A 72089-nucleotide genomic window follows, 5' to 3' on the forward strand; every position below is an offset into this window, starting at 1 on the left:
TGAATGCTAAATAAAATCTTCAAAAAAATCTACTCTTGAAAAAACAACAGTGGTCATAATTTACCAGATTGTAGGAGATTAAAATATTGCCACTAGAAAGTAAACTTATTTTTGGGGTTCTATAAAAGTTATTTCTCAATGTAAAGAGGAAGAAAAATATACTTCACAGCCTAGAGTGAAGTATAGCCATTTGAAATTACCTCATGGGAAGAATAAAACCACTAAGGTGTTCTCTGGATAGATTTTGATCGCTATAAGGATATGAGCTATAATGATCAGAGGGCATTCTAAAATGCACCAAAAGTTGTTAAACTAAGGAATAGCTCAACCTAGACATCAATTATGTAAAGTTTAAAAATAAAATAAAATTAAAAAATAATAATAAAATAAAAATAAAAATGACAAAAAAAAAAAAAAAAGATTAGATGCTAGTAAGCAAGACCTATAGGCTGCCAGAGTAATAATAGTATTTGAAGTGTAATAATGAGACATTAGACAGTTGGAGATTCTTTTCAGTATATTTGTTAAGCTAATTGTACATCCTTCAAGCTTTGAACATAACCCATGCCTATATATAGCTGTGCATGTTGTATCTATCATGTCATAATTAGGTAAGATAAATTTTTTATCAGTTGAATAAGTTCTATAGTTCCATATCAAATAAAAAGATAGTATAAGGTTATTTTTCTCAATAAAACAGATAAAACTATATTTTATTGTAAATACATACCATATTTGCTAAATTTAAGGACTTATTTTGTTTACATAATATATATTTCAGATGGCAGTAATGCATTAGCAGTGTTTTACCCAAAGTAGACAACAATTAGTAGCAATATTCAATTGACCTCTTACCTAAACACGTTCTTTGCAAATGCTTATCGGTTTGCTTTTCTTAAACCAGAGATTCATTCCAAACTTTTGTCTTGAAAACAAGACATTGACTTCTAATCATACTCTGCCAGCAGACATAGAATCTACTGTGAGTCTAGATTTCCTCAGCTTTAAAACTGTCATAATATCAACCATTTTTTTCTGTTAGTAGTAAGTTTGTATATACCTATATAAAAATAAAATAAATGTAAATATTTATACAATAAACATGTATATACTACATATTTTAATAGTTTAAATGTAAAATCCTATTTAAATAAATGTATTATTCTAAACTGACATATAAAATTGTCCTCAATATCCATGAAAACATAGTCTTTTGAATTTATCATTAACCAAGGATAGTGTCAAAATGAATCTTCTTCAAAGCAAATTCTGCTCTGTAGTAAAAGGTGTTATAGTGAATGTCTGGTGTGTTTAATACTAAGACAGAAACTGATATGGCACCAGGCTAAACACTAAGACAGTGGAGATTTTTAAAGCCCATTAGATTGTAATGTCATTGACAGCAGGGAAGAAGTATTTTATTTCCTTTGTAACCCCCTGCCTTTCACTATAGAGGACAGGATTTCATACAAAGTTAATGCTCAATAACTCTTGTGGTGGTGACTGCTAGATAATGAGTCATGAAAAATAGCTAAATTAGAGTCAGGAAAAATCCGTCAAGCTGTAGCAACCATGTGTGTTGCAATGAACATCAAGAGACTAGCCAAAGGATGACACTGAGAGAATACGATTTGTATGCCTGGTAAAAATGTTGCCACAAGGCTACTATTCAAGAAGTAACAGACTGACTTAATCTGATACAAGTGTGAATAGAGGACTATAAAGTAGAAAACTCATGATCTGTTATCGCCAATTTCAAAGCAATAATCACAGTTAGAATATAATGAAGTCTCACTAGATACCTTTGAAATTATACCTGCAAAAACTTTGTTATCTTTACCTTTATATTTGAATGTTTTAAATAACATTTTTAGAGGCTTAAATTGAAATACTTCTTGTAGGGAGGATGATGCAGAATGTGATTATATAGCCAAGTAAATGTGCAATTCAGATTATTTTTTCTTTAAAGCCAAGGAGTATACTAACTGTACCTGTAGCTTTTTTGAAATCCAATAGTATTATTCATTTTAATCTCAAGTGTTTCATGATGTATTTATGCTTTATTATGTCATCACTGCATGTGAAATGGCAATGATTTGAAAATATTAATGTATTCTTAATAACATATTAAGGTGATGTTTAAACACATTTGTGTCAGTTTAGGCAACACAGGGCAGAAAGCTCTATCATGCTCTGGTGCTTAGTCACTTCAGTAATGCCCAGCTCTGCAACACCATGGACTGCAGCCCGCCAGGCTCCTCTGTCCATGGGATTCTCCAGGTAAGAATACTGGAGTGGGTTGCTATGCCCCCCTCAAGGGGATTGTCCCAATCCAGGGATTGAACCCATATCTCCTGCATTGCAGGCAGGTTCTTCATCCACTGAGCCTATAAAGGGGGGTCTAATTTAGAAAATTAGAGATACCAAGGGAACATTTCATGCAAAGATGGGCTCGATAAAGGCAGAAATGGTATGGACCTAACAGAAGCAGTAGATATTAAGAAGAGATGGAAGGAATACACAGAACTGTACAAAATAGATTTTCACAACCAAGATAATCACAATGGTGTGATCACTCACCTAGAGCCAGATATCCTGGAATGTGAAGTCAAGTGGGCCTTAGAAAGCATCACTACGGACAAAGCTAGTGGAGGTGATGGAATTCCAGTTGAGCTATTTCAAATCCTGAAAGATGATGCCATGAAAGTGCTTCACTCAATATGCCAGCAAATTTGGAAAACTCAGCAGTGGCCACAGGACTGGAAAAGGTCAGTTTTCATTCCAATCCCAAAGAAAGGCAATGCCAAAGAATGCTCAAACTACCACACAATTGCACTCATCTCACATGCTAGTAAAGTAATGCTCAAAATTCTCCAAGCCAGGCTTCAGCAATATGTGAACCATGAACTTCCTGATGTTCAAGCTGGTTTTAGAAAAGGCAGAGGAACCAGAGATCAAATTGCCAATGTCCGCTGGATCACGGAAAAAGCAAGAGAGTTCCAGAAAAACATCTATTTCTGCTTTCTTGACTATGCCAAAGCCTTTGACCATGTGGATCACAATAAACTGTGGAAAACTCTGAAAGAGATGGGAATACCAGACCACCTGACATGCCTCTTGAGAAACCTATATGCAGGTCAGGAAGCAACAGTTAGAACTGGACATGGAACAACAGACTGGTTCCAAATAGGAAAAGGAGTACATCAAGGCTGTATATTGTCACCCTGCTTATTTAACTTATATGCAGACTACATCATGAGAAACGCTGGGCTGGAAGAAGCACAAGCTGGAATCAAGATTGCTGGGAGAAATAGCAATAACCTCAGATGTGCAGATGACACCACCCTTATGGCAGAAAGTGAAGAGGAACTTAAAAGTCTCTTGATGAAAGTGAAAGTGGAGAGTGAAAAAGTTGGCTTAAAGCTCAACATTCAGAAAATGAAGATCATGGCATCTGGTCCCATTACTTCACGGGAAATAGATGGGGAAACAGTGGAAACAGTGTCAGACTTTATTTTTCTGGGCTCCAAAATCACTGCAGATGGTGATTGCAGCCATGAAATTAAAAGACACTTACTCCTTGTAAGGATAGTTATGACCAACCTAGATAGCATATTGAAAAGCAGAGACATTACTTTGCCAACAAAGGTCTATCTAGTCAAGGCTATGGTTTTTCCTGTGGTCATGTATGGATGTGAAAGTTTGACTGTGAAGAAAATGGAGCAGTGAAGAATTGATGCTTTTGAACTGTGGTGTTGGAGAAGACTCTTGAGAGTCCCTTGGACTGCAAGGAGATCCAACCAGTCCATTCTGAAGGAGATCAGCTCTGGGATTTCTTTGAAAGGAATGATGCTAAGGCTGAAACTTCAGTACTTGGGCCACCTCATGCGAAGAGTTGACTCATTGGAAAAGACTCTGATGCTGGGAGGGATTGGTGTCAGGAGGAGAAGGGGACGACAAAGGATGATATGGCTGGATGGCGTCACTGACTCGATGGACGTGAGTCTCTGTGAACTCCGTGAGTTGGTGATAGACAGGGAGGCCTGGCATGTTGAGATTCATGGGATCGCAAAGAGTCGGACACGACTGAGCGACTGAACTGAACTGAACTGAATTTTCAGTTGCCTTTCTATCAATCTGAAACTCAGGCAAGCAGTCATATCAGATTGAATCAGGTAGAGCTGTATAGTAGAGAAAAAGGAAGCCCTGCATTTTGTTTCATTTAAAAAAAAATTATTGGAGTATAATTGATTTACAATGCATGTTTCTTTCTGCTGTGCAAAGTGAGTCAGTTATTCATACACATATATTCACTTTTTAGATTCTTTTCCCATGTAAGTCATTACAGGGTATTGAGTAGAGTTCCCTGTGCCATAAAGTAGGTTGTTATTAGTTATCTACTTTATATATAGTAGTATGGATATGTCGATTCCAATCTCTCAATCCATCCCACACCCTGCTTACCGTCTTGGCATCCATATGTTTGTTCTTTATGTCCATGTCTCTACTTCTGCTTTTCAAATAAGCTCATCTATACCCTTTTTCTCCTCAGTTGGTAAAGAATCTGCCTGCAGTGCAGGAGACCTGGGTTCGATTCCTGGGTTGGGAAGATGCCCTGGAGAAGGAAATGGCAACCCAGCAATCCAGTATTCTTGCCTGGAGAATCCCATGGACAGAGGAGCCTGGCGAGCTACTGTCCATGGGGTCGCAAGGGTCAGACATGACTGAGCGACTTTCACTTCACTTCACTTCATACCCTTTTTCTAGATTCCACAAATATGCATTAATATATGGTGTTTGTTTCAACTTATTTTACTCTGTATTACAGTCTCCAGGTCCATGCACGTCTCTGAAAATGGTGAAATTGCATTCCATTTTATGGCAGAGTAAGAGTCAGACATAACTGAGTGACTGAGGACACACACACACACAATATTCCACTGTGTGTATGTTCCACATCTTCTTTCCATTACTCTGTTGGTGGACATTTAGATTGCTTCCATGTCCTGACTATAATAAATAGTGCTGCAATGAAACTTGGGTTATATTAAGCACATAATCTAATGACAAATAATAACTTAAGTGCATACTTAATGACAAAATATGGTCCACTGGAGAAGGGAATGGAAAACCACTTCAGTATTCTTGCCTTGAGAACCTCATGAGCAGTATGAAAAGGCAAAAAGATATGACACTGAAAGATGAACTCGACAGGTTAGTAGGTGCCCAATATGCTACTGGAGAAGAGGGGAGAAATAACCCCAGAAAGAATGAAGAGATGGAGCCAAAGTGAAAACAACACGCAGTTTTGGATGTGACTGGTGATGGAAGTAAAGTCTGATGCTGTAAAGAACAGTATTGCATAGGAACCTGAAATGTTAGGTCCATGAATCAAGGTAAATTGGAAGTGGTCAAACAGGAGATGGCAAGAGTGAACATTGACATTTTAGGAATCAGTGAACTAAAATGGACTGGAATGGGTGAATTCAATTCAGATGACCATTATATCTGCTACTGTGGGCAAGAATACCTTAGAAGAAATGGAGTAGCCCTCATAGTCAACAAAAGCATATGAAACTCAGTACTTGGGTGCAGTCTCAAAAATGACAGAATAATCTCTGTTCATTTGCAAGGCAAACCATTCAATATCACAGTAATCCAAGTCTATGCACCAATGACTAATGCCAAAGCAGCTGAAGTTGAACAGTTCTATGAATAACTACACAATCTTTTAGATCTAATACCCCAAAAAAGATGTCCTCTTCATTGTAGTGGACTGGAATGCAAAAGTCAAGAGATACCTGGGATAACAGGCAAGTTTGGCATTGGGTCAAAATGAAGCAGGGCAAAAGCTAATGAGGTTTTGCCAAGAGAATGCACTGGTCATAGTAAACAGCCTAAGCATCTTGATGAAAGTGAAAGAGAAGAGTGAAAAAGCTGGCTTAAAACTCAACATTCAAAAAATTAAGATCATGGCATCTGGTCCAATCACTTCATGGCAAATAGATGGGGAAACAATGGAAACAGTGAGAATTTATTTAAGGAGGGGCTCCAAAATCACTGCAGATGGTGACTGAAGCCATGAAATTAAAAGATGCTTGCTCCTTAGAAGAAAAGCTATGACCAACCTAGACAGCATATTAAAAGGCAGAGACATTACTTTGCCAACAAATGTCTGTCTAATCAAAGCTATGGTTTATCCAGAAGTCATGTATGGATGTGAGAGTTGGATCATAAAGAAAAATAAGTCCCAAAGAATTGATGATTTTGAACTGTAGTGTTGGGCAAGTCTGTTGAGAGTCCCTTGGACTGAAAAATCAAACCAGTCGATCCTAAAGGAAATCAGTCCTGAATATTCATTGGAAGGAATGATGCTGAAGCTCCAATACTCTGGCCACCTGATGCGAAGAACTGACTCATTTGAAAAGACCCTGATGCTGAGAAGGATTGAAGGCAGGAGAAGAAGGGGATGATAGAAGATGAGGTGGTTGGATGGCATCACCGACTAGATGGACATGAGTTTGAGCAAGCTCCAGGAGTTGGTGATGGACAGGGAAGCCTGGCGTGCTGCAGTCCATGGGGTCACAAAGAGTCAAACACAGCTGAGTGACTGGACTGAACTGAACTGAAGTGCATAGCATCTCCTTCTATGTGTGTACCGGGATTTATTTAATCACTCTCATGGTAAATACTCCTTTCTATGGCTTTTATATTCAGTGAGGGCATTATCTCTATGGTGAAATAAATACCCTTATTTCTCTAAATTTATTTTCTCGTGTACATCCCTAAACAAGAACATTGGGAATGTGTTAAAATGCAAAATTTTGTGTAGCTCGACATTTTAAATTTATATTCCCTCCATTTTACTCACTATCTGTACACTTTTTCCAACCCATTCCCCACTTCCTATTTGACTCTAACCCTCTAAACCCAAACATCAGCAGTCAGTTCTCTCTGCATTATCTTATTTGACTCAAAATGCCCTTTTCCCAAATTGCTCTAAAGGATTTCTACTATCCCTCTCAATGATATAGACATGTTGGCTCCTCAGACACTCACATTTATGAAAACTCCAGCCACTTTGTCAATGGTATTCCATTGACAGCAGCGTGAGAGCAACCCATAATAAGGACATTTGTTTAGGTATTCTGGGTATCGTCCCATGCATACTAATGTTCATTGTATGGCTATGCATAAAATACTGTCTCATCAATTAATAATATGTATCCTTTTCTAGTTAGCCATATTTTATAAACTATTAAAATCATATTATAACTTATGAAGCCTTGCTTTTCATTTTTAATTAACTTAAGCACATCAAACTTCTCCACTGTTAAACTGAAATTTTTTCTGTAGTTCTCATATAATGCCGAGTAATGTAACTAAATGAGGGTATCTGACAGGGAGAGAAGATTTCTAATTTGTCATTATTCCTGGCCCAGGGTACTAAAATGTGGTTATTCTGTTTTGGCATGCTTCATTATTTCTGTGTTAGAACTATGTGTCAGAGCAAACTGCCAATCTTTTGGTATTAAGATGAATGTTCAAAGTTAGTTCTGTGTATTTCATATTATATATCTAATGTTGTATAGTCATTTATGCCAAATTATAGTTTACATTTAATATGCTTACTGCCATCTTCTGTGCATGCTTCTTAATGGGGATATGTTACTGCATTAAACTGCAACACCATTTTATGGGATTTGATTTCTAGTACACCAGAATGAGAAGTCTCACTTGGTGTGAAAACTGTGCAAAGATAAAATTGTGTTGATAATCATTATTTTAAAATTCCAGCTATAATTCACTAGTATTTACCATAATATCTAGTGATGATTAATTCTAATATAATTAAGAATATTTTTACAAGTAGAAAACATAAGGAAAAGAAATCAAATGTTCAGGCTAAATGAAATTCCATTCTAACAAACACTCTTTAGAATCATTCTGTTCCAGGTTACTTTATTTTCCTTTGTGTTTATCAAAGTTTATATTGCAGTCAACAACATAAAAATTTTTATAAAAATTATTTATTTATTTAAAAACATTTTATTTTATTTTTAAACTTTACAATATTGTATTAGTTTTGCCAAATATCGAAATGAATCTGCCACAGGTATACCTGTGTTCACCATCCTGAACACTCCTCCCGCCTCCCTCCCCATAACCTCCCTCTGGGTCGTCCCAGTGCACCAGCCCCAAGCATCCAGTATCGTGCATCGAACCTGGACTGGCGACTCGTTTCATACATGATATTATACAGGTTTCAATGCCATTCTCCCAAATCTCCCCACCCTCTCCCTCTCCCACAGAGTCCATAAGACTGTTCTATACATCAGTGTCTCTTTTGCTGTCTCGTACGCAGGGTTGTTGTTATCATCTTTCTAAATTCCATATATATGTGTTAGTATACTGTATTGGTGTTTTTCTTTCTGGCTTACTTCACTCTGTATAATAGGCTCCAGTTTCATCCACCTCATTAGAACTGATTCAAATGTATTCTTTTTAATGGCTGAGTAATACTCCATTGTGTATATGTACCACTGCTTTATTATCCATTCATCTGCTGATGGACATCTAGGTTGCTTCCATGTCCTGGCTATTATAAACAGTGCTGCGATGAACATTGGGGTACACGTGTCTCTTTCCCTTCTGGTTTCCTCAGTGTGTATGCCCAGCAGTGGGATTGCTGGATCATAAGGCGGTTCTTTTTCCAGTTTTTTAAGGAATCTCCACACTGTTCTCCATAGTGGCTGGACTAGTTTGCATTCCCACCAACAGTGTAAGAGGGTTCCCTGTTCTCCACACCCTCTCCAGCATTTATTGCTTGTAGACTTTTGGATCACAGCCATTCTGACTGGCGTGAAATGGTACCTCATAGTGGTTTTGATTTGCATTTCTCTGATAATGAGTGATGCTGAACATCTTTTCATGTGTTTGTTAGCCATCTGTATGTCTTCTTTGGAGAAATGTCTATTTAATTCTTTGGCCCATTTTTTGATAGGGTCATTTATTTTCCTGGAGTTGAACTGTAGGAGTTGCTTGTATATTTTTGAGATTAGTTGTTTGTCAGTTGCTTCATTTGCTATTATTTTCTCCCATTCTGAAGGCTGCCTTTTCACCTTGCTAATAGTTTCCTTTGTTGTGCAGAAGCTTTTAAGTTTAATTAGGTCCCATTTGTTTATTTTTGCTTTTATTTCCAATATTCTGGGAGGTGGGTCATAGAGGATTCTGCTGTGATGTATGTCGGAGAGTGTTTTGCCTATGTTCTCCTCTAGGAGTTTTATAGTTTCTGGTCTTACGTTTAGATCTTTAATCCATTTTGAGTTTATTTTTGTTTATGGTGTTAGAAAGTGTTCTAGTTTCATTCTTTTACAAGTGGTTGACCAGTTTTTCCAGCACCACTTGTTAAAGAGATTGTCTTTATGGAAAGTTAGAGGAAAGCTAAGCTCTTCAAGTAATTTTCTGACATACTAGGACATTAAAAGTACAGAAAATGTGTTATAAACCAACAATCTAATAATCAAAAGCTCTCTGCCATGTTTCTTTTTTCAACAGACATTTTCCCTTTAGAAAATTGGAAATTTTTAAGTAGATCAGGGTGTTAAGACTTTTTAAGCAAGACAAACTCTTTTGAGAAATGTCTTTTATTGAATACCTCTATGTGCTAGGCACAGACCAACAACAAAAAACATAAAACTCATCTGTCATTGCTATACCAGATTAAAATCTCTCCATATTTTCATTATTGTACTAGGAAAATTTGGGTATTTCTATGATTATTTTCTGGATATAAATCTAATATCTACCCAATTCAAATTCAAGGATCACAATAAACCATGGAAAATTCTTTAAGAGATGGGAATACCTCACCATCTGACCTGTCTCTTGAGAAACCTGTATGCAGATCAGGAAGCAACAGTTAGAACTGGACATGGAACAACAGACTGGTTCCAAATAGGAAAAGGAGTATGTCAAGGCTGTATATTGTCACCCTGTTTATTTAACTTTTATGCAGAGTACATCATGAGAAACGCTGGGCTGAAATAAGCACAGCTGGAATCAAGATTGCCGGGAGAAATATCAATAACCTCAGATATGCAGACAACACCACCCTTTGGCAGAAAGTGAAGAGGAACTAAAAAGTCTCTTGATGAAAGTGAAGGAGGAGAGTGAAAAAGTTGGCTTAAAGCTCAACATTCAGAAAATGAAGATCATGGCATCTGGTCCCATCACTTCATGGGAAATAGATGGGGAAACAGGGGAAACAGTGTCAGACTTTTTTTTTTTTTTTTGGCTCCAAAATCACTGCAGATGGTGATTGTGGCCATGAAATTAAAAGACGCTTACTCCTTGGAAGGAAAGTTATGACCAACCTAGATAGCATATTGAAAAGCAGAGACACTATTTTGCCAACAAAGGTCTGTCTAGTCAAGGCTATGGTTTTTCCAGTAGTCATGTATGGATGTGAGAGTTGGACGGTGAAGAAAGCTGAGCGCCGAAGAATTGACGCTTTTGAACTATGGTGCTGGAGAAGACTCTTGAGAGTCCCTTGGACTGCAAGCAGATCCAACCAGTCCATCCTAAAGGAGATCAGTTCTGGGTGTTCATTGGAAGGACTGAAGTTGAAGCTGAAACTCCAATACTTTGGCCACCTCATGGGAAGAGTTGACTCATTGGAAAAGACCCTGATTCTGAGAAAGATTGAGGGCAGGAGGAGAAGGGGACAATAGAGGATGAGATGGCTGGATGGCATCATCAACTCGATGGACATGGGTTTGGGTAGACTCCGGGAGTTGGTGATGGACAGGGAGGCCTGGCGTGCTGTGATTCATGGGGTCGCAAAGAGTCGGACATGACTGAGTGACTGAACTGAACTGAAACTTGATTTATTGAGCAGGAACTATAACGACATAATTAATGCTATTCTGAAAGGAATATGATAAAAATACTACCTCTGCCATACTTCCTTCCATGTGCATTTTGAGGAGTTTTAGTAAAGCAGTCTCATAGTTACAGTGTAGGGAATATCCCCTGGAGAAGGAAATGGCAACCCACTCCAGGGTTCTTGCCTGGGAAATCCCATTGACAAGGAGCCTGATGGGCCACAGTCCATGGGTTCGCAAAAGAGTCAGATAGGCCTTAGTGCCAAATATGGAAAGGAGTACATCAAGGCTGTACATTGTCACCTGCTTATTTAACTTATATGCAGAGTACATCTTGAGAAATGCTAGGCTGGATGAAGCACAAGCTAGAATCAGGATTGCTGGGAGAAATATCAATAACCTCAGATAAGCAGATGACACCACCATTATGGCAGAAAGCAAAGAACTAAAGAGCCTCTTGATGAATATGAAAGAGGAGAGTGAAAAAGTTAGCTAAATCTCTACATTCAGAAAACAAAGATCATGGCATCTAGTCCCATCACTTCATGGGAAATAGATGGGAAACAATGGAAACAGTGACAGACTTTTTTTTTTTTTTTCAGCTCCAAAATCACTGCAGATAGTGATTGCAGCCATGAAATTAAAAGACATTTGCTCCTTGGAAGAAAAGTTATGACCAACCTAGATAGCATTTAAAAAGCAGAGATATTACTTTGCCAACAAAAGTCCATATAGTCAAAGCCATGGTTTTTCCAGTAGTCATGTATGGATATGAGAGTTGGACTATAAAAGAAAGGTGAGTGCCGAAGAATTGATGCTTTTGAACTGTAGTGTTGGAGAAGACTTATGAGAGACCCTTGGACTGCAAGGAGATCCAACCAGTCCATCCTAAAGGAGATCAGTCCTGAATATTCATTGGAAGGACTGATGTTGAAGCTGAAACTCCAATACTTTGGCCACCTGATGCAAAGTATTGATTCATTTGAAAGGACCCTGATGCTGGCAAAGATTGAAGGTGGGAGGAGAAGGGGACGACAGAGGATGAGATGGTTGGATGGCATCACCAACTCAATGGACATGAGTTTGAGGTGATGGACAGGAGTTGGTGATGGACAGGGAGGCCTGGCGTGCTGTAGTCCATGGGGTTTCAAAGAGTCGGACACGACTGAGCAACTGAACTGAACTGAACTGAACCACTTAGTGACTAAACAACAACAACAGTAGTTAAGATAAATATGAGTTTTTGTTTTTTTGTTTTTTTTTGAAACAACAGAAATTTATTGTCTCACAGCCCAGAAGCTGGGAGTCCAGTTGCTGGTAGAATAAGTTTTTCTGAAGGTTCTGAGGGAGAATGTTCATACCTCTCCACTAGCTTCTGTGGCTGCATCACTCCAATCTTTGCTCCCATATTCACATGACCTTCTATGTCTGTATTGCATTTCTCTCTTATAAAACCAGTGTCTTGATTTGAGCCTACCCTAATCCAGTAGGACCTCATTTTCTGCAAATAAGGTCATATTCCAAGGTAACAGAGATAAGGACTTCAGCATGTTTTTGAAGGGGAACACAGTTCAACTGTCAACAGCCAACAAGTTTTGCTTCTATCTTACTTTTTTTCATTTAATATGTGTTGGGTATTGGTCCATGTCTGTAGCTAAAGAGCTGCCCCTTCAGTGGCCATTCCAGAGTCCACTGTATGAGCATACCATAATCATTTAATAAGTTCTCTGTTAGTGGATATTTATGTTTGACACATCTTCTATTTGGTACTCATTATTATGTCTTTCCCTCTATTTTTAGAGCATAACCAAGCAAATGGGAAAATAATTTTTAATTTGGGTAAAAATGGTGCTTCATAAAGAAATGGCTTTGCATATATGTAGGATCTAGAAAATGATGTAGATGATCTTATTTGCAAAGCAGAAATAGAGACAGAGAACAAACAACAAATGAATAGATACCAAAGGGGGAGGAGGGAGTGGTGGGATGAATGGGGAGGTTGGAATTGACATATAAACACTTCTATGTGTAAAACAGCTAACTAATGGGTTCCTACTGTATAGCACAGGGAACTCTACTCAGTGTTCTGCGGTGACCTAAATGGAAAGGAAATCCAGAAAAGAGCGAACATATGTATATGTGTAGCTGATTTACTTTGCTGTACAGGGGAAACTGACACCACGTTGTAAAGTAACTATACTCCAATAAAAATTAACTAATCAAATAATTAATCTATCTAATTTGAAGAGATAAATAAATCTGAGTTTAAAGCAAACAATGGAGAAGAAAAGATTGCATGCCAGTGACAAGAGTTGATAATAAAATATATAATTAGGTAGAAAATAGGTTGTTATACTATGTCTTTGAGCAGACTATTAATATGGAGAGCATTATAATTTGAGGGTATAGTGTGGCTTTCAAATTTTTGAAATTTCTTCTGTAAGAAATATATTTTACATTAAACTCAATCATCTTAGCTTTGAAAAAATATTTCATGAGACACTACATACTCTTACTAGTTATAGAGCACTCTGCTATTTTTTTTATTGCTTGCTTGCATTTGTGTTCTATTTCAATACAAAAATGATGGTTTGCACACATTTCATCTATTTCATAATATATTTCTGGAGTTTGAAAAATACTATCGTAGCAATATCAGTTAATAGTGGTAAATAGGAAAGATTAACCTAAAGGGAGGCTATAGAAGAAATGATTAGTTATGGAGTGAAAAGATATAAATTAGATTGTGGTGAGCTTTAATGCTGTGAAGGAAATCTTGAAATGCAAGAGAAAACATACACACTGGGCAAGATAATTTTATCTAAGATACTGATTATGGCTAATGGAAAGAAAACTAACTGTATTTGCTTGTGTATGTGTGTACTTGTGCATGTGTGTATGTGTGTGTGTGTGTACACTTATCTTTGTCTCTCTCATCAGGATTTAAGTATACTGAGACACAGAATTCATCATTCATGTTCAGTGCTATGTTCCTAGTCATTAAAAAAAAAAACTATCAGGCACACAGTAAGTGCTGAATTAGTGTTTGTTGAATGAAGGGGACAACCAGTAGGATAACTGAAATATTAAAATAGCAAACCTTATCAGCATAAAGACTCCAAAGGTTTATGTAGGACAAACCAAAATATTGTGTGTATTTTGTCTGTTTTATGTGTCCTCTTATGAAAAGCTTTGTAACATACTGATTTCTTTCCATTAAAGTTTACATACTCTTAACTATAATCAGAGAAGACTATGGTATTTGAAAAATATAAGTTGTCTTGTAATAGCATTATCTACCTTGGAGTCTTCATATATGATCATGATGCTAGTTAAGGGATTATCTTGGAAAAAATAAAATATATTTATAAAGAGACAAAAACTCTATCTTTTTATTTTCAGTTCAGTTCAGTTCAGTCACTCAGTAGTGTCTGACTCTCTGCGACCCCAAGAATCGTAGCATGCCAGGCCTCCCTGTCCATCACCAACTGCCAGAGTTCACTCAGACTCATGTCCATCGAGTCAGTGATGCCATCCAGCCATCTCATCCTCTGTCATCTCCTTCTGCTCCTGTCCCCAATCCCTCCAAGCATCAGGGTCTTTTCCAATGAGTCAAGTCTTCACATGAGGTGGCCAAAGTACTGGAGTTTCAGCTTTAGCATCATTCCTTCCAAAGAAATCCCAGGGCTGATCTCCTTCAGAATGGACTGGTTGGATCTCCTTGCAGTCCAAGGGACTCTCAAGAGTCTTCTCCAGCACCACAGTTCAAAAGCATCAATTCTTCGGCGCTCAGCTTTCTTCACAGTCCAACTCTCACATCCATATATGACCACTGGAAAAACCATAGCCTTAACTAGACGGACCTTTGTTGGCAAAGTTATGTCTCTGCTTTTCAATATGCTATCTAGGTTGGTCATAACTTTTCTCCCAAGGAGTGAGCATCTTTTAATTTCATGGCCGTAGTCACCATCTGCAGTGACTTTGGAGCCCAGAAAAATAAAGTCTGACACTGTTTCCCCATCTATTTCTTTTTATTTTAGCATCCTCCAAACCCAGTAATGTGTCTGACACACAATAAGGACTTAATAAATGCTTTATGTAGACAAGACTAAGTGATCTTTACTTAATTTTTTTATTAAATGTTCCATATGTGTTTGTTCTAGGGCTTCTCAGGTGGCACTAGTGGTGAAGAACTCATCTGCCACTGCAGGAGACACAAGAGACGCAGGTTTGATCCCTGGGTATGGTAGATCCCCTGGAGGAGGGCATGGCAACCCACGCCAGTATTCTTGCCTGGAGAATCCCCATGGACAGAAGAGCCTGATGGGTAACAGTCCATAGGGTCAAAAAGAGTCGGACAGGACGTAAGCAACTTAGCACACATGGACGCACTTATTTTTATTCTAGAAGATCAAAAATACAAATTAACAGGAAGGATAAAATGAATATCATCTTACCATCAGAGATAACCACTAATGTGTGTGTGTGTAAATATGCAAGTGTATATGTGTATTTTGACCTTAAATACACACACACATATACACTTATATATTTTAGTTTTATTTATTTAAAAAAAAACACAGAACCATTATTGTACATATTTTATAGCCTTGTTTAAAGTCACTTAGATTCACCAACATTACCCATTCCATGGGACTATTATGGAGAGCAAATGAAAAAAATGCATGAATAGTACTTAATTCAGTGCCTACCACATAAAAGAAAATCAACAAATGTTAACAACTGCTATTGAAATCATACTGTTTTATAATCTGTTTTATATTCATTTAATTTTATATTCATTCATAATACATAATGAATATTTCTTATGCCATTAAATAATATTCCACAATGTTATTTTGATAGCTTTAGCATATTCCATTATGTATAATTATATTTTCACCAGTCTTGTCTTGTTAGGTGTTTAAATTGTCCCTTTTATTATTAAACTCATGCATCAAAGAACATCCTTTGTATACATGTATGCTTATTTGCTTATGATATATTATTACATTTTTTTCTTATTTAAAAAATAATATATACACACTTTTAAAAAAGTGGTATTGCAAGTTTTATATTACTAACAAAATTATTAGTAGCAACAGTAATATAAGTAATATTTTATTTTTATGGTAAAATAACAAATTTATATCTCATTTCCCCCGTTTTTAGTTTTTATTTTAATTTTATTTTATTTTTAAACTTTACATAATTGTATTAGTTTTGCCAAATATCAAAATGAATCCAACACAGGTATACATGTGTTCCCCATCCTGAACCCTCCTCCCTCCTCCCTCCCCATACCATCCCTCTGGGTCGTCCCAGTGCACCAGCCCCAAGCATCCAGCATCGTGCATCGAACCTAGACTGGCAACTCGTTTCATACATGATATTTTACATGTTTCAATGCCATTCTCCCAAATCTTCCCACCCTCTCCCTCTCCCACAGAGTCCATAAGACTGTTCTATACATCAGTGTCTCTTTTGCTGTCTCGTACACAGGGTTATTGTTACCATCTTTCTAAATTCCATATATATGCGTTAGTATACTGTATTGGTGTTTTTCTTTCTGGCTTACTTCACTCTGTATAATAGGCTCCAGTTTCATCCACCTCATTAGAACGGATTCAAATGTATTCTTTTTAATGGCTGAGTAATACTCCATTGTGTATATGTACCACTGCTTTCTTATCCATTCATCTGCTGATGGACATCTAGGTTGCTTCCATGTCCTGGCTATTATAAATGGTGCTGTGATGAACATTGGGGTACACGTGTCTCTTTCCCTTCTGGTTTCCTCAGTGTGTATGCCCAGCAGTGGGACTGCTGGATCATAAGGCAGTTCTATTTCCAGTTTTTAAAGGAATCTCCACACTGTTCTCCATAGTGGCTGTACTAGTTTGCATTCCCACCAACAGTGTAAGAGGGTTCCCTTTTCTCCACACCCTCTCCAGCATTTATTACTTGTAGACTTTTGGATCACAGCCATTCTGACTGGTGTGAAATGGTACCTCATAGTGGTTTTGATTTGCATTTCTCTGATAATGAGTGATGTTGAGCATCTTTTCATGTGTTTGTTAGCCATCTGTATGTCTTCTTTGGAGAAATGTCTATTTAGTTCTTTGGCCCATTTTTTGGTTGGGTCATTTATTTTCCTGGAGTTGAGCTGTAGGAGTTGCTTGTATATTTTTGAGATTAGTTGTTTGTCAATTGCTTCATTTGCTATTATCTTCTCCCATTCTGAAGGCTGCCTTTTCACCTTGCTAATAGTTTCCTTTGATGTGCAGAAGCTTTTAAGTTTAATTAGGTCCCATTTGTTTATTTTTGCTTTTATTTCCAATATTCTGGGAGGTGGGTCATAGAGGATCCTGCTGTGATGTATGTCGGAGAGCGTTTTGCCTATGTTCTCCTCTACGAGTTTTATACTTTCTGGTCTTACGTTGAGATCTTTAATCCATTTTGAGTTTATTTTTGTGTATGGTGTTAGAAAGTGTTCTAGTTTCATTCTTTTACAAGTGGTTGACTAGATTTCCCAGCACCACTTGTTAAAGAGATTGTCTTTAATCCATTGTATATTCTTGCCTCCTTTGTCAAAGATAAGGTGCCCATATGTGTGTGGATTTATCTCTGGGCTTTCTATTTTGTTCCATTGATCTATATTTTTGTCTTTGTGCCAGTACCACACTGTCTTGATAACTGTGGCTTTGTAGTAGAGCCTGAAGTCAGGTAGGTTGATTCCTCCAGTTCCATTCTTCTTTCTCAAGATCGCTTTGGCTATTCGAGGTTTTTTGTATTTCCATACAAATTGTGAAATTATTTGTTCTAGCTCTGTGAAGAATACCGTTGGTAGCTTGATAGGTATTGCATTGAATCTATAAATTGCTTTGGGTAGTATACTCATTTTCACTATATTGATTCTTCCAATCCATGAACATGGTATATTTCTCCATCTGTTAGTGTCCTCTTTGATTTCTTTCACCAGTGTTTTATAGTTTTCTATATATAGGTCTTTAGTTTCTTTAGGTAGATATATTCCTAAGTATTTTATTCTTTCCGTTGCAATGGTGAATGGAATTGTTTCCTTAATTTCTCTTTCTGTTTTCTCATTATTAGTGTATAGGAATGCAAGGCATTTCTGGGTGTTGATTTTATATCCTGCAACTTTACTATAGTCATTGATTAGTTCTAGTAATTTTCTGGTGGAGTCTTTAGGGTTTTCTATGTAGAGGATCATTCATCTGCAAACAGTGAGAGCTTTACTTCTTCTTTTCCAATCTGGATACCTTTTATTTCTTTTTCTGCTCTGATTGCTGTGGCCAAAACTTCCAAAACTATGTTGAATAGTAATGGTGCAAGTGGGCACCCTTGTCTTGTTCCTGACTTTAGAGGAAATGCCTTCAATTTTTCACCATTGAGGATAATGTTTGCTGTGGGTTTGTCATATATAGCTTTGATTATGTTGAGGTATGTTCCTTCTATTCCTGCTTTCTGGAGAGTTTTGATCATAAATGGATGTTGAATTTTGTCAAAGGCTTTCTCTGCATCTATTGAGATAATCATATGGTTTTTATTTTTCAATTTGTTAATGTGGTGTATTACATTGATTGATTTGCAGATATTGAAGAATCCTTGCATCCCTGGGATAAAGCCCACTTGGTCATGGTGTATGATCTTTTTAATGTGTTGTTGGATTCTGATTGCTAGAATTTTGTTAAGGATTTTTGCATCTCTGTTCATCAGTGATATTGGCCTGTAGCTTTCTTTTTTTGTGGGATCTTTGTCAGGTTTTGGTATTAGGGTGATGGTGGCCTCATAAAATGAGTTTGGAAGTTTACCTTCCTCTGCAATTTTCTGGAAGAGTTTGAGCAGGATAGGTGTTAGCTCTTCTCTAAATTTTTGGTAGAATTCAGCTGTGAGGCCATCTGGACCTGGGCTTTTGTTTGCTGGAAGATTTTTGATTACAGTTTCAATTTCCGTGCTTGTGATGGGTCTGTTAAGATTTTCTATTTCTTCCTGGTCGAGTTTTGGAAAGTTGTACTTTTCTAAGAATTTGTCCATTTCTTCCACGTTGTTCATTTTATTGGCATATAATTGTTGATAGTACTCTCTTATGATCCTTTGTATTTCTGTGTTGTCTGTTGTGATCTCTCCATTTTCATTTCTAATTTTATTGATTTGATTTTTCTCCCTTTGTTTCTTGATGAGTCTGGCTAATGGTTTGTCAGTTTTATTTATCCTTTCAAAAAACCAGCTTTTGGCTTTGTTGATTTTTGCTATGATCTCTTTTGTTCCTTTTGCATTTATTTCTGCTCTAAGTTTTAAGATTTCGTTCCTTCTACTAACCCTGGGGTTCTTCATTTCTTCCTTTTCTAGTTGCTTTAGGTGTAGAGTTAGGTTATTTATTTGACTTTTTTCTTGTTTCTTGAGGTGTGCCTATATTGCTATGAACTTTCCCCTTAGGACTGCTTTTACCGTGTCCCACAGGTTTTGGGTTGTTGTGTTTTCATTTTCATTCGTTTCTATGTGAATTTTGATTTCTTTTTTGATTTCTTCTGTGATTTGTTGATTATTCAGCAGCGTGTTGTTCAGCCTCCATATGTTGGAATTTTTAATAGTTTTTCTCCTGTAATTGAGATCTCATCTTACTGCATTGTGGTCAGAAAAGATGCTTGGAATGATTTCTATTTTTTTGAATTTACCAAGGCTAGCTTTATGGCCCAGGATGTGATCTATCCTGGAGAAGGTTCCACGTGCGCTTGAGAAAAAGGTGAAATTCATTGTTTGGGGATGAAATGTCCTATAGATATCAATTAGGTCTAACTGGTCTATTGTATCATTTAAAGTTTGTGTTTCCTTGTTAATTTTCTGTTTAGTTGATCTATCCATAGGTGTGAGTGGGGTATTAAAGTCTCCCACTATTATTGTGTTCTTGTTAATTTCTCCTTTCATACTTGTTAGCATTTGTCTTATATACTGGGGTGCTCCCGTGTTGGGTGCATATGTATTTATAATTGTTATATCTTCTTCTTGGATTGATCCTTTGATCATTATGTAGTGACCTTCTTTGTCTCTTTTCACAGCCTTTGTTTTAAAGTCTATTTTATCTGATATGAGTATTGCTACTCCTGCTTTCTTTTGGTCCCTATTGGCATGGAAAATCTTTTTCCAGCCCTTCACTTTCAGTCTGTATGTGTCCCCTGTTTTGAGGTGGGTCTCTTGTAGACAACATATGCAGGGGTCTTGTTTTTTTATCCATTCAGCCAGTCTTTGTCTTTTGGTTGGGGCATTCAACCCATTTACGTTTAAGGTAATTACTGATAAGTATGATCCCGTTGCCATTTACTTTATTGTTTTGGGTTCGGATTTATACACCGTTTTTGTGTTTCCTGTATAGAGAATATCCTTTAGTATTTGTTGGAAAGCTGGTTTGGTGGTGCTGAATTCTCTCAGCTTTTGCTTGTCTGAAAAGCTTTTGATTTCTCCTTCATACTTGAATGAGATCCTTGCTGGGTACAATAATCTGGGCTGTAGGTTATTTTCTTTCATCATTTTAAGTATGTCTTGCCATTCCCTCCTGGCTTGAAGAGTTTCTATTGAAAGATCAGCTGTTATCCTTATGGGTATTCCCTTGTGTGTTATTTGTTGTTTTTCCCTTGCTGCTTTTAATATTTGTTCTTTGTGTTTGATCTTTGTTAATTTGATTAATATGTGTCTTGGGGTGTTTCGCCTTGGGTTTATCCTGTTTGGGACTCTCTAGTTTTCTTGGATCTGGGTGATTATTTCCTTCCCCATTTTAGGGAAGTTTTCAACTATTATCTCCTCAAGTATTTTCTCATGGTCTTTCTTTTTGTCTTCTTCTTCTGGGACCCCTATGATTCGAATGTTGTAGCGTTTAATATTGTCCTGGAGGTCTCTGAGATTGTCCTCATTTCTTTTAATTAGTTTTTCTTTTATCCTCTCTGATTCATTTATTTCTACCATTCTATCTTCTAATTCACTAATCCTATCTTCTGCCTCTGTTATTCTACTATTTGTTGCCTCCAGAGTGTTTTTAATTTCACTTATTGCATTATTCATTATATATTGACTCTTTTTTATTTCTTCTAAGTCCTTGTTAAACCTTTCTTGCATCTTCTCAATCCTTGCCTCCAGGCTATTTATCTGTGATTCCATTTTAATTTCAAGATTTTGGATCAATTTCACTATCATTATTCGGAATTCTTTATCAGGTAGACTCTGTATCTCTTCCTCTTTTGTTTGATTTGGTGGGCATTTATCCTGTTTCTTTATCTGCTGGGTATTCCTCTGTCTCTTCATCTTGTTTAAATTGCTGAGTTTGGGGTGTCCTTTCTGTATTCTGGCAGTTTGTGGAGTTCTCTTTATTGTGGCATTTCCTCACTGTGTGTGGGTTTGTACAGGTGGCTTGTCAAGGTTTCCTGGTTAGGGAAGCTTGTGTCGATGTTCTGGTGGATGGAGCTGTATTTCTTCTCTCTGGAGTGTAATGAGATGTCCAGTAATGAGTTATGAGATGTCTATGGTTTTGGGGTTACTTTGGGCAGCCTGTATCTTGAAGCTCAGGGCTGTGTTCCTTTGTTGCTGGAGAATTTGCTTGGTATGTCTTGCCCTGGAACTTGTTGGCCCTTGTGTGGTGCTTGGTTTCAGTGTCGGTATGGAGGCGTTTGATGAGCTCCTGTCAATTAATGTTCCTTGGAGTCAGGAGTTCCCTGGAGTCAGGGTTTGGACTTAAGCCTCCTACTTCCAGTTATCGGTCTTATTTTTACAGTAGTTTCAAAACTTCTCCTTCTATACAGCACCATTGATAAAACATCTACGTTAAAGATGAAAAGTTTCTCTACTATGAGGGTCACTCAGAGAGGTTCACAGCGTTACATGGAGAAGAGAAGAGGGAGGAGGGAGTTAGAGGTGACCCAAATGAGATGAGGTGGAATCAATAGTGGAGAGAGTGGGCTAGCCAGTAGTCACTTCCTTATGTGCACTCCACAACTGGACCGCTCAGAGATGTTCACGGAGGTATACAGAGAAGAGAAGAAGGAGGAAGGAGACAGAGGTGGCCAGATGGATAAAAGGGGGAAATGAAAAGGAGGGAGACAGATCCAGCCAGTAATCAGTTCCCTAAGTGTTCTCCATCTTCTGGAACACACAGAAATTCACAGAATTGGGTAGAGTAGAGAGGGGTTAGGGAGGAGATACAGGCGACCTGGTGGAGAAAACGGAGAGTCCAAAGGGAGAGAGAGCAGTCAAGACAGTAATCTCGCTCCCTAGTGAAAAATGGGTCCTGAAGATTGGGTTCTTAAAGGCACAAAATTGGTAACAAATACATAAAAGCAAAAATTAAAAATCTAGAGTAGAGTTTGGGATTTCAAAAATACGATGTTAATGAAAAGAAGAAGGAAAAGAAAGAGAGAAAAAACGAACAAAGAAAAACAAACAAGGTCACGAAAATTATAAAGAAACTACAGGTACAAAATTGATAACTAATACCAAAAAGCAAAAATTAAAAATCTAGAGTAGAGTTCGGAATTTCAAAAATACAATGTTAAAAAAAAGAAGAAGAAAAATAAAGAGAGAAAACAAACAAACCAACAAAAACAATGTCGCAAAAATTATAAAGAAAATACAGGTACAAAATTGATATCAAATACCAAAAAGCATAAATTAAAAATCTTAAGTAGAGTTTGGAATTGCAGATATATGATGTTATATAAAAGAAGAAGAGAAAGAAACAGAGGGGAAAAAAAAGTCACAGAAATTATTAAAAAAAACTATAGGTACAAAATTGATAACATATACCAAAAGGCTAAAATTAAAAATCTAGTGTAGAGTTTGGAATTTCAAAAATACAATGTTAAAGAAAAGAAGAAAAAGAAAAAAAAAAAAAAACACGGTCAAAAAATTATAAAATATATATATGAAGTTTGCTGAAGAAGAAAAAAAATAGGGTCTTTTTTTTTTGCAAAGTAATAGGTTATAAAAGTGAAAATTAAAGGACAATAGAGGACTTAAAATTTTTTTTAAAAAAAAAAGAAAGAAAGATTGATCGTAAAAATAGTAAAAATATATCTAGGTCTTTCTCTGGTTTTGTTGTGAGTATTGTGGGTTCAGTTCATTTTTGGCTAGTTCCTTGGTCTGACTTATATTCCTCAAGATCTATAGGCCCCTTCCTATGTAGTCCGAAGTAACCACAGGGTTTTAATCTATGGCCTGTAGATTCCAAGGCGTTTCCCTCTGTTATAGCTTCTTCTGTTTGCTGGTCTCTTCAGTGTCTGGTTTCCACCCTGACACAAAGGGGACGGTGGAGGACACTATTTTTTTTTAATTTAGGCTCACTTGTTCAGCCGCGCTGTGGGGAGGGAGGGAGGGATGCTGCAAACAGATAACACTGGCGTGCGCTCGCAGTGCCTCAGCCACACTGGGTCTGCCCCCGCTCATGGAGCGTGTAGCCTCCCTGCCCGCACTGCTTGGGCTCTAGGTGGTTCCGCCGGGAACAATCAGAGGCCGGCCGTGGGCTGACCTCCCAGGTCCAAGCCGCTCAGGTTCAGGCACTCGGGTAGTCCTCAGAGGCGCAGACTCGGTTGGGCCTGCGTTTTGTGCTCTTCCCAGGTCCGAGCAGCTCAGGTGATGAGGTGTTTGGCAAGTGCCAATGCTGCGACTTATCGCCTCCCCACCACTCGGTTATCTGGGTGTAAAACCAGCGCACCTTCTCAGGCAGATGTTGACCGTCCAGACCCCCAATAAGTTTTAGTTAGCAAAGAAGCCTGCTTACAGTTTTATAGATAGTGTCTCTCTGGGGCTGCGATTGCCCCCTTCCGGCTCTGGCTGCCTGTCACCGGAGGGGGAAGGTCTGCAGCCGGCTATCTCTGTTCAGTCCTTTGTTCTGTGCGCGGGCCTGGCGGTGTCTTAGGTTAGGGCTGGCTTTTTGCGTGGTAGATATCCCACAGTCTGGTTTGCTAGCCCAAATTATTTCGCTCAGATAGCGCTCAGGACATTCGGGCCAGATTCTTACTGTAAGTGACGCAGCCCGCGCCGCGCTTCCCTGCCCAGCCCCCGTTTGCTAGTGGCGTGTGCAGGCATCTGCGCTGCTTCTCCGCTGGGGGAGTTACCGTAGGGCTCGCAATCTGCTATTTTTAATTGTTTATTTATTTTTTTCTCCCTGTTATGTTGCCCTCTGTGCTTCCAAAGCTCGGCACAGATTCGGCAGTGAGAAGGTTTCCTGGTGTTTGGAAACTTCTCTCTTTTTAAGACTCCCTTCCCGGGATGGAACTCCGTCCCTCCCTCTTTTGTCTCTTTTTTGTCTTTTATATTTTTTCCTACCTCCTTTCGAAGAGTTGGGTTGCTTTTATGGGTGCCTGATGTCTTCTGCCGGCATTCAGAAGTTGTTTTGTGGAATTTACTCGATGTTTAAATGCTCTTTTGGTGAATTTGTGGGGGAGAAAGTGTTCTCCCCGTCCTACTCCTCCGCCATCTTGGCTCCTCCCCCGTTTTTAGTTCTTAAGTCAAACGCAATCATGTTCATACTCATCAGTACCATATTTTAATAATTTTTTTTTCTTAATAGTAATCACTTGATTTTCTAGAAGGGAAACTTTTCATTGATTGGCATTCAGCACACCATGATTTTAAAGTATATTAGGACATCTCTGTTCAATAGTATGGCTTCTAATTATGGAACAGTATTAACCAATTTTTGATAGATGTTTGATTTGATTTGTATAGATTTGATTATAAATTTTCCCATTACTCACTAATATTTAAGGCTACTTGGTTGGTTACTCTAATTTGTTCATGAAAAATATATACAGAATCCCCCTAATAGCTGTATAGTCCATGGAATTCTCCAGGCCAGAATACTGGAGTGGATAGCCATTCTCTTCTTCAAGGGATCTTCCCAAAGCAGGGATTGAACCCAGATCTCCCAGATTGCAGGTGGATTCTTCATCAGCTGAGCCATCAGGGAAGCCCTATAAAGGTATACATGCTACTATAAATAAATTTTTTAATCATTATTACTTCTGATGATCAATTTTCTGTGCCAGGTTTTTTGTTTTTTGGTTTTTTTTTTTTCCATTTGGATGTATATCCCAGGCCATTCTATCATCAAGCATAATTATCTGCATGGTAGGACATGTAAGGTAATTAATACCTAGAACCAGGTTCTCTGTCTTGCAAGAAATTCTTTAAGGATTCGGGAAAAGAGCATTAAGTGCTGTCCCCAGCCATGCCAATAGGAGTGTGAACTCCAGGAAAGATGAAGCTTGAAGCTTTGATGTTAATAATTTCAGTGTCACATGCAATGCTCTGGGCATATATATGAACTAAATGCCTGCATCATAGGTAGAATACTTAGAAGATTCCATGAACAGCATTATTTTCAGAGCAAAAAGTGAATAATTATATAATGTTATCTTTCTTCCCAGTATTACATTTTTCTGCCTTCAAAGAATGTCCAGAGAAAGGTATGATTTGCCTGCAGTTCTAAAATACATAAAGTGCTTTGGGTCTATTAGGAACTGAATTCCAGTGAAGTGAACTGAAAGGAAAGTTGCAAAGTTTCCACTTCATATCCTGCTTAGCTTCAGTTATTTTTCCCAAATGGTATAGCAACTGCCTTGAAGAATTTCCAAATATTTTCTCCTGAGAGTTTGAAGTTCTTGCACTTGCAGTAAAAAGAAAACTGACCCAAATACCATCTTGACAAAGAACAAAAATAAGTACTCACAAAAATATAGACCAAAATCTTGGAGAAGACGAAAGAGGATTTACTTATTTATATCATGAAAAAAAAATGTGTTATTCAACTTGGATCACCTGCTAGCTTGGTATTTGAACCATGACAGCCCCATTTATCCCCAAATATTTATTAAGGTATTACCACACATCACTAACTATTCTTCTGTGAGTTAAAATAATCTCATGGATATTACATTATAACCACCAAACAAAAAAAAAAGACAAAATAGTTTTAACTAATAGTAAGTCCTATAGAGAAAATAGGACTGACTTCCCTGGGGGCTCAGACGGTAAAGCATCTGCCTACAATGTGGGAGACCTGGGTTAGATCCCTGGGTCGGGAAGATCCCCTGGAGAAGAAAATTCAACCACTCCAGTATTCTTGCCTGGAAAATTCCATGGACAGAGGAGCCTGATTGGCTACTGTCCATGGGGTTGCAAAAAAGTCAGACACGACTGAGCGACTTCACTCACTCATAGAGAAAATAAAACATGATAATGTAGTAGAGGCTTCACGAGAAATGTAGATTGGATGGTCAAAGATAGTGTTCTTGAGAACGTGGTATTTGAGCTGAAATTGGGCTGAGATTTGTGTGAGGAGAAGCCTAGTAGTAAAAATCTTCATGGTTAGAAAAATGCAAAGGAGACCAGGTACTGTGAGGGGTGTGTGTTTATTGGGAGGGGAGGGTGTAAATGTGTACAGGATGTTAGAGAAATAAAGAGCAACTACCAAAAAAATAAAAAAAATAAAGGAACATAGAATGGAAAGGAATATGGCTATAATTCAAAGAGAATCTGTGGAAGAAAGAGAAAGAAAGAAAAGAAAGTGAAGTTGCTCAGTCGTGTCTGACTCTTTTAGGCAAGAGTACTGGAGTGGAGTGCCATTTCCTTCTCCAGGGAATCTTCTCAACCCAGGGATCAAACCCAAGTCTTCCGTCTTCTGCATTGCAGGCAGACACTTTACCGACTGAGGCACCAGATAAGCAGGTGAAGTTAAAAGCAGAAATGACAGTAAACTGCAACCAGGATGAAACAAGTTTATCAAGTGATCAGCATCAATCTACATGGGCAGTGCTTATAAATAAGAACTTTAGTGATACAGACCCATGAGCTGTGTGGCCATGCGCAAGCTATTTATCTAAGACTGAGTGTACTCATCTACGAAATGGGAGTAACAATGTCTATGTCATAGGACTATTGTGATAATGAAAATAAAAATGAGTTAATGCACCTTAAAATGTATAACATTTTGTCCTGTTTGGTAGTAAAAGTATAATAAACGCTGTCTACCACTTTATTTGGAGCTTCCCAGGTGGCTCAGTGGTAAAGAATCCACCGGCAGCTGCAGGAGACGTGAGTTCGATCCCTGAGTCTGGCTAGAAGAGCCAATGGAGGAGAACATAGCAACTCACTCCAGTATTCTTGCCTATAGAATCCCATGGACAAAGGAGACTGAAGGGCTACAGTCAATGGGGTTGCAAAGAGTCAAACAAAACTGAGTGACTGAGCATGCATGTACCACTTTATTTAAATGAGATAAATACAGTTTGAGAAAGAAAAAGCAGATATTTATGCTCCTCTTGTTGTCTTTAAGATCACATGAATCTAAAGCCTGTGAAACTTAACCATGCTTTGAAGTGGATTTATATTTATTTACTTATTTATTTTTGTATTCATTGTTTTTGTATCTTAATTTGTTAAATCCGATTACTTTTGTAATTCCCTGTTCTACAACCACTTTGCAGCAATTTGAAGTGCAAGGCCCTTTGTGGATTTATTCTATTTTGACTAAATTGTATTTGGAAGGTTGCAAAACACTCTAAGATTCCCAGGACCAGTTTTCTTTTTCCTGTGGGCATTGACCAGCATGACAAGTCTTTTAACTTCACAGTCACAGCCCTTTTTTCTCATTTCTGCTTTCCAAGTCCCTCAGCTGTAGGAATTACAATCCCTGTCTGTTTTAACCTGCAAATCCTTCCCAATTTCTAGCTGTGCCTGTGCACCAGAGAGGATATAACACTGGTACACCCTCCTATTAGAAGGGAGGACCCTGGAGAATGACATATTACAGAGGAAAGAGCAGAAGCCAAGAATGCATTGATTTCTAGTACATGGATCCTGAGTCTAATCAAATTTTGGTAATATCAGTCCATGACCTTTTCTCTGATGAGTGAATTTTGTACATCTTAACCCCTTACTCTCTGATCAGTTTATGTATGTCTTTGCTCCCTGCAACATAATAATTGGGAAATTTCAAATCCTTCATTGGACATAACTGTATTTTGATCATTTTTCTTCATAATTTTATTTATTTTTGTCTTGACTGGGTCTTCGTTTCTGCTCAGGCTTTTCTCTAGTCGTGGCAAGTGGGGCTACCCTCTGGTCGCACTGCAAGGGCTTCTCTTGTTGTGGAGCACAGGCTCTAGGGTGCGTGAGCTTCAGGAGCTGTGGCTCCCTGGCTCTAGAGCACAAGTTCAATAGTTGTGGTGCATGGATTAGTTGCTCCACAGCATGTGGGATCTTCCCATATCAGGGATCACACTCACGTCTCCTGCATTGGCAGGTGGATTTTTCACCACTAGACACCAGGGAAGCCTGATCATGGTTTCTTTTTTTTTTTTTTTTTTTAACACAAGAATAAAAAAGTATATTGGCCTACTGCCTAGTCTACACATTTTAAAAGAGCTATTTGTACTGCATTTCTTGTTTCCTTCCTACTGACATGGCCAGTACTTTCAGGAAGATGTTAGGGTCATTATATTTCCTTTATAATTTACATTTCTCAATATGTCATTTTTGCATTTACATTTCTCAGTATGTCATTTAATAATGCTTTCTTCCAAACCCAGCCTCACCCTCACTACTTCCACCTCCACTTCCACCAAGTGAATGCACTAATGGCAATCTAATTACAAGGTATTATTTTCTATTATTATACAGACTAGAATAAAACTCTGTTTGCATTTAACCTCAGTACTTTATATCTTTTAAAAACTAGTCTTAATTAAATCTAAAAGCCCTCTGCAAGTTAAGCGAATGAGCTAGTTTTGTTCCATGTGAATACTTCCTCATTAAAATTGAAAAATTGAGGTGATAACATTTCATCAGTGATATTTATTTTTTTATAAAAACAAGTTAGGATTCTGCAGAAGTCGTGTCCCATTTAACATTGTGCCTGTCCGTTTAGAAAAATTCAAAATTGTGACTAATTATATTTGACATTTTGAAAAGTAATAAGCCATCTGAGACAGTGTAAGTTAAAATACTGCTGTTTCATATGCTTTATATTTCTGTGACTTTTCTTAAGACATTCTTACAGTTTCTTGCATTTAAAATAATTCCATTGTGGCAATAATGATAGCAAAGGAATAAAATTTGGTAGATGCAAAATTATAAATAAAATTTTATATATAAAAACGCATATCTTTCATTTCACCTACATATTTACAATGATTGCATGTACGTCGTGTCCAAATCCTTGTGACCCCACGGACTGCAGCCCTCCAGGGTTGTCTGTCCATGCGATTTTCCAGGCAAGAATACTGGATGTACTGGAGTGTGTTGCTTTGCCCTTCTCCAGGGGATCTTCCTGCCCCAAGGATTGAACCTACATCTCTTATGTCTCCTGCATTGGCAGGTGGGTGCTTGACCACTAGTGCCATCTGGGAAGCCCCATTTATGATGAATAGTTACATGCTAAAGGATTTAATTTCTCTCAAAATATAAAATGTGAGCCTAAGTTTTTATAAAATCAGAAATGTTTATACAAAATGGAATTTTTTTAGTAAACTGCTTAATCCTTTAAACAATGTTGACCTGAAACAGACAGACTGCCAGATATTTCTCCACAGAGATTGATTTGAGATCAATAGAGAATTACATTTCAGGGTCTGCAAGTCTGCTGAGCTGGGTGCAAGTCTCTCTCACAGCAAGGGAAGGAGCATACTTTTATAGAGGCGAAAAGGAAGTTGGGAGGACTTTCATAAACAGAGTCCATGGTTTTTCACTGGCTGTGTCCTTGCCAGGAAAGGAGTCCTTCTTCTACCTGTTGGGCTCCATGTCATCACAGAGCGTATGAGCTGCTCCTGCTGGTGTGCATTCTATTTGATTGGGGTTTCTGTTTATTAATTTTTTACAGCAGATACAAAGGTAATCTTTGAGGGTAGATCCAATGTAACTTGCAACTTCTTGTTTTTATTACATACATCCTAGATTTTCTTATAACATGGAAAGATTTTTGAAGAGACTAAAGATAGAATTTTCTTGTTCTCACTTGATGTCAAGCTTAGTCATTTCCCCAAGTTCAAATTATATCAGCAACTCCTACTTTTCAGACTTTCAGCAACATTTCCAAAATACAAAGATATACTATAAAATAAAGTGACAGAGAACACTAATAAGGCTCTATTTCTGGTGAAAGAAGGCTATTCTTGGGTGCTCAGGCAGTCATGTCAGATTCTTTGCCAAGTCTGTCATGTCGTCATGCAGTTGCTCATTTGAATCTGACTCTTTGTGACTAGATAGACTGTCCATGGAATTTTTCAGGCAAGAATACTGGAGTGGGTTGCCATTTCCCCCTCCAGGAGATCTTCCCACCCAGGGATCAAACTCTAGTCCACCTGACTGGCAGGTGGATTGTTTATGGCTGAGCTACTTGGGAAGCCCCAATATATTATTAATAGGGTTATTAATTTATTAACATAAATACTTTGTTTTCTAATGTTCAAAACATGGTAGAGAACAGTTGCTATGAATGTGAGAGGAAACTGAGGATAGCAGAGTGAATCTGAGAATGTTCCAGAGAAGTTGTGTTGCACTGTGTGAGCACCACCCACCACCATTTCTATCCTTCACCATGTGTGATCATTTCATAGCATTTTAGGGACCAAGTTGCCAAAGTATTTAGAAGCTTCCTACTTTAAGCATAAGGACAAGCAACAGTGTGAGTAAGACCAGCACTGGGAAAAGAAATAAGTGAAAATTAAATTCCTGTTGTGATCTGCTTAATTATTAGCAGAGGATAAATATTCAATATCACAGTAATCCAAATCTATGCCCCAACCACTAGTTCTGAAGAAGCTGAATCTGAAGTACGATGAAGACCTACAAGACCTTCTAGAACTAACACCCCAAAAAAGATGTGCTTTTCACTCTAGGGAACTGAAATGCAAAATAGGAGGTCAAGAGATGCGTGGAGTAAAAGGAAAATTTGGCCTTGGAGTACAGAGTGAAGCAAGACAAAGGCTAATAGAGTTTTGCCAACAGAACACATTGGTCATAGCAAACACCCTCTTCCAACAACACAAGAGAAGACTCTACACATGGACATCACCAGATGGTCAATACTGAAATCAGATTGATTATATTCTTTGCAGCCAAAGATGGAAAAGCTCTATACAGTCAGCAAAAACAAGACTGGGAGCTGATAGTAGCTCAGATCATGAACTCCTTATTGCCAAATTCAGACTTAAATTGAAGAAATTAGGGAAGACCACTAGCCATTCAGATATGACCTCAATCAAAGTGACAAATAGATTCAAGGGATTAGATCTGATAGAGTACCTGAAGAACTATGATCAGAGGTTCATAACATTGTACAGGAGGCAGTGATTAAGACCATCCTCAAGAAAAAGAAATGCAAAAAGTCAAAATGGTTGTCTGAGGAGGGCTTAACAAATAGCTGAGAAAAGAGAAGCAAAAGGCAAAGGAGAAAAGGAAGGATATACCCATTTGAATGCAGAGTTCCCAAGAATAATGAGGAGAGATAAGAAAGGCTTCCTCAGTGATCAATGAAAAGAAATAGAGGAAAACAATAGAATGGGAAAGACTAGAGATCTCTTCAAGAGAGTTAGAGATACCAAGGGAACATTTCATGCAAAGATGGGCTCGATAAAGGACAGAAATGGTATGGACCTAACAGAAGCAGAAGATATTAAGAAGATGTGGCAAAAATACACAGAAGAACTATACAAGAAAGATCTTCATGACCCAGATAATCATGATGGTGTGATCACTCCCCTAGAGCCAGACATCTGGAATGTGAAGTCAAGTGGGCCTTAGAAAGCATCACTATGAACAAAGCTAATAGAGGTGATGGAATTCCAGTGGAGCTATTTCAAATCCTGAAAGATGATGCTGTGAAAGTACTGCACTCAATATGCCAGAACATTTGGAAAACTCAGCAGTGACCACAGGACTGGAAAAGGTCAGTTTTCATTCCAATCCCAAAGAAAGGCAGTGCCAAACAGAGCTAAAACTTCCATACAGTTGCACTCATTCCACACATTAGCAAAGTGATGCTCAAAATTCTCCAAGCCAGGCTTCAACAGTATGTGAACCGGGAACTTTCAGATGTTCAAGCTGGATATAGAAAAGGTAGAGGAACCAGAGATCAAATTTCCAACATCCATCGGATCATTGAAAAAATAAGAGAGTTCCAGAAAAACATGTACTTCTGCTTTATTGACTACGCCAAAGCCTTTGTCTTTGTGGATCACAATAAACTGTGGAAAATTCTGAAAGAGATGGGAATACCAGCCCATGTGACCTGCCTCCTGAGAAATCCGTATGCTGGTCAAGAAGCAAGAGTTAGAACTGTACATGGAACAACAGGCTGGTTCCAAATTGGGAAAGGAGTACGTCAAGGCTGTATATTGTCACCCTGCCTATTTAACTTACATGGAGAGTACTTCAGAAAACTAAAATCAAGGCATCTACTCCCATCACTTCATGGCAAACAGATGGGAAACACTGGAAACAGTGACAGACTTTATTATGGGGAGCTCCAAAACCACTGTAGATGGTGACTGCAGTCATGAAATTAAGAGATGCTTGCTCGTTGGAAGAAAAGTTATGACCAACCTAGAGAGCATATTAAAAAGCAGAGACATTACTTTGCCAGCAAAGGTCTGTCTAGTCAAAGCTATGGTTTTTCCTGTGGTCATGTATAGATGTGAGAGTTGGACTGTGAAGTAAACTGAGTGCCAAAGAATTGAAGCTTTTGAACTGTGGTGTTGGAAAAGACTCTTGAGAGTCCCTTGGACTGCAAGGAGATCCAACCAGTCCATTCTAAAGGAGATCAGTCCTGAGTATTTATTGAAAGGACTGATGCTGAAGCTGAAACTCCAATACTTTGGCCACCACATGCGAAGAGCTGAATCATTTGAAAAGACCCTGATGCTGAGAAAGATTGAGGGCAGGAGGAGAAGGAGATGACAGAGGATGAGATGGTTGGATGGCATCACCGACTCAATGGACATGAGTTTGAGCAAACTCTGGGAGTTGGTGATGGACAGGAGGCCTGGCGTGCTGCAGTCCATGGGGTCACTAAGAGTCAGACACAATGAAGTGACTGAACTGAAGTTAAATAGGGTGTTGCCTGGGAGCAGTGGAGGAGCCTCTCTTTTTTAGGAATTAATATTGCTAACTATGGCACTAAAGAGATAAGGAAAAAAACAAAGCCTTTCATTTCTCTCATTGCTGGAGATTAGTATGACTGAGGTTTTCTCACGTCAGCAGTGAAATATTTGCCCCAGTCAGATATGATTGTGAGGTTTCAAATCACAGGAAAGTAATAAGAGTGTAGAACAACAGTAAAAACAAAGCTAACACATACCAAACTGCCAGTTCAACTCTGAAGGATCTACTTCCAACTTTAGCTCATAATTCTCTCACCATGTATCTCTAGCTAAGTCAATTGTTATTTGTACGGTGCTTTGGGGATTTATAATTGCTCTAATGAACATTATCTCAGATACAGACCCTTGCAGAATCAATTTTATGATACCTCAGTATTAATTAGATCCCTCATTTCTTTAAAATTACAAATCTTTCAAGCTACTCTGATGCTTTCAAAAGGATATGGATATGTCCTAAATCAATGTCAAGATTTGCATTTTCTGAGGCCTAACCATATAACTCAACCTTGAACTGTCTACAAATCACTTCTAGGTATACATGGTCAAAGGAATTAGTATTATGGACAGATTGATCCCCAGTTTTGCACTGTAGTAAAGCAACAAATTGATGCTTTCAAACTGTGGTGATGGAGAAGACTCTTGAGAGTCCCTTAGTCAGCAAGGAGATCAAACCAGTCAATTCTAAAGGAAATCAACCATGAATATTCATTAGAAAGACTGGTGCTGAAGCCTCAATACTTTGGCCACCTAATGCGAGGAGCCAACTCATGGGAAAAGACTCTGCTTCTGGGAAGGATTGAAGGCAGGAGAAGGGGATGACAGAGGATGAGATGGTTAGACGTCATCACAGACTCAATGGACTTGAGTTTGAGCAAACTCTAGGCGATAGTGAAGGAATGAAAGCCTGGCATGCTGCAGTCCATGGGTCCCAAAGAGTAGGACACAACTTAGTGACTGAACAACAAAAGCAGTAAAAGCATGTACTCTAATGAACAGCTCTTACATTTTCTCATCAGTTTCTTCATATAAGAAAACAGCCATCTGATTGGAGCTCCCAGCGCTCAATACTTTAGAGCATTTTATTAAGAAAAGGTTTTTGTTTAGTTTTCATCACAATTAGAAATTTTCATTCCAAAATTATACCAAAACCACATTCATAAACAGATGAGAGAATGGGGGAAGATGTTTGAAATTTTAAAGCTTTCTGGGAAGATGTAAATTCTGTTCTTATGCATTTAAAATGTGGCTAGTGTAACCAAGGAAATAAAATTTTAATTTTACTTCATTTTAAATAACTTAAATTTGGATAATTGTAAAACTGGATAATTTCAGAAGTGCTTGGGGAGAGCAGTAACTCCAAACACTGTTGATGAAAATGTAGTTTTGCATCCTTCTTGAAAACGATCCAGAGGGAACCTAGGTTAACTTTAGTGTATGCATAATCCATGTCCAAGTAACTCTCTTCTTCAGTGTGTATATGTATATACGTGTGTGTGTGTGTGTGTGTGTGTGTGTGTGTGTGTGTATGTATCTGAATGTGCCTGTGTAAGGATCCAAAGTTATATTTGGGGTGGCAAGATGTTGAAGACAATCTGAGGATCCATTCCTGGAACTGTGGATAGGTTATATGCTATTGACATGAAACAGACAGACAGCTATTTCTCCAGCCAATATGGGTTTATTCAGGAACAGCAGAGAACTGCAATTCAGGGTCCACAGCCATGGTGAGTCACCTTCTAGTCCGTACACAGCAAAGTAAGGAGAAATCTTCTATAGGGAGGAAAAGGAAGTTGGGAAGACTCTGAACAAAGAATCTGTGGCTTTTCATGGGCTGAGTTCTTGGCAGGAAAGAAGAGTGTTTCTTATTCATGATGGGCTCTGTCATCACAGGGTAAGAGCGTGCCCTCTTGTGGTCCCCCGGCTGTATTTAATTGAGGTATCTGTTTATTAATTTTAGATATGTCATATGGATGCCTACATATCACACTGTGAAGCAGCACTTGGAAGCAAGAGAGTAGCTGTTCACATGGCAATACCTACATCTTAACAATGGTCTTTAAAAATATATCTAAAATCACCTACAGGGTCCAAGCCAGCATTATTGCAGTGATGATCTCCTTGTTCTCCTTCATTATAGGTTGGCCCCAAGAGTCTAGTCACATCCCACTGACAATATTGAACTTTACCTGAGCCCAGTGATCCTGGAAAACAGTGAATTTAATTCACCCACTCTTTTGTGTTCTAGGAAATGGTTAAAATGAGGAATCACCCCTTCCTTATACCTGTGATAAGGCCAAACACAGGTCCTCCAAATACCTTTTCTTTGCTTCATAAGAGTTTGGCTGAACTGCCTGTACACACTGCCCAATGTAGACAAAATATCCAACTTAACCAAACTTAAAGTAATCAAACACTATTTTATTGGATTAAAGAAGGTGGTTTTAAGTAAAACAAAAAAAAAAGCAGAGAAAAATTAAAATTAATGGGTTTCATTAAGCTCTTCTAAATACATCTAACTAAAATTGAGAAAGAGATGAATCCAAGGACTGGAAAGCATCTTCTTGCACGTTAAGAGGTGTCCAATTCCTTGCTTTCCAAAAACTGAAGGTAGGAGACCTCTGGTTCTATCATGACGAAGTAGTTCCATTTCTTCTAGGCCCTCCCACTTAAACAAAGAAAACAAAATTCTGAAAATGATGTATCAAACAAGCATGAGAAGACTCTGAAAGGTGGAAAGATGGGCTGACCTGAGGAATCTGAAGACTGACACTGGTGAAAGCCCTGGTTTCCTCATGGTCTCTCCTGTATGGAAGACAGAGCACTGCCAATGCCTCCACCCTAGAGACCCCAACATGCCCAGGCCAAAAGTGCTCCAGGGAAAGAATTTTCTCCCTATCCAGAGGACTAGGAAATGGATGGCCTTGCAACAGAAAACATGTTTAGCAATACCTATTCATGGAAAACACGATCACAATCAAGATTTTAGACGAGAAATACAGGGAATTAATTTTCTACCCCCATTTCACACTTCTTACCCTATCCCTCCCACTCACTGGGAGAGTCTGAGCATTAAATTGCTCTTCCATCCTCTTACCTGGCAGATGCAGGCAGTGCTGAGTTTCCTCCCAATTTGGTATCAGTGGGGCAGGAGAAACAAAACTTGATATGGTGGTAGCAGGCAGGGCTACCAGTCACCAGTATGTTCCACCCCCTTTCTGGTGTCAGCAGGGTTCAAGTGGATCTGAATCTCCACCTCCACCTGGAGTTAATGAGGCTGAGCAAGGTGCTGCAAGTTAGAACTGATATGATCTCCACCTTCCACTACTCCTGGTGTCAGTGAGAGCCAATGGAGACCTGGACTTCCACCCCTACCTGTCATTAACCTTCCTACTCACTCTGAGGCAACTAAGCAGTAAGAGTCTCCCCTTTGCTTACCTTTGCTTGATCACTGCAGGACTCAGCAAGGACCTGTTCTTATAACACACAACAACCAGTCCCCACCCTCAGGGAGCAACGAGAAGGACAAGTCAGTTTCCCATCTTCTCTAGGTAAGAGAAGAGCTGAATTTCCAAGCCACCCTCAGCTGCAAGCTAGCAGGAGTCAGTGAGCTGAGCATCCATGCCCATCCAGCTTTTATGCTGCACATTAAAATGGGACCACTTACTCTGAAAAGGTTTAAGGGATTTCAGTCCAAAAGTAATGGCCCAAAAATATAGGACCACTTGCTCAACAACAACAAAATTGAAAGGAATCTAGTCTTCTAATGTCCACAATATCCAGGAAGCCATGGGAAATAATCACTCTTCATACCAAGAACCAAGAAAATCACAACATGAATGATGAGAGAAGACAGTCAACAGAGTCTAACATCGGAACAAATCAGATGTTGAAATTATCTGACAAGGATTTTTATGCAACCATCATAAAAGCGTTTCAACAGACAATTAAGAAATCTCTGGAAACAAAGAAATTTAAGCAAAATCTAATCTACCTGTCAGCTGATAAATCATTAAAAGTACTTTTTGATGATAGATCATTTTATGATTTTTGGCACATAGATTATTAGATGATTTTTTGGATGGAGTTCAAATAATTAAATTGTACCTCTATAATAAGATTCCTTCCATTCCATCTATTTGTTTATGTGACCAGATTTTCTTGGAGCTTATACATTTAAAGCAAAAAAAAACAGGAGTAGAGTTTATGCTAAATCATTTTGCATTTATGCAATGAAAAATGTTTATTCTCAAATAATTAAACAAGTTAGGAGAAAACAATGCCTCCTACATCTTATTAGAAAGTTCAACTCTAGAAATATTTATTGCTTATGTTTAATAATCATTTATCAAACATTTTAATATACTAAATTTTTGATCAATAGTTTACCATCCAGTCTCATTACTTCATGGAAAATAGATGGAGAAAAAAATGGAACAGTGACAGACTTTATTTTTCTGGACTCCAAAATCACTGCAAGCAGTGACTGCTATCATGAAATTAAAAGATGCTTGCGACTTGGAAGAAAAGCTATGACAAACCCAGACAGTGTATTAAAAATCAGAGATATCACTTTGCCAACAAAGGTCTGTATAGTGAAAGCTATGGTTTTTCCAGTAGTCATGTACAGATGTGAGAGTTGGACCATAAAGAAGGCTGAATGCCAAAGAATTTATGTTTTCAGAACTATGGTGCTAGAGAAGAGTCTTGAGAGTCCCTTGGATGGCAAGGAGATCAAACCAGTCAATCCTCAAGGAAATCCACCCTGAATATTCATTGGAAGGACTGATGCTGAAACTGAACCTCTAATATTTTAGCCACATGAGCAAAAAGCTGATTCATTGGAAAAGACCCTGATGTTGGGAAATATTGAAGCTGTGAGGAGAAGGGGACAAGAGAGGATGAGATGGCATCATCGCCTCAATGGACATAAGTTTGGGCAAACTTCAGGAGACAATGAAGGACAGGGAAGCCTGGTGTACTGTAATCCATGGGGTTACATGTCCAACAAAGAGTTGGACATGACTGAGTGACTGAACAACAAAAACAATAATATCAATAGATACTGCAATGAAAATTTAATCCAAAATATCTTAACACATAGGCAAAGAGATCATTTCAGTGCATTTAACATATTATTATAAAGAAGTATTATAGAATAAAAAATAAACTATTTTCAAATATAAAATACATTGCTTAAGATAAAATTGTGTGAAAGAATGGAAACAGATACATGAGTATAAAGAAAAATAATGTAAAATTTCTAAATTGATAAAAATGAGATCTCTTTTCTTAAATGGATAAGGTTGCATATAAAATTTCTACATATTTAGATTTTAATGGACACATTTAAAAATGAGACAAAACAATTTTAAAGTTTTAAGATCCATAGTATTTTATAAATACTACTATAGTAACACTTTAAACAACTTATGGAAAACTTTGGAAGTCAAGTTCAAAAAATACAAAGGAATGGATAACTTTTCAAAAATTTAAGAGAATGTGAGGATGTTTCATGAACACTAACCTTTACTTCTTAAGTAAAATGTAAAGGTTTGAAAACTATTGCCCAGACATACAGATGGCCACAGATGAAAAGATGCTCAACATCACTAATTATTAGAGAAATGCAAATGAAAACCACAATGGGATATCACCTCATACCTGTCAGAATGGCCATGATCAAGAAATCTACAAATAATAAATGCTGGAGAAGGTGTAGAGAAAAGGGAACCATTCTATACTGTGGGTGGGAATGTAAATTGGTGTAGCCACTATATAGAACAATACATTGGCTCCTTAAAAAACTAGAAGATAGGGCTACCATATGATCCATCAATCTCAGTCCTGAGCATTTATCCAGAGAACACCATAATTTGAAAAGATGCATGCATCTGAATGTTCATTGCAGCACTATTTAAAATAGCCAGAACAGGGAATAAGCCTAATTGTCCACTGACAGATTAATGGGAAAAGAACACATGGTACATATGTATAGTGGACTATTAGTCATAAAAGGAGAATTAAGTAATGCCATTTACAGCAACATGAATGGAGCTAGAGATTGTCATTCTGAGTGAAGTAAATCAGGCACAGAGAGACAAATATTATATGATTTTGCTTACATGTGGAATCTAAAAAATTGGTTCAAATGAACTTATTTCCAAACAAGAATATAATCTCAGATATAGAAAGCAATCTTATGGTTGCCAAGGGGAAAAGTGGGGAGGTATAAATTGGGAGACTGGGATTTACTGTATATTAAATGTGCTTCCCAGATAGCACTAGTGGTAAAGAACTGCCTGCCAATGCAAGAGACATAAGACATATGGTTTCAATCCCTGGGTCAGGAAGATACCCTGGAGGAGTGCATGGTAACCAACACAAGTATTCTTGGCTGGAGAATCCTATGGACAGAGGAGTCTGGCGGGCTACAGTCCATGGGGTAGCAAAGAGCCAGACATGACTGAAGCAACTTGGCACATGCACATATATTAAATCGCCAACTAATAAGGACCTACAATACAGCCAGGAAACTCTACTCAGTACTCTGCAGTGAGCTATAAGAGAAAAAAAAATCTAAAAAAAAACAGTAGATACATGTATACGTATAACTAAGTAAATTTGCTGTACGGCAGAAACTAACAAACATTGTAAATCAATTCTCCAATAAAAAATTAATTTAATATTTTCCCATAGGAAATGGCAAATGATGGAAATATCTTGGGTAAACCTACTTCATGAAAGAAAAGAAGGGAAAAAGGAAGAGAGGAAGGAAGAAAATAATTGCAAATCATTCCCTTAGTGCTAAGCTGATGTCAAGCACTATTCTAGGATATTATATAATCATCTGCATAAGTCTATTAGGCTTCCCAGGTGGTGCTAATGGTGAAGAACCTGCCTGCCAATGCAGAAGACACAAGAGATATGGGTTGGATTCCTGGATTGGGAAGATCCCCTGGAAGAGGAAGATAACAACCCACTCCAGTATTCTTGCCTGAAAAAGTATATGGACAGAAGAGACTGGCAGGCTATAGTCCATGGGGTCACAAAGAGTTGAACATGACTGAGCACTTACAGTTTTCATTGCGATCCCAAAGAAAGGCAATGCCAAAGAATGCTCAAACTACCGCACAATTGCACTCATCTCACACGCTAGTAAAGTAATGCTCAAAATTCTCCAAGCCTTCAGCAATATGTGAACCGTGAACTTCCTGATGTTCAAGCTGGTTTTAGAAAAGGCAGAGAAACCAGAGATCAAATTGCCAACATCCTATGGATCATCAAAAATGCAAGAGAGCTCCAGAAAAACATCTATTTCTGCTTTATTGACTATGCCAAAGCCTTTGACTGTGTGGATCACAATAAACTGTGGAAAATTCTGAAAGAGATGGGAATACCAGACCACCTGGTCTGCCTCTTGAGAAATTTGTATGCAGGTCAGGAAGCAACAGTTAGAACTGGACATGGAACAACAGACTGGTTCCAAATAGGAAAAGGAGTACGTCAAGGCTGTATATTGTCACCCTGCTTATTTAACTTATATGCAGACTACATCATGAGAAATGCTGGACTGGAAGAAGCACAAGCTGGAATCAAGATTGCCGGGAGAAATATCAATAAGCTCAGATATGCAGATGACACCACCCGTATGGCAGAAAGTGAAGAGGAACTCAAAAGCCTCATGATGAAAGTGAAAGTGGAGAGTGAAAAAGTTGGCTTAAAGCTCAACATTCAGAAAACAAAGATCATGGCATCTGGTCCCATCACTTCATGGGAAATAGATGGGGAAACAGTGTCAGACTTTATTTTTCTGGGCTCCAAAATCACTGCAGATGGTGACTGCAGCCATGAATTTAAAAGACGCTTACTCCTTGGAAGAAAATTTATGACCAACCTAGATAGCATATTCAAAAGCAGAGACATTACTTTGCCAACAAAGGTCTGTCTAGTCAAGGCTATAGTTTTTTTCCTGTGGTCATGTATGGATGTGAGAGTTGGACTCTGAAGACGGCTGAGCACCAAAGAATTGATGCTTTTGAACTGTGGTGTTGAAGAAGACTCTTGAGAGTCCCTTGGGCTGCAAGGAGATCCAACCAGTCCATTCTGAAGGAGATCAGCCCTGGGATTTCTTTGGAAGGAATGATGCTGAAGCTGAAACTCCAGTACTTTGGCCACCTCATGCGAAGAGTTGACTCATTGGAAAAGACTCTGATGCTGGGAGTGATTGGGGTCAGGAGGAGAAGGGGACGACAGAGGATGAGATGGCTGGATGGCATCACTGACTCGATGGGCATTGAGTCTGAGTGAACTCTGGGAGTTGGTGGTGGACAGGGAGGCCTGGCGTGCTGTGATTCATGGGGTCGCAAAGAGTCGGACACGACTGAACGACTGAACTGAGCACTTACACAAGCCTATAGATGGGCTGCATTATAACCATTATTTTGAATATTAGAAACCTGTGGCCAGAGTTAATTTGTATAACTACTAAGTAGTAGACCTGCTTTCAAACCTTGGTTATATGACTCTAAAATCTATGCTCTTAATCACTGTTTTATGCACAGGAGATTCAAAAACAAGAAAATAGAGATAATATACTCATGGGGAATACATAATAATAAATGATCTTAGTAAATTATTTTAGGTAATGCTAGGTGCTAGACAGAAAAATGAAGTAGGATAAAGTGTTAGAGAATCAGTGACTGGTAGGTGTGATTTTTGATGGTGGGTCCGGAAAAGAATGGAGTGAAAGAGCAAGGCTTGTGAAGATCTCCAGAAGAGATAGTAATTACAAACACTTGTACTGCTTTCAAAAACTTTAAAACAGTGCAGGAAAAAGAAATTTTATCATAGATGTTCCCTGTGGGGCTTCTATACTGGGAATCTCTCACCTCCATTGCAAGCCCTTAAGCTTCTGCTTGTGAAACAATCCAATGGTATCTTGAACACTTGCTGAACTCAGGAGACTTCATCTTATTATGTTTGCATATCAGCGATATAGAAACTTATTTTAATACATCTCATTTTTCTAGGAGGAAAAAAAAAAGGCAGAAAGAAGAGAAACAGTTTCAATAATCATTTAGAAGAGTAACATAAACCTCAAATCTTAATTCAGAATCTCCATTTTTGTATTATTTTAATCATTTTACTGTTGCTCTCCCATGGACAGAGAAGCCTGTCAGGCTGCAGTCCATGAAGTTGCAAGCATCAGACATGACTTGGTGACTAAACCATGACAATCATTTTATAATTAAATTATATGAATATGAGATGTGAAAAATATATGAAGGATTAAATAAGTGTACTATGAGTCTGTTTTTTGTACCAGTGTGTTGTTTATTTCGTTTGGATGTTGTTGTTGTTTTTCCTGAGTTTCTATAGTATTAAGCTGTTTCTTAAAGACTGATTTGTAAGTTATGTATGTTTCATAAGTTTGTGAGTTTTGAACTCACAATATATTCTGATAATATAATCATTAGTATTGTTCATAAGAAAAACAAGAAAGACAAGCCAAAAACATTTATAGATATAATTTTAATTTCTGTGAGTATCAGTGTAGTTCAGTTCAGTTACTCAGTCGTGTCCGACTCTGCGACCCCATGAATCGCAGCATTCCAGGGCTCCCTGTTCATCACCAACTCCCGGAGTTCACTGAGACTCACGTCCATCGAGTCAGTGATGCCATCCAGCCATCTCATCCTCTGTCGTCCCCTTCTCCTCCTGACCCCAATCACTCCCAGCATCAGTCTTTTCCAATGAGTCAACTCTTCGCATGAGGTGGCCAAAGTACTGGAGTTTCAGCTTCAGCATCATTCCTTTCAAAGAAATCCCAGGGCTGATCTCCTTCAGAATGGACTGGTTGGATCTCCCTGCAGCCCAAGGGACTCTCAAGAGTCTTCTTCAACACCACAGTTCAAAAGCATCAATTCTTCAGTGCTCAGCTTTCTTCACAGTCCAACTCTCACATTCATACATGACCACTGGAAAAACTATAGCCTTGACTAGACGGACCTTTGTTGGCAAAGTAATGTCTCTGCTTTTGAATATGCTATCTAGGTTGGTCATAACTTTTCTTCCAAGGAGTAAGCATCTTTTAATTTCATGGCTGCAGTCACCATCTGTGAGTATACTGTACAATTAATAAAATTTGTTGCTCAGTCACTGAGTGGTGTCCAATTCTGTGACTTCATGGACTGCAGCACACCAGGCTCCTCTGTCCTCCACTATCACCCAGAGTTTGCTCAAATTCATGTCCATTGAGTCAGTGATACTATCTAACCATCTCATCCTCTGCCAGCCCCTTCTTTTGCCTTCAATGTTTCCCCACATCAGGGTCTTTTCCAGTGAGTTGTTTCTTCGCATCTGGTGGGCAAAGTACTGGAGCTTCAGCTTCAGCAACAGTCCTTCCAATGAATATTTAGGGATAAAACAGCTACAGAAAATTCATCCTTATTGGTTGTTACTGAAATATAAACAATAACACAGCTTAACCTATAGTTGACTTTATATTTACTCTAAAGGCTAAAATGAGTGAGATATGAAATATGAATATTGAGGGCTTTCCGAAAAGTAAAATTCACAGTTGCAAAAGTACTTGCGTTTGTTACATTTTCTTAGATGCCTTCCCAAATTTGTCTAAAAACATTAAAAACAAGAGAATTAGCAGCTGATATCAATCTAAGAACTCATCACTTGTTAATTTATTTAATACCCACATATGCTTAGTTTCACCACATAGGTTTGACAGAAATGAATAGAGAGTCAATTTTCTCTACCCAAGTAGTGAGTTTCTCAAGGGACAGTGACTATGTCATTGTTTTCAAAGATCTGGGCTCTTCCAATGCAAAAAAAATCCAAGCTTTCTCAAGGAGAGAATAGAAGCACATGATTAAACTGAAAGAGGGATTGTCACTTTTGAGAAGAAACTTGTCTGAGATTAGAAAGGACAAGGGTATAGTTTCCCAAGTGCCAACACCTGGGAACTGTTTAATGCTTTCCAATCAATGAGGCAAAGTCCATAAGTAAAGTCTGCTTGTACACCTAGGATGGACAGGCTATTAACTTCAGCAACCTTAGCACCACCGCCCCCAACCACCATTTCTCAGAGTTCCACGTGGCTAAGCACGTTTTCCCTTGTGAGTAATTTTAGAATTCTTTTTGTGGGAGTAGCCAATCAATATTTCTTTTCAGCGAGTTTTAGGATTTTTAAATCACCATTCTTCAGATGTTACATCTCTTCATTTAATCTTATTTTTTCCTTTCATCTCTTTAGTTTTAAATGCTTCTTTTAAACATGTATCCTTGGGCCAGTTTGAGTGTCTTGAACTCTCAATGTGAGATAATTATTAATTTATGTCATCTATTGATTCACATCAGATGCTGTCTTTCATTTAGGATACTCTTTGTTGAAGAATTTTGATTTTTCTTTCTTTCATGAATTATAAAGTTATCAAAGTAGTAGTCTACTCGGGTGTTTAGATTACTACTTTGAAAAATGCCTTAAGAGTTACAAAGGTAACACAGATTCAATTCTTGAGTTTGTAAAACATGTAATTTTTCGTAAAGTTTGTAAAAAGCATCAAAGAAGTTGATGAATATAGTTATCTGAGATACTGGATTATAATCAGTCTTGAATTTACTTGTTTAAAATGCTGTCTCTAAAAAGATCTTGATTTTTCTTCCTCGAGGATACTTATCCAAATTTGTGCTGATAAATGGGATTCCCCTTGTGGCTCAGTGGTAAAGAGTCTGCCTGAGACACAGGTGACGTGGGTTTGATCCTTGGGTTGGAAAGATTCCCTGGAAGAGGACATGGCAACCCACTCGAGCATTCTTGCCTGGGGAATCCCATGGGCAGAGGAGCTTTACTCACAGTGGTCGATGGAATCATAGAGTCAAATACTACTGAAGTGACTGAGCATGCATACATGGTGATAAATGGGTTAGCAGAGGAGACTTGTTATGAAGGAGGCATGACAGATATCTGCATTGACAGGTAAGTAAGTGTTAGTCGCTCAGTTGTGCCTGACTCTTTGTGACCCCATGGACTGCAGCCCACCAGGCTCCTGTGTCCCTGAGATTTTCCAGGCAAGGATACTGGAGTGAGTTGCCATTTCCTTCACCAGGGGATCTTCCCAACCCAGGGATCGAACCCGGGTCTCCTGCACTGCAGGCAGATTCTTTATCGACTGAGCTACAAGGGAAGCACTGACAGGTAAGCAGTGCAAATATGATAGCAAAATAGCCGAGAAATTTGAGTCATTGGGATTTATTTCCCAGTGTATCATTCTTAAAATATATCCAAAATTTGTGTTCAGGGTAAAATAAGATAAAGTATAAGGGAAAAAACAAACCCACAAAGCAGGTTCACAGTTTTCTTGACATATAATTATCCAGATCTCCATATTAAAAAATGACAAACTTGGACATAATGCTCTTAAGAAATCGGCTAAAATCACCCACAGTTAAGTACACCAAATATTATCTCAGAGTCCCATTTCTTCTCATACAATCTCTTGCTGCTCATAGAATGTACTCCTCTGCCTCTTTCACATTTGCCTCCGCGTAGATGACAGTATACAAATGTTCTGTACTGATTCCTGAATTTATTTTATAACTTTCACATGTAAACTACTACTGTCCAAGGATTTTTAAAAAAGCAAAAGAAACTCTGTTCCTATCTTCCAGGCATTTAGTTATAATTGTTGAAAATGCACCGAAGTATTACCAAAGTTGGAATTAGGAATATATGGGATAGTCTGAATTGATGGTCTTCCAAAGATGCCAAGACCTGGACCCCATGACTGTGTTCATTTATATGGCAAAGGGGACTTTGTATATGTGAATAATTAAGAGTTTTGACATGTGGAAATTATACTGAATTATCTAAAGGGGTCCAGTAATATAATCACAGGCTTGCTGATAGTACTAGAGAAGAGAAGGCAGCAATGTTGTTGACTGGGGCAGAAACTGGAGTGATTTGTTTTGAATATGGAGAAAGGGGTCACTAGACAAGGAGTATAGGTGGCCACTAGAAATTTTAAAAAGTAAGGAAACATACTCTTTTATCAGAGCCCCCAGAAGCATACAGTCTTGAAAAATCCTTAACTTTAGTGAAAATAATTTCAGATTTCTGACCTCCTTGACTGTGAGAGAATACCTTTTGCTGCTTTAAGCTACATTTGTGGTAATTTGCTACAGCAACAATACAAAACGAATACAATATATTACAACAGTTTCCAAAGCAAAATGTCCTTTGACAATGGTGAAAGGAGAGTTTGGTTCATTTGAGAAGATAAGAAAACAAATTAGAGGATACAGAGAATTCTGGCTAACTTGGGAAATAGAACATGTGCATTTATCTTCTGGTTTCTTAAACCTAACTAAAATGATAGTAAAAGGACTACAAGAAGAATTAGTGTAAACTCAAAAGGACAAAATGAATGAGAAAGCAGATAGCAGATCAGAAATATAATTTGGAAAATGGAAAGCCAAAATGTGTGCTAACTGCTTTAGCAACCTGAGAAAGATAAAATGCATGACATTCCATTGTGAGCCACAGATCTGTAAGTGTCTGGAAATGCCCTCTCCTCTTAAAGAACCAGGAAACCTAACAAAATGTAGCACAGAACTATCTTCAGATATTACACAACAGGCAGCACAGGATGAGAGCAGTTCTGTCCTGGAGACAATGCTGCTTTTAGGTCCCTGCACAGTATAAATAGTATAGAAGTACCTTTGAAGTTCGCCACTCCAATGTTTGCCTGGGTATTGTGTCCTCATTAGACAGTAAAAAGTTTGAGGGATTTTTGTCCTTGTTCATCCTCGTAAGTCTAAGACTATATAAAGTAGGTAGTCAGTGCATTTTTCCAATTTTTTCTTGTAAGTAAAATATGCATAATATAAAACTTGCCACCCCTATAATCATTTTTAAGTGTACAGTACAATGGCATCAATGGAATAGAAAATGGCAACTCACTGCACTATTCTTGCCTGGAAAATTCCAGGGACAGAGGAACTTGGCAGGCTACAGTCCATGGGGTTGCAAAGAGTCAGACACGACTGAGTAACTGATATCAGTGGCATTAAATACACTCATAATGTTGTACCACCATTCCTGTCATTCATCTCCAGAATTTCTTATACCTTGTATAACAGAAACTTTAGACCCCTTAGACAATAACTACCACTTATTGCTTTCTCACATCCCCCAGTAACCACAATTCCACCTTCTGTGTCTATAATTTTGACTACTTCAAGTACTTCATATAAGTAGAGTAATACAATACTTGCCTTTTTGTGACTGGTTTATTTCATGCAGCGTATGTTCTCAAGGTTCACTCATGTTGTAGCATATGTCAGAATTACCTTCCTTTGTAAGGCTGAGAAATAGTCTGTTGTACGTTTATACCATATTTTGCTTATCCAATCATCTGACAATGGGTACTTGAGTTGCTGACACATTTTAGCAATTGTAACTAATGCTACTATGAACATGAATATACAAATAGCTCTTCCAAACTTAATTTTCAATTATTTTGGGTATATACCCAGAAGCAGAATTATCAGATAATATGGTAATTTAATTTTTAATTTTTGAGGAACTGCCATACTGTTTTTCACAGTGGTTGTACCATTTTGCAATCCCACCAACAGTATGCAGGGTTCTTATTACTCTACATCCTTACCAATACTTGTTATTTTATTATTTTTGATAGTAGCTGGTCCTAGTGGGTATGAGGTGGTATCTCATGGTTTTAATTTGCATTTCCCTGATAATTAGTGCTGTCAAACATTGTTTTATGTGCTTAGCTATTTTTATATTTTCTTTAGAGAAGCATCTATTCAAGCCGTTTATCTCTTCTTTGAATCAGGTTGCTGTTTTGATGTTGAGTCAGTCAATACATTTTTAATAAATGAATAAAGTGGGAGAGAATGCCTAAAGATTTAAAGAGTAATATATATATACACACACACATTTGTGTATATATACACATTTGTGTATATGTATATATAGGGGAGGGAGGCCTGCCATGCTGCCATCCATGGGGTCACAAAGAGTCAGACATGACTGGGAGGCTGAACAAAAACAACAGCAAAACACTAGTATATATAAGACAGATAACCAACAAAGACCTACTATATAATACAGGGAACCATATTCAATATTTCATAATAACCTATAAAGGAAAAGAACTGGAAAAAAATAGACATGTATGTATGTACAACTGAATCTTTTTGCTGTATACCTGAAACTAACATAACATTCTAATTCAATTATACTTCAATAAAAATAAATGATTTAAATTTTTAAGAAGTTTTAAAAAATTAAAATAAAAAATAAACCTTTAATAGACTATACACCTTCCAAATTAATGTGCAAGTTCAGTGCAAAACATGAAATTACCAGCAGATTGTTTTTTTCACATAAAAAAATAAAAGGAATGCTTAGGAAGCCAGGTTAAAATGGAAACTTTTTCAGTGATTTTTGGTTTGGGGTCTTAAATGATGAATCATGGTTTGCCTGAGAGAGAACAAGACATTTGGGAAGGAGAGAGAAGGACATTGTAGAAGAGCAGCAAGTTTTAAGAAAACTAGAATTTCCTATGCCAGTTAGTATCAGGACAAGAAATTTCTAGATAACTCCTTACCTTAAAGCTCTGTAAGTCATTTTCCAGTGATCATGTATGGATGTGAGAGTTGGACTATAAAGAAAGCTGAGCGCCAAAGAATTGATGCTTTTGAACTGTGGTGTTGGAGAAGACTCTCGAGAGTCCCTTGGACTGCAAGGAGATCCAACCAGTCCATCCTAAAGGAGATCAATCTTGAGTGTTCGTTGGAAGGACTGATTTTGAAGCTGAAACTCCAATACTTTGGTCACCTGATACGAAGAGCTGACACATTGGAAAAGACCCTGATGCTGGGAGGGATTGGAGGCAGGAGGAGAAGAGGACGACAGAGGATGAGATGGCTGGATGGCATCACCGACTCGATGGACATGAGTTTGGGTGAACTGCAGGAGTTAGTGATGGACAGGAAGGCCTGGCTTGCTGCGGTTCATGGGGTCACAAAGAGTCGGACACAACTGAGTGACTGAGCTGAACTGAACTGAACAGTTTCATGGTTTGGCTATGAATAATCAAACTGGATGTGTGTGTGTGTGTTTTTACTACTAAATAAATTATGCTTTTATCATTTATGTTATCTATTTCACTGATTATATTACATGTAGGTAACACGAATGGATTTATATGTAAATAAGACTAGGTAATTCCTTCTGTTAGCCTTAGATCTAATTTGCCTTGATAATTATCCTTTTTTTGATTAAAAAATACACACTTATGCATGAGTTGAATATTTGGTAAAAAAGCTGAAGGTTTATTTTTAGAGGGGATTTACAGTTACAAGATAAATGAGACCTACCTTCCTCTTTGTTTAGTGTAATAAGGATAAACTACTGCATTTCCTTTGGGAGAATGAATGATTATTTCCTTTTTTCTTAAATCAAGTCTGATTTTAGTCTCCATTTGCCTAGGTTAACTGAACATATAATTTTTGTCATGTGAGAAGGTATCTTTGTATTGCAGGAGACAGGTAAGAAGAAGGGATGAAAGATCAGTACTTAGGGATGTTTTGTGGACCCATCAACTGTAATTTCTATTAGGATGCTCTTCCCTAAACGAAGCTACTGAACCCTGACCATCATTTCTAAGGGAATGTCCTTTAACAGATCAGTTATAGGCATCAATGCAACCACCATCTTCAGTGTCCCAGCTATCCCCAGGGAGCTACATATAACTGAGGTATCAATACCCATTCTCTTCCATCCTTCCCATAACAGTCTTATCCCTTAGACATGGGACATAGCCATATGTCTGTTACATTTATGTATTAGAGTTCTCTATAGAAATAAAATCTATAAGATGTGATAGATGATAGAAAAATAATAAGTATATATTTACCATAAAGAATGGCTGATATAATTATAGAGACTGGTAAGTTCAAAGTCTGCAGAGTGGGCTGTTAGTGTGGGAGCCCTAGGAAAAGCCAAAGCCAGTGTTCTCTGCCGGAGACCATCAGACATGAAAATCCAGTATTGCATATGAAATCTGAAGACAGAGGGCTTGAGAGTTCTCTTACACAGAAAAGTTTTGGTCATTATAGTCTGTTCTGGCCTTCAACTGATTGGATAAAGGTAATCTACTTTATTGATTAAGGTGTTGATCTAATTGTGAGATCTGTCAGTTTAAATACTAATTACACCTCCCCCCCAAAAAATCCTAGCAAAAACAGCCAGAATAGTATTTGACCAAATATTTGGACACCCCTGGCCCAGTATTGTTGACACATAAAATTAACTGTCAAACATAGTAAATAGAAAAACAATTTTCTCAGTCAATAAATATTTTTATGTATCTGATTACCCAATTTTTGAGCAGGGTAACCACAAAAGTGGTGCCTTCTCTCCTGTGTCAAGCCAAGGAATCCCATGGCTGAAAACTTGAAGTTTGAGTTGTTATTTTTTCAGAAGAGACTGAAGAGCAAAAGGAAAATGGTTGTGCATACAAAAGGCACAAAAATAATAGCCATCATTTATAGTAATATTTTCCTCTTTATTCCTTTCATAAGTGAGCATTCATTCATGTACAATTTAGTTTGATTAACTCTATACAAGATGAATTTCACATAATATAATGTTTGTATCTTGCTTCCTTCACTCAATATTATGTTTGTAAAAACACCTGTATTTTTGGTTTAGCTAAAATGCATCTATTTTTATAGCACTCTTAATTTTCTATTATATGAAAACATTACAATTTATTTTTTGACAGTTGATAGGCATTTGGATGGTGTCTACTTTTGAGTATAGAGAACAATGCTGCTATGAACATTATCCATCCTGGTATTCTTATGCACACATAACTTTATGGTATATACCTAGGGTTAAAATTGATGGGCATCCAGTATCTATTTACCCAGCTTTACTAGATAATGCCAAACTGTTATATAAAAAATATTGAATCAATGTATATTCTTACCAGTCCTGAGATTTCCTGTTGCACTGTTCTTGTCAACAGTAGTTAATGTAAAATTTTAAGTTTTGTCTATTTTATAGTATCTCATTAAGGCTCTAATTTTTCTTCTCCCTTATTTCCAACATGGTTGGCCATTTAGAGTTTTTTTCAGTGGCATGTCTATGCAAGTCTTTTGACCTTTTTTCTCTTTCCAGTTTTTTTTTTTTTTTTTGAGATATGATTGACAGTGACTATTTATTACTTTATTTTGTTATTAAGATTTAGACATTTTTGTATCTTCTAAATTTAGTTCTTTGTCTCTTTTCTCCTTAAAATTTTTTCAAAATTATCTTTGTCTTTCTTTCCTTCAAATTTATTTTATTTATTCTATTAAGACATTAGTTTCTAAAAAGATTTTTCTGATGTAGACCATTTTTAAAGTTGTTATTGAATATGTTACAATATTGCTCCTGTTTTATGTTTTGGTTTTCTGGCCACATGACATGTGGCACCCTAGCTCCCTGAACAGGAATTGAACCTACACCCCCCAGCATTGGAAGGCAAAGTTTCAACCACTGGACCACCAGGGAAGTCTCTCCTAACTTTAGGAATCAACCTTTATGTTTCAAGTATTCTCATCGCCTTATAATCTTATAGCTTCTCTCTTCTCTGCTTTAAACTTATATTAGTGAATTCTGCTTCCAAAAATGATGGAAGTCAAGGCTGCACCTACTGTACTTCTTGCTTTTGCTGAGTTCATTAATGGTATTTTTTGACTGAGTGCTGGGATTGGTCACTATCCTTGAAACTGAGAATTCTCTGGGACTAAACTAAAAGATTTCCACCCAAAGAAGATTTATGTTTGATTCCATTCTGTCCAACTGTGCACAAAAACTGTTGAGAGCCACCTCAAACCAAGTGTGGTTTTAAAATACCTAACTTATCCAGGCTATGGATGTCTGCTAGAGGGCTGGTGGCTGAACTGTGGCCATAGCTTCTCAGGGACACTGTTTTAATCTTTACTGTTTCATATCTGGTGCATTTAATGCCAAAGGAAAACTAGCACAAAGCAAAACAGGCAAAACAAAGAAGTGAATCAACAGAAAGCCCTTCTTCATAGACCATTATCGTTAAGGTATATGGTGGTTCGTGGCCATCAGGTTCCCATGTATCCTGAGTACAGACCCTTCTGGAGTCCAGCTTCATTAAGTTAAGCTTCATTCCTGTGTCAGCACTGGTTTGTTATCTTCTTACTTTGTAAAACAGGCACACATTTCCTCTTATCAGTAAAGGCTCTCAGGGAAAAAGTGAGACTCATCTGTCTGAAAATCTAACCTGATCAGAACCCTTCTGTTGAAGTTGGTTTTCTCTCACACCAATGCCTATTACCCACCTCCTTAGCAAGTCAGTGTTAATGCTGGATATTAAAGAGATTCTTCCTCCTGAAGAATGTTCTGGAAATGATCAGTTACCTATGAAGGACACAGTTCTTGGCCGTTAGTGTAGAGAGGCAATAGGCTGACATGGCTTTTATTGAAAAATGAAGAATATTTTCCCGTTTGAGTGTGAAATGACATTTTTTTAACCCTATTTCCCAGAGACATTTATTGTGTGGTCATTACCTGTGAAATACCTTTACCTGTTCTCTTATACCTAACACAAGCCTTCCTTCCCTATCACCATTTCATCAATTGGACTCCCCAGCAATATTGGCATAATGATAACATGTCATTATCATTATATGTGTATTAATAGATGTTTATAACTCATTGGGCTGTTTCATGGTTATCTGGGTTTTTCAACTGAAAGTTTTAAAAAATATTTTAAAAAAGTTTGTTTCTACTGGAGTTAAATGTGATATGTCCTCAAATATAATTTATATATTCATTTGGAGTATAAGCTACAGTTCTCAATTCATATATATCCTCATAACATCCACAGCTAACCCTTGAATATCATTAGACATATTCTTGGTATTGTTGTTGTTCAGTAGCTAAATCATGTCCAACTTTTTACAACCCCATGGCCTGCAGCATGTTATGTTTATTGAATGAAGTAGATGTTCTACAGTCTCCCATTAGTCACTTCGCTCTGCTGGAGTATCACCTATTATAAGAATCTCCGTTTTGATTTCTTTTGAGTCATTGTTTCATGTTACTGTTTTATCACTTGAGAGAGGAATCCCACTACAGTTGAGCCAAAGCTGAATAGGTTGTCTATTTTTATTGTATTCCACTTCTGATGGGCTGATACTTTCTTCACAATCTTAACAATATTAAAAAACACACACACATACTCACACAAATTCATCCTTTGATGTCTCTGTGCCAGTGAAATTGCTTAGAGATAAAAGCAAATCAATTAGCAGTATTCCAAATTTGGGGACAAGCGCTCTCAGGAAAACTTCCCTTGATTAAAGCATGACCATTTTTCTGCCCCACAATGGCTGGTGGCTGTAAAAGAGACACATGGTATCTAGAGAAGGGCAATATAAAGTGATTGGCTCTGGGCCAAACTAAGCTGCTTCACGCCATCAACTTCTTTACATTTGGGTCCAAATTAAAATCTAATTTACAGGGAGCTTAAATTAAAAAAGCATAGTTAATTCCTTCAATTTGCAGACCTATTCCATTCCATTAGGCAACTAATTTCTACCTGTCAGATTTGGAATGAAAGTGGTCTCTCTCTGGAGGAAACTTTTCACTTGTAGTAATTAGGTATGGGAAGCCTGTGATGATACCTGTGCTTTGATAGCTGCTTGTGTTTAACTCTCCAAGCTTATGAACCCTTGGGTAAACTCAATTGAAGTGTCAGCTTCAATACTTGCCTGATAGGAAAGCTGAAATGAGGTTACATATTTTGTAATTAAATAACACAACTACTTTAATTTTTATTAGAGAATCATGAAAGGTTACCTTCTATAAAATCCAAGAGAGTAAATTCCTTTGTTGATCTATATTATTCTAATCAGCTCCTGAATAAAATCTGAAGAGGTCTTGATTGCAATTAGATAAAAGCAGGGAGAATACATGTGTACAACAATATCAAAGTAATGACTAAAAGATTAGCAAGCAGGATGAGTCGTAAGAGCTATGTCAGGCTCTGATCCTATTCTTGACTTGTGCAATGTGGCAGGTTACAGTGTGGAAGTCCAAGGCTGTAGGCAGAATGTTGAGGTCCCAAGCCTTGCCACTCGCTAGCTGGGAAACGTTGGCCAAAGCACTTGACCTCACTTAGCTTCATCATTCTGTCATTTATAAAGTGATTTTTTTTTCTCAAATTCATGAGAGACAACATTTTATAGATATACATGTTTGAGTGCTTCTCAAAAGCATTCATTGTATTCAGTGATGAATATAAGAGTTCCTGTTACATTAAAGCTACATTGTACCATAAGCTATTTTTGTCCGAACTGAACAACAAAAAGTCTGTTCTCACCATTGTTCAGTCGTCATTACAATGCAGTTTCTTTTTTTTCTCCCTTCCTTCCTCCCTCCTTCCATCCCTCCCTCTGTCTCTTCAATTCTTCCTTCTTCCCTTTGTCTCACTCTTTCTTTTGATATTCTGATATAGCTATACGTGGGATATAGGGGTTGTCAGAAAGAAATAAAGAGAAAAAAAAGACCCTTTGTGCAAATATTAGGGAATTTAAATATTCACATTTAAATTCACAGACAGTAGTCCAGAAGGAAGGTTTGTTTGGTGATGCTCAAATTCAAGCTGTTTATTGTTTTGAATTAAATGTTTCATAAAATACAAGTGGGTAAGTTACTTGAACTTAATGAGTTTATAAATATTAAGACCAACATATGTAAAAGATTTGGAGACAGAGGGTGAATTTGTGAATTCAAGAGACAAGGAAATTTTTCTATGAGGGCTGAATGTCTTCATATTTTTAAAATGTAAATTAAGAATATCTAAAGATCCATATAAAACTAGAAATGGGCTTTTCAAACTCTAAAGTGTGAAAGATTCCTCCAAGAAAAACTAAAACATGCTAACTGTCTTAGATTTAGTTTTCAACAGCTTCCCATTCTAACTGATTCTCTGCAGGAAGATGAAAAGCTAATTTATGATGTTCATGCAGAGCTCTTTCATATCCAGATTATTTTGCATAATTAATTCAGAAATAAATGACTATATTAAAATACAGACAACTTAAAAAATCAATGGCATTATTTAAATAATAACCTATAAATATAAGGTAGAAAGAGATGTCTTTGGTTTTTTTGTAGCATTAAATTGTTTATAGCTTCAAAGAAGATATATCAATAAAAATGGCTAATAAACGAAAATATGCTTAACATTATTTATCAGTAGAGAAATACAAATCAAAACTGAAGTGGGATATCACTTCTTACCTAGTAGAATGGCTGCTATAAAAAATCTTAAAATAACAAGGGTTGGAGAGACTATGGAGTAATTAGAATCCTTGCACACTATTGGTGGTAATAGAAAATTATGTGGTCATTGTGGAAAACAGCATGATGGCTCCTAAAATAAAGTAAAATTACCATATAATCCAGGAATCCACTTCTGAAAATATATCCAAGATAACTGAGAGGAAGATCTGGAAGAGAAATTTGTATACCCATGTTTGTAGGAGCACAGATCATGATAGCTATGGTCTATTTGGAAGCACATTGACATCCATCAGTGGACACTTGGAAGCAACCTAACTGTTGCCTGATGAATGATTGGATAGGCAAAATGTGGTGTATACTTTCAATGGAAAGTTACTCAGCTTCAAAAAGGAAAGAAATTCCTAAATATGCTACAACATAAATGACCCTGGAGGACATTATGCTAAGTGAAAATTAGTTTGTATTAAAAAGACACTGTATGATTCCATTTAATAAATTATTAATGCTTAAGTAGTCAAAGTCACTGATAGATGGAAGAATGGCATAGGCCAGTAGCTGTGGCAGAGAGAAATGGGGAGTTTTGTTTTGAGTATAGACTTTCAGTTTTACAAGATGAAGAGAGTCCTGAAAATGGGTAGGGATGGTAGTTGCAAACACTGTGAATATATTTAATACTGCTGGACTTACACTTAAAAATAGTTAAGATGATATAAAAATGTCTGGCACAAAAATGATACACACTTAAATAAGAGTAAATCATTGCCCCTTTTGGGAAATCAGCCTGGAAACTTAAAAATCACAAAATATACACAATAATTGATATTGTATTCTTATATCTCAAAATTTAAGAGAAACCATCCAAAACATTTACACAATTTCAGCACAACAAATATCCACTAAAGTAATATTTCTGTCACAAAATATTATCTAAAATAATAGTATAATTTTTAAATTATAGAATATTATTGAATTTTTAATAATTCTGAAAGCAGGTTAATAAATAAAAACTTTTTAAAAGATGAAATATAATTTGATCTAATGTGAAGTAGCACCTCATGCAAAGAGTTGACTCACTGGAAAAGACTCTGATGCTGGGAGGGATCGGAGGCAGGAGGAGAAGGGGACGACAGAGGATGAGATGGCTGGATGGCATCACCGACTCGATGGATGTGGGTCTGAGTGAACTCCGGGGAGTTGGTGATGGACAGGGAGGCCTGGCGTGCTGCGATTCATGGGGTCGCAAAGAGTCGGACACGACTGAGCGACTGAACTGAACGGAAGTAGAGTACCCAGTAGAATTCTGGAAGTAACTATATCAAAATGATAACAGTAACTTCCCAGAGTCTAGAATCATGACTTTCTGTTCTTCATACCTTGGTTGTTTTCCAAAGTGTTAATAAAGATATGTCCATTTTTTAACTTAAAGAGATAAAAGTCTCCAAATGGCATACTTATATATGTGAATATGTGGCTAAATTAGCTGACTGTGTTACACTTATGAACACAGGAGTTTAAATAAAACTAATACAATTATGTAAAGTTTAAAAAATAAAATTAAATTAAAAAATAAATAAATAAATAAATATAAACTTTTAAATAAAATGAAAAGTGAAAATGAAAGCCGCTCAGTCATGTCCTACTTTTTGCAACACCATGGACTGTAGTCCATGAAATTCTCCAGGCCAGGGAATTCTCCAGGCCAGATAATTCTGAGTAGGCTTTCCCTTCTTCAGGGGATTTTCCCAACCCAGGGACTGAACCCAAGTCTCCCGCATTACAGGTGGATTCTTCACCAGTTGAGCCACAGGGGAAGCCCTTTCAATAAAATATACACTTTTGAATGTGCACTTGACATGTATACTTATTTCCATCGATATTTAATATAATATTTCACTAATATTGAATAGGTGATCATTTATAATGAGAAAATATTTAAAAAAATCTAAATTAAGGCACATTGTTGTTACTGTTAAGAGAGCAATGCAAGCAACTATGAATATCTGAGGTGGTTCCAACTTCTAATATAGCCTTGGGCTTTTTTGGTGTTCTGATTTAGTGATCACTAAATGGACCATTGATGTGTTGGATATTTGGAATAAGATCAAATAGGAAAGATACAAATCATCAAGAAAAAAAAAAAGCCTTCCAAAAGAGTATACATAATTCCATCAGTTTTCTGTGCTAATAATGTTTTAAACCACCTATATACAAAATTATTTTTTGACATTTTTAAAAATAGTGAAGTAAAAAAAGAAAAACTTGCATCTAACAAAAAGTATTTTTAACAGTTATTTTTTATATCTTGGCCCAATTTATTTATTATTTTAATTTTCATTTTTTTACCTATTCGCTAAGCAGCATGTGGGATCTTAATTCCCTTGACCATGTATCAAGCCCATGCCCCCTGCAGTGGGCTGGCCTGCTAGGGAAGTCCCAAAGTAATTTTTAACTTAACTAAAGTTTACAATAAAAGCCAAATTATTTTACAGAGAGAATGGACTATTATTTTGAAAATCACAGTTATGTAAAGCAGATTATTTTCCATAGCTGACTGTTCATGACTTTAAGAAACAATTATATTAAACGATATCTGTGCTTACTGAAAGACAAGTTTCCAAAGAAAAATCTCATGTCTGCTTTTGAATAGACCCTTAATAATAATGAAATACCAAAAATCATATCAAATATTTAAAAATAAACATGAACTGTCAAACCTACAATCTTAGCTTATTTTACTTTGTGAATAACCAATAACCTTAAAGAGAACATGTAAATATGATCTAAAATCATAAGTACTCATCTTTATGTGAAATTTTTGCCAATATAAAACAAACATAAAAAAAATAATAGTAATATATGTACAGTTCAGTTCAGTTCAGTCGCTCAGTCGTTTCAGGCTCTTTGTGACCCCATGGACTGCAGCACACCAGGCTTCCCTTTTCATCACCAACTCCCAGAGCTTGCTCAAACTCATATCCATTGAGTCGATGATGCTCTCCAACCATCTCATCATCTGAATGTTCATGCAAGTGAAACATTTTTTAAGATGCATTTTTATTATTTGATAAGAATGTAGACAGACACAAAGGAAGTAATCAGTAGTTCTGTTTTACTGTTTCTAACCTTATGAATTTCTCAGATAAATCTACCAATCATCCTTAATATAAATATATGTCGGAACACTTGGTCTTTAAAGTTGGATATTTATTTCTTTTTTTCTAAATTTGATCACATGGCATTACTAATTCAATTTTATCATTCCAATATATCCAAATATTTTAATCTATATTTGTCAGATTGGTGGACAATAATTGAATTCAAAATATGTTTTGAAACAATTTAAATTGTATTAAGGTTTACTTCTAACATATCTATAAACCTATGTAAAGCAGAATCTTAAAAATTTTTTTAGTAAGTATTATCATATTGCCTTTGTACTGAATAGCATTAAAATGCAGGTCATTTTTATAAAGGAAAGAAAATCATAAGAATAACTTATGATTTTATGATTTTAAAAGAATCATCAAGAATAACTTTATGATTTTAACTTCATTAAAGATATGTTTACATAGCATAATATGGTTTACAATTCTGGGAAATTTTCACAAGAGGAAAGATGACAGTTTTTAAAGTCTGATATAAGAATTGTATCGTGGGTTTAGGGTTTGTTTTGGTAAATTTTTGAAAGAATACAAAGACTTGATTTTAAAAGTACATCTCCAGATGTAAATATTGGCAATAAGATGTACTAATGTCTCCTTGAGTATGTGACAAATATAAAAATTTTATCAACATAAATTCTTATAACTAAATCTTCTTTAATTTTATGTATGTCATTTTATTCAGTAAATTGCATGCTACAAATATAATTTATATTTTAAAATTATGTTAAACATAAAGATTAAGTACATAAATTAAGTGACTTTATAGCTTAAAGTTTTTATGTAGTGGTTTATTGATAACAAAAATCAGTAATAAAGCTAATATAAGGCTTAAATTTCAGAAGAAACTTCAATGAACAAATTCTGCATCAACTTCAGTGAAGACACTTGACTAATGTGATTCTGGAAAATGTTAATAAAAATAGTCAAATCTGTGTTTAATACAATGTTTTTTACCTTTCCATGGTGACTCAGGAGGTAAAGTGTATGCCTGCAATGCAGGAGACCCAGGTTCAATCCCTGGGTTGGGAAGATCCCCTGGAGAAAGAAATGGCGATCCACTCTAGTATTCTTGCCTGGAAAATTCCTTGGACGGAGGAGCTTGGTAAATAGTCCATGGGGTTGCAAAGAGTTGGACATGACTGAGTGACTTCACTTTTTTACCTTTTGGCTATTGTAAATAATGCTTCAGTGAACACTACCATATAAGTATCTATTTGTTCCATTTTCAATCCTGGGTATATACCTAGGCATGCCATTGCTGAGCCATATGGTAATTCTTTGTTTAATTCTTTGAGGAAACCCGTGCCTCATTTCCACAGTGCCTACACCATTTTCCATTTCTACCAGCAGTACCCAGGGTCCCAGTTTCCTCATATCCTTGACAATGCTTGTATTTTTTGTGATGATGTATACTTATAGCCATCCTAGTGGCTATGAAGTGGTACTTCACTGTAGCTTTGATTAGCATTTCTCTTATGGCTAAGGATGTTGACCATTTTTTTACATGTTTACTGGCCATTCATCCATCTTTTTGGAGAAAAGTCTATTCAAATAATTTGCCCATTAAAACCTTTTTGTTTGTTTTATTGTCATCGAGTTGCAAGAGTTCTTTATATATTTGGATAGTAGATTCTTAGCAGATTGTGATTTTCTTATATTTTTTCCAATTCTCTAAGTTGTCTTTTTACTTTACTTTCCTAACAATGTCCCTTGATGCTTCCATTTCTTTTCATTTTGATAAAGCCTACTTATTAATTTTTTTTAAATTACTCATGCGTTTGATATCCTACCTAAAAATTCACTGGCAAATCCAAAGTCAAGAAGATCTACCCTATTTTTTTTCTTGTTAGGAATCTTATGGTTTAGTTCTGATATTTAGATTTTACCAGGTTATTATTTTCTATTGTGTAATGGATACTATAATCAAAAAGTGGTTTATAGGAATAATCTGAATCTTAAAATGACATAATTTTATTTTTTCCAGGTATCCATTTCCCTTAGATTTCTGAGATAAACTTATTCCAATTTAAGTAATTGTAATGATTTCATTTCCATTTCGTTTTTATTCCTAAACCTCCAACACTTGAGTAAACCAATCCTAAACACAGCAAGTTGGCCAGGGAATCTCCTTATGATACCTGGACTCCACATTTTGTCCCCCTGACTACTGAAGTTTCAGACTTATGATTCAGACTCTAGTGTCTTAGCTGATTCTTCCAGAACTAGCAAAAGTCTGTGGGGGAGACAAATCTCAAAGATAGGGCTCATTTATTTGGATTTCTTTGTTCTTCAGGATCTCAAATTTGCAATTCTTTATTATCTTTTAGCTCTTTTGTTCCTTTAAACAGATTTTTTTTCTTAATATATTGTTCAGATGTTCTGTGTGATCTCAGGAGGAGCACTGATCTGCATTTCTTTTTCTTCATTATCAGAAGTAGAAGCCAATATAACGTTCACTAAAAATTTATACTCTTACACTGTATGTTAATCAAAAACAGATGTTTCCTCACTCCCTAACACCTACTTTCCTTTAAGGCTCAGCCTGAGTTCCCAGTGGATCCCCTGATGGCTCAGTAGGTAAATAGTTCACCTGTAATGCAGGAAACCAACTGCAACGCAGGAGAGGTGGATTTGATGCCTGGGTCAGGAAGATCCCCTTAAGGAAATGGCAACCCGCTCCAGTATTCTTGCGTGGGAAATCCCATGGACAGAGGAGCCTGGCAGTCTACAGTCATGTGGTTGTAAGAATCAGATACAACTTAGTGACTAAACCACTTCAATTTGGGTTCCTAGCCAGACCTAGTAAAGTAGATTATTTCCTCAAGCTGCAGCATAGCTTCTGTAGTATTAAAAATGGTGAATACACATAGCTTCTTGGCTAATAGGAACTCTGTGTAGTCACAACTGGAAACCAATCCTTGATTTTACTCCCAAATCATTAGAGTAAGTTCACTGGAAATGTCTTCCAACAAACAATGTCAACATACAAATTCAAATCTCTGCTGAAACTGATGGGATCATCAGCTCTAACAGAAAATTTTTAAAGAACAATTTCATGATTAATACTGACAAATTTTTGTTATGTATTTTATACTTGAAAGTCAAACCATTAGCATTATACTTATAGAAAACTTATATATAAGCAAGTTATATATAAATAAGTTTAATATATAAGTATATATATAAATAAGTTTAGTTCCATTTTATTAAATAGTAAACTTAGCAGATAAAGTGATTTGCTAGAAGAAATGAACAACTGGTTGAAGAGCACTGTCTTACATGTTCAGCCTAATTAATATATTAAAAGAAAAACAATCTCATATTTCCTGACTGTGACTTCTTCACATTTATTAAATTGTACCATCTGTTACTTGGCTTGAAGCTACAGTGTAGAATATATCAGAGTCTATCCATGTTCAATAATATCAGCTAGGAAGCTGACAGCAATGAGAAAGGTAATCCAAACATGCTGTACTTCCCTTCCAAATGTCCATTTCTATTTAATATTTCTTGGAAGTCATTTATTGTGTAATATGTGTCTGATAGGGAAAGTTCTATGGGAGGGTGAGGGAGATACTTCTAAATCCAGAAAACTTGGTCTAGTAGAAAAATGCTGAGATGATAAGTCTGAGTCATCTTTGCTACATTTTTCTAAATTTCACACATGTTTTTTTGGATTAGATCAGACTATATATTATATATTTCTCTTCACTCTTGTGCTCCTGTGTATTCCCGAAAACTTCACAGCATGGCCAGTCATTGCTCTGGACTAGGCTTCAGGGGATAACTCCTCATGATACAGAATCAGAATTGTTAATCCTCCAACCATTTCCAATATATATTGCTCTGGCAAATACCAAAATAAATTTAAAAAGAAAGAATTAAGAACAATAATGGAATAGCACAGCTTTACAATAAAATAGAATTTATCTTTTCATTAAACAGCTATCAATATCAAGTCACAAAATAATGAAGACGTGAAATGAGGTATGTGAGAAGATGAGACCAAGAAAAATCTGCATCCTTTCATGGAATGCATGATCCACAGGCCAGGTGGAAATAGTCATTCAGTTAATTTGATGAGCACTTCCTTAATGTAATTTTAATGCTAAAACAACTCATTCCCAATCACACGCTTCACCTTATGTTTGGGTCTGCTACTGTTAGAGCCACATCTACAAGAAAATGGGGGGGAAAATCCAACTTTTCCTTTCCCACACTGTTGAATTGTATCAATTTTGTTGAACATTTGGAACTATGTACATTATGCCATGATAGATTGGCAAATCTGTGTTGTTACAGCTAATATAAATCTGTTTAATTTAGAATTATGTATTGAACAAAGAAACATTTGTATGACATTTTGTAAAGTAGGTTATCAATCTGATTACCATATTTCTATGACATTTTTCTAGGTATGGTACCAATTTGATTGTCATAACTCAAATTGATTTAGAAATTAGTTGATTTCACTTAATAGATTATTTTAATTAAAAGAAAAGTCTTAGTCAAATCAAAAATCATAAAAATAAGTGTTGAGGATTTTTAAATAATCTGACAGCTCATTGTGTTTTTAAATTTGAGTGCTTTTCACAAGAAGTTAACCCTCTCCTCCTCCATCCATCTGAAGCAATGAGTCTGATAAAACTCCCAGAAATACTCTTGACCTACAGGTCCATTGTGATGAATTACTGGTATACATTTTAGAAGTTTTAAAGCAAAACCACTTGGTGAGCACTCTTTCCGATTCTGCTTCTTCTTAACTTCATCTCCCCCATCATCCCTTCTCATTTCCTCACCTATCCCTCTTGATTTAAAAGAAGTGTTCATAGTTCTGTAGAAGCTTATTGAACTCTGCTCAGAAACTCTTAGGTAGTGGATTCGAACCAATGGGTAACTTAAAAAATTCTCAATGCCCATGTTGCAGTCTAGACTAATTAAAAACCTCCTGGAGTGGACACAGACATCAGTACACTTTTAAAAGTGCTTCAGATTATTCCAGTGTATTTCCAGGGTTAAAGCATACTGTCATCTTTTATGAAGCAATAGTTCATAAAAACAATGTGAAGAACTAGTTAGACTGCTTATTTTCAATCCTATTTTTATAGATTCTTTGTTTGAAGGGTAGGATGAAGGGTAGGATGAAGTGTGTGTGTGTTGGTTACTCAGTAATGTCTGACTCTGTGCAGCCCCATGAACTATAGCTCACCAGGCTCCTCTATCCATGGGATTCTCTGGTAAGAATACTGGAGCGGGTTGCCATTCCCTTCTCCGGGGGATCTTCCCAACCCAGGGATCAAACCTGACTCTCCTGTATTGCAGATTCTTTACCACTTGAGCCACTAGGGAAGCCCAGGTTGAGGCATAGGATTCTGAATTTTTAAAAAATGATCTCTAAGGGTTTTCAATGCAGGAAGTACATGGTCCACATTTTGAGAAACACTGCAATATGGGGATGATACCTACTCTGCATACTCTGTTACCATTCTCTCACTTGTGATTTTAGATTCTATTCACTTTTTAATACAAACTTGTTTATTTCTACCTAAAAAAAATCCCTTCCTCCATAGGTATATCTCCTTTACATATTGCTCTTTCTCCCTCTCAATAAAAAAATAACAACAACTTTAAAACACAAGCATCAATCATAAATTTGTTCTTTTACACTTCATGCATTTTGCACGGTGGACCAGCTTCATGGATATGAAGCTTGTACAATCACAAATGGTCCCGAGCTTGATAGGGAGACTGCGTAGACTGAGATGTAAGAGAAAAAAGAAGGCAGGGTAAAGGGAGATATAAAAGCATTTCAAAGACTAAATGATCAATGGTATTAAATGCTACATGAGTCAAAAAAGAGAGAAGACTTCAAAATGCCCACAGAATTAAAAAATCAAGTAGTATTTTTTAGGATTTTTTAAGTCTTTATTGAAAGTATTACAATATGGTTTCTGTTTTATGTTTGTTTTTTTGGCCATAAGGCATTTGGGAACTTAACTCCCCAACCAGGGATTGAACTCACACCCCTGCCATTGAAAGGTGAAGTCTTAACAACCAGATGGCCAGCAAATTCTCTCAAAGAGCTTTTTTACAATGGTGAGACAATGAGGAAAGGAGAATTGGCTATATAATTTTCAGGGTCTACTTCAAAATAAAAATGCAAGGTCCCTTGTCTATAAAGTATTAAAAATTTTCATGGACCAGGGCAGTAAGCCAAAGGCAAGACCCTGGAAGTAAGGATCTAAAGCTCACTATATATCAATACAGAAGTGTTAATCACTTCACTTGTGTCCAACTCTTTGCAACCCCATAGACTGTAGCCCACCAGACTCCTCTGTCCATGGGGTTCTCCAGGCAAGAAAACTGGAGTGAGTTGTCATTCCCTTCTCCAAAATCAATACAAGGAAGCCCAAAGAAATCCCTGGGTTTAAACACTGGATAGTCATACTTGTCTTTTTAAACACATGGAGTGGTGTCTGTTTTCCTACAGTGTTTGGTTCAGCCACAACCTCTAGAAGTATATAAATAGTTTATGTTATAAGGAAACAGTTTAGAAGTAAATCCAAGCTTAATTATTAGGAAATCAAATAATATGAAAGTTGCAGTATCTGAGCATCATAATTAAAACTCTTCAGAGAAGGATATGAGAGGCTTAAATTAGAACAAAAGTGGCATGCCTATTGTTGATTTTCATTCCTCAAATAAAGCTTTTTATCACTTAGATATTATAAGTCACTGCTAAATTGGAAATATCTATGCATCAACCTGTAATAAACATTTCCATCAGGAAAGTTATTTGGATTTTTCAGCAATGTATTTTTATGGTCATTTGATCTGATCAGTTAGGTTTTCACAAAGAGATGTCATGAAAAAAGAATCGTTTAAAAATGAGGCTTTCAACCAAGATGATTTTCCCACATATATAAATATGAATGATGGAAACATTCATTGTATAGGGAAATGAATGAAATTTCCATAGTGATAAACTTAAGATCTGGATCTGTAGAAATGGCCACAAAATTGAAGATGGGAAGATTGGCAAGTCTAATAAACAATGGCAAAGTAACATAAAAGAGCATTAGCAGTAAGATAGCCCCACAAGCTGACTCAGGCTGCTTCAGGATGATTGACATTTCCAACAGCTTCCTGCTATTCATTGTGCTCCTAGCAAGGAGTGAGTAGAATCCCCAGAAAATGTAGTCATTCTCTCCTCAAATTTTCTCATGAATATCCATATTTACTTTAGGAAAAATAAAACCAGAAAATAAGAATAGATTGTAAGTTCCAAATTCTACAATCCAAGATACATGCTGATGTAGATCTATGTAAATATATATCCGTATAATTGATATCTCTTTATAATATAGTCTATTTCAAAATTGCTGTTTTCAAGTGAGAATATATTGAATTGTGAAAATATATTTCCCACATCAATAAATATAGTCTATATTATCTTTATAAACATGCATGCAATTAATATATAGCATTTCTTATACAGAAGTCAAATACTTTTGACATTTATTTAATATCTTGCCATTTTAAACAATGTTGCAGTGAAGATCCTTGCACATATATTTTTGGTTATATTTCTGATTGCTTTTCTTAGACTTCATTCCTAGAAAGTAAAATACTATATCATTTTAAATCAACATCTAAATATGTTTCCCTAACGTACCATTTGGAGAAACTAATGGGACTATGATTTGATACAGAAAAACGCAATTTTTAAATAAACACAAATTTCTGTGACATTCAAAGGATGATTGTTTTTCCAGAAAGCCCATTTATAGACATTTATCCAGGGAGTTATTTAGCCCATGTTAAGAATACTTATGGGATTCGTATGTGGTTCAATAGTAAACAATCCTCCTGCCAGTGCAGGAGATGCAAGAGGGGTGGGGGCTCCATCCCTGGGTTGGAAAGACTTCACTTAAGAAAGAAATGGCAACCCACTCCAGTATTATTACCTGGGAAATCCCATGGACAGAGGAGCCTTGTGGGCTTCAGTCCATGGGATTGCAAAGAGTTGGACACAACTGAAGCAATAGAGCACCCATGCACACAAGAACACTTTTGCTATATTATAATCCCATTATTATGAAAGTCCTACATTTGCACAAATATTGGGAAAGATCTTATAAAGAGTTACTGATAATTTTGTTGGTGAGGTGGTGATAGAGGGAAATGTACTGTTTTATAGTTCTGTTTGAACATCTTATAAAAAACATGCTCTACTTTTATAATCTGTAAAGAAAATAATATTTTTGAGTATTAATCTTACTATTGAACACACAACAGACCTTCTTTCATCCTTCAAATTCTACTCAACAGTCATGTCCCTAATCCATTCACAGTCAAACTTCACAGAATTTTTTTTAGCGCTAAGTGTGTTTACTTAGTTAAAAGCTGCTTGTTTTTCAGTTGACTGCACCAGGCTTTTCTTCCTGCATTCAGAAAACACTCTTAACACATAAACTATGACCTCCAATTTCTTAAATTCAAGGCACTGATTTTCTAGCTACCAGTAATGATGAAGTAATTAATCATGGACTAACACTTCTGCCAAATACAGTTCTAAACAAAAATTGAAAAATGTCTATTGAAAGCATTTGTAAATCAAAATAAATAAAGATCAAGCCTTAGCATTGAAACATGTATAATATCATATAAGAAACAAATCACCAGTCCAGGTTTGATGCAGGATACAGGATGCTTGGGGCTCGTGCACTGGGATGACCCAGAGGGATGATATGGGGAGGGAGGTGGGAGGGGGATTCAGGATTGGAAACACATGTACACCCGTGGCGGATTCATGTTGATGTATGGCAAAACCTATACAATATTGTAAAGTAATTAGCTTCTAATTAAAATAAATAAATTTAAATTAAAAAAATAGAAGTAAATATTAAGTCCGGAAATAAGGTTTAGAAAAAAACAAAAACCTAAAAGTAAGCATCTAAAAGTTCAAGGTGATACTCCAGTAATTTATCTATTTGCTAGGACAAAACACAAAGCTCTTCAGAGAAAGATAATGAAATCCAGGATCTCTACAGCATATCATTCACCATGTCCATTATACAATTAAAAACCTACTAGACATGCAAAGAAACAAAACATATGAGGTAAAGTCAAGAGAAAACTCAGTCAGTAGACACTGAATGTTGAAATTAGCAGAACAACATGGAGAGAGAGCTACAGTAAATATGGTAGAGAGCCTGCAGGAAGTAATAAACATATTGAAAGTGAAAGTGGCTCAGTTGTGTCGGATTCTTTGTGACCCAATAGACTATGGAGTCTATGGACTTCTCCAGGCCAGAACACTGGACTGGGTAGCCCTTGCCTTCTCCAGGGGATCTTCCCAACCCAGGGATTGAACCCAGGTCTCCTGCATTGCAGTCGGATTCTTTACCAGCTGAGCCACAAGGGAAGCCCAAGAATACTGGAGTGGGTAGCCTATCCCTTATCCAGGGGATCTTCCCGACCCAGGAATTGAACCGGGGTCTCCTGCATTGCAGGCAGATTCTTTACCAACTGAGCTATCAGAAACATATTGAGTGAAGGATAATTTCAAGGGAGATACAAGCACTAAAAAAGAAACAAATGGACATCCTAAAACAAAACATTAACCAATAATTGAAAAGAAAATATGTATTGCGTGGCATAAACACAAGAGAGGAAAAGACTGGTTAACTCAAAGAGAAATCAGTAAAAATCATTAAAACTGAATATAATTGTTATGTCAAAAACTTTTCCAAATTTACTTACAAAATATTCCCTATGTCTATGAAGCTCAACAAACTCCAAAAGAATAAACACAAAGAAAAATACTCTTAGGCATATCATATATCCATCAAAACTATGCATCTCAAGTGAATAATGATATTTCAGAAAAATTAAAGCTGGTAGTATTTTTTTCAAAACTAGAGCTTCATTATACAAAAATTAATATATAATCATAGCCATAGATATAGATTTTAGTCCCTATGAAGGTTATGATACCAGGTAGAAGTTGGGCTATAAGAAAGAATGAAGAACACTGGAAATGGTAAACTTGAATAATTACAAAATACTCATTTTATAAATTAATTGAAATCAATTTACTACTTAGAACAAAAAATAATAGCAATGCATCATGGAGTTAATATTATAAACAAAAATAAAATATGATAACTATAGTACAAAGGATAGAAGTGATATAAATGGAATTAACTTGATGTAAGGCTTGTTGGACTGTGAAGAGGGCTGAGCACTGAAGAATTGATGCTTTTGAACTGTGGTGCTGGAGAAGACTCTTGAGAGTCCCTTGGACTGCAAGGAGATCCAACCAGTCCATTCTGAAGGAGATCAGCCCTGAGTGTTCTTTGGAAGGAATGATGCTAAACCTGAAACTCCAGTACTTTGGCCACCTCATGAGAAGAGTTGACTCATTGGAAAAGACTCTGATGCTGGGAGGGATTGGGGGCAGGAGGAGAAGGAGACAATAGAGGATGAGATGGCTGGATTGCATCACTGACTCAATGGACATGAGTCTCAGTGAACTCCGGAAGTTGGTGATGGACAGGGAGGCCTGGCGTGCTGCAATTCATGGAGTTGCAAAGAGTTGGACATGACTGAGTGACTGAACTGAACTGAAGGCTTGTTTTAGAGTGTTATATTCTTAATTTAAGGTGGATTTTAATAAAGATGAAAATGAAAATTCTTAGAACAAAAGAATAAACTATAATTCAAAATTATATATAATTATATATATAAAATGTGGAGAAGGCAATGGCATCCTTCTCCAGCACTCTTGCCTGGAAAATCTCATGGACAGAGGAGCCTGGTAGGCTGAAGTCCATGGGGTTGCTAAGAGTCAGACATGACTGAGCGACTTCACTTTCACTTTTTACTTTCATGCATTGGAGAAGGAAATGGCAACCCACTCCAGTGTTCTTGCCTGGAGAATCCCAGGGACAGGGGAGCCTGGTAGGCTGCAGTCTCTGGGGTCACACAGAGTCGGACACAACTGAAGCGACTTAGCAGCAGCAGCAGCATATATAAAATGAATAAAATATACTATGAGTATTTAAACATATATATAAGTAAAATATATGAAAGTTAATTGCCAATAGAGAAGATAGAATGAAATATTTGGAATCTTTAATGAAATTAAATTTAATATTAATAACTGGTGACAGAAGTTTTGTAAGAGAGTAGAGAGACTGGAGGAAGAAGATGCCATTTTATATAGGGGATAAATGAGTGGGGAGGATTAAAGATGGAATACAAATATCCTGAAGTACATTTTAATACATCTTTTATCCTTGCACTAATATTGTTGAAAGACCCCTGTAGATATGCTCTTTGAATCAGTATCAGTTGCCATTGGATCAAATCAGTTCTCATTTTAAGCTCCACCATATTCAGAAAAGACAATTTCATAGACTTTTTTCAAAGAAACCATACCTTGGTTAATGCCAATGTCTGTTATTTTGATTGAAATCATTTTATATACTTTGCACAAAACTGAGAAGTATCCACTCAACATAAAATTCTTTGCAGCTGGAGAAATTCTGTTTTGTGTAACCAACTCTCCTCTCTCAAGGAGTTCTCCATACTTAGGTCTGTATCCTGTGGGTATCTAAACTTTAATTGATGATTTATATGCATTTCACTTGAATTTTCACATAACTTCTCCCTGCTGCTGCTGCTGCTGCTGCTAAGTCCTTCAGTCCTGTCCAACTCTGTGCGACCCCAGAGATGGCAGCCCACCAGGCTCCCCCATCGCTGGGATTCCCAGGCAAAAACACTGGAGTGGGTTGCCATTTCCTTCTCCAATGCATGAAAGTGAAAAGTGAACGTGAAGTAGCTCAGTCGTGTCTGACTCCTAGCGACCCCATGGACTGCAGCCTACCAGGCTCCTCTGTCCATGGGATTTTCCAGGCAAGAGTCCTGGAGTGGGGTGCCATTGCCTTCTCCATACTTATCCCTACTCACACTAAAAAACATTTAAGTTAATCATTGCAAAGTCCCTGGTCTCAAATGTTTTATCATACCTTTTAATTTTTCAGAAGACTGAAATAACAAGAGCCCCTTTGATATTCCTGTATCTAGTTTGGTAGGTGGATAAAAGGTTTTACAGAGTGACATTTTTTTTAGCAATAAAATTGCTTCTATCATCTAAGTACCTGTTAGATATCTGGCAGCATGGATTCAATTGATGGTTTCTGTGATATCTATAAACGTATAATGGCACCCCACTCCAGTACTCTTGCCTGGGAAATCCCATGGACGGAGGAGCCTGGTAGGCTACAGTCCATGGGGTTGCGAAGAATCAGACTCGACTGAGCAACTTCATTTTCACTTTTCACTTTCATGCACTGGAGAAGAAAATGGCAACCCAGTCCAGTATTGTTGCCTGGAGAATCCCAGGGACGGGAGTCTGGTGGGCTGCCATCTATGGGTTCGCACAGAGTCGGGCACGACTAATGTGACTTAGCAACATAAAAAACTCAGAAGACATCTCCTGGTGCTTCCCCCACCCTACAGATGAGAAAACAGTGGGTGGAGAACCATAAAGTTATTTCTCTTTTAAACTGTCATTTACTTCCAAATAATCACATGTCATGATCTTAATAGGTATAAGGTAACTTGGATAACGTGCCTTATCTGGTTTCCCTCCAAATCAGAAAGGTAATCATAAATTGACTCAAAAGTGTTAGTTGTTCAATCGTGTCCAACTCTTTGAGGTCCCTTGGACTGTAGCCTGCCGGTCACCCCGGCCATGAAGTTCTCCAGGCAAGAATTCTGGATTAGGAAGCCATTCCCTTCTCCAGAGGATCTTCCCAACCCAGGGATTGAACCAGGATATCTCCCACATTGCAGGCAGATTCTTTTCTATCTGAGCCACCAGGGACACTCAATAAAAATTATATCAGAATAAAAACAATCTCATATGCATTTCCTGTTTGTATTTTTCATCATTTCTTTTTAGTTCAAATTGGTGCTATTTTTTAAAATAGTCAAATATGTGTTACAACCAAAGCAACAACTTTCAAATTTGTTAGCATAAAGAATGGTTATACACTCCAAATTTTATTTTCTTATATATTGTAAATATAAGTAAGTAACTCGGACTTCTTGAATCAAAACAATTAGTACTTCATAAAATATTTAGCACTTTAGCTTTTAGACAAATGATCTAATAACAAAAATTGGTTAATTTCTTTTCTTTTCTCTCCAGTGTTAACCTTCAGTGGGAGCTTTGCATGTGTTTTATCTTAAATTTATGCAAAAATAGATGAGCATTTCCTAGCAATCATTTGTTTTGCATTTTTGCTGTCAGCCATTTTCTAAACCACCTGCTGTATTCGCCTTATGTTGAAAGTACGCTGTTGACAGTTACTAATAATGCAGATTAAATTTGCTTATGATGACAGGCAAAACACTAAGAAAAAACAAAACAATATAATCCTGCATTTGTTTTCTCTGTTTAAGTGGTGGCTTAAATACATTTGAT

This window comes from Bubalus bubalis, chromosome 22 (genome assembly GCF_019923935.1).
Source record: "Bubalus bubalis isolate 160015118507 breed Murrah chromosome 22, NDDB_SH_1, whole genome shotgun sequence".
NCBI classification, from domain to species: Eukaryota; Metazoa; Chordata; class Mammalia; order Artiodactyla; family Bovidae; genus Bubalus; species Bubalus bubalis.